This window comes from Scatophagus argus, chromosome 11 (assembly GCF_020382885.2).
Source record: "Scatophagus argus isolate fScaArg1 chromosome 11, fScaArg1.pri, whole genome shotgun sequence".
Classification (NCBI taxonomy): domain Eukaryota; kingdom Metazoa; phylum Chordata; class Actinopteri; family Scatophagidae; genus Scatophagus; species Scatophagus argus.
The window spans coordinates 18,120,060-18,182,801 of record NC_058503.1 but is presented as its reverse complement, the minus strand read 5'-3'; the positions used below and the strand labels follow the sequence as shown (position 1 = coordinate 18,182,801).

The 62,742-nt window shown below is 41.9% G+C and overlaps 4 protein-coding genes and 1 long non-coding RNA gene across 5 annotated transcripts in view; all 5 read left to right on the top strand.

The window, feature by feature from the left end:
• The first annotated feature begins 10,239 nt into the window (after positions 1 to 10,239).
• LOC124067116 (fibronectin-like) lies at positions 10,240 to 39,775 on the top strand. The gene is made up of 49 exons (XM_046404202.1): positions 10,240 to 10,925; positions 11,936 to 12,058; positions 12,186 to 12,323; positions 12,638 to 12,769; positions 12,964 to 13,101; positions 13,791 to 13,949; positions 14,511 to 14,702; positions 14,931 to 15,113; positions 15,297 to 15,473; positions 18,750 to 18,905; positions 19,252 to 19,380; positions 19,639 to 19,782; positions 22,662 to 22,783; positions 23,040 to 23,208; positions 23,473 to 23,658; positions 23,860 to 23,988; positions 24,172 to 24,261; positions 24,346 to 24,540; positions 26,218 to 26,496; positions 26,716 to 26,979; positions 27,094 to 27,188; positions 27,987 to 28,155; positions 28,281 to 28,367; positions 28,636 to 28,827; positions 29,441 to 29,713; positions 30,355 to 30,469; positions 30,586 to 30,662; positions 30,749 to 30,838; positions 30,994 to 31,260; positions 31,359 to 31,475; positions 31,617 to 31,781; positions 31,872 to 32,027; positions 32,169 to 32,282; positions 32,387 to 32,656; positions 32,778 to 32,989; positions 33,254 to 33,341; positions 33,460 to 33,645; positions 33,748 to 33,837; positions 34,050 to 34,241; positions 34,360 to 34,449; positions 35,280 to 35,388; positions 35,486 to 35,705; positions 35,963 to 36,133; positions 36,218 to 36,356; positions 36,490 to 36,657; positions 37,556 to 37,681; positions 37,946 to 38,052; positions 38,179 to 38,298; positions 38,513 to 39,775. The coding sequence occupies exons 1-49, from the start codon at positions 10,796 to 10,798 to the stop codon at positions 38,579 to 38,581; spliced, it is 7,509 nt and encodes a 2,502-aa protein (XP_046260158.1). The 5' UTR covers positions 10,240 to 10,795; the 3' UTR covers positions 38,582 to 39,775.
• Positions 39,776 to 40,490: 715 nt separating this feature from the next.
• Positions 40,491 to 45,951, top strand: umps (uridine monophosphate synthetase). The gene is made up of 10 exons (XM_046404630.1): positions 40,491 to 40,723; positions 41,336 to 41,489; positions 42,075 to 42,199; positions 42,378 to 42,565; positions 42,659 to 42,744; positions 42,960 to 43,120; positions 43,203 to 43,320; positions 43,431 to 43,606; positions 43,690 to 43,804; positions 44,316 to 45,951. Exons 1-10 carry the CDS (start codon positions 40,574 to 40,576, stop codon positions 44,492 to 44,494), a joined length of 1,452 nt encoding a protein of 483 aa, XP_046260586.1. The 5' UTR covers positions 40,491 to 40,573; the 3' UTR covers positions 44,495 to 45,951.
• A 1,186-nt stretch (positions 45,952 to 47,137) lies between these two features.
• Positions 47,138 to 48,738, top strand: LOC124067569. The gene is made up of 2 exons (XR_006844772.1): positions 47,138 to 47,912; positions 48,047 to 48,738. It is a non-coding gene; the product is annotated as an uncharacterized LOC124067569 (long non-coding RNA).
• A 6,501-nt stretch (positions 48,739 to 55,239) lies between these two features.
• On the top strand, positions 55,240 to 57,774 carry cryba2b (crystallin, beta A2b). The gene is made up of 4 exons (XM_046404233.1): positions 55,240 to 55,783; positions 56,743 to 56,884; positions 56,986 to 57,128; positions 57,418 to 57,774. The coding sequence occupies exons 1-4, from the start codon at positions 55,626 to 55,628 to the stop codon at positions 57,563 to 57,565; spliced, it is 591 nt and encodes a 196-aa protein (XP_046260189.1). The 5' UTR covers positions 55,240 to 55,625; the 3' UTR covers positions 57,566 to 57,774.
• Positions 57,775 to 61,374: 3,600 nt separating this feature from the next.
• Positions 61,375 to 62,742, top strand: part of fev (FEV transcription factor, ETS family member) — a 3,730-nt gene continuing 2,362 nt past the window's right edge. Inside the window, exons 1-2 of the mRNA XM_046404784.1 lie at positions 61,375 to 61,972; positions 62,681 to 62,742. The exon at positions 62,681 to 62,742 is cut by the window's right edge and continues 10 nt beyond it. Coding sequence (XP_046260740.1) covers positions 61,924 to 61,972; positions 62,681 to 62,742 — 111 coding nt within the window. The 5' untranslated portion in view covers positions 61,375 to 61,923. The remainder of the gene's footprint in view (positions 61,973 to 62,680) is intronic.

Below are 62,742 nucleotides of genomic sequence, written 5' to 3'. Positions count from 1 at the left end.
GTGCTGTATGTTAAAGAATCTTTCCAATGCAGATGACTTAATTCCTCTACAGGAAAGATATAATTCTGTGTTGTCTTCACAGGTGACAAGCTACTACAAGCCATCACACTTGCATCCCTCTAATAAAAGGATGCGTGCAAACTAAGCACAGAAGGAGCCAGGTGGGCCAACCTGTGCTGACAACTTCACCCCACTAAGAAAGGAATGAAAATAGTTGCCCTATCAGACAGAAAATAATTTGTAACACCAATGTCACTGCAATACTCATATCATCTGTTTGAATGAAGTAAAACCCCATTTTAAGTTGTGTTTTCCTTTAGCTCTTTCCGACTACTTTCATAAATTAATAAACTTAAGTTTGGGACCATTACCCTGCACGGTAAAACATGATGAGTCCATTGTGGATCATGACCGGTTTAGTTGTGTCACATACAAACTACAGTTCTGTTCTTACTTGTGGCTGACAAATGGAAAAAGATATTTCACAGTCTGATGCCACATAGCAATGTTCTGCAAATAGTCCTGATAATGCTGCCCCAAGAGCCCAAAACTCCCCCCAAACATCTCAGTCTGTAGTTATGCGTCTCTAATTAGAACATGACTGTATGAGTCAGACATTTGAGGGAAGTCGTTTCCCAGCTCTCCTGACTTTCCATGTGCTGTGTGCTTAGTAACTGTTTTATTCTTTTTTTTGTTTTTTTCTGGGATATTATAATGACTCAACCATTTGTGCACGGTGCAGATGGCCATGGCTTTCCTTATGGAATTCCTCACCAGTGTTATGGGGTAACCATGGAAACCCCAATCCAAATCCCCCTTATGTGATACTTATACCTTCACATGGTCAGGAGAAAACAGAAAATTGTGACTGTGAAATTCACTTTGGTTTTTTATTAATTTTTTACTTTCTCACAACATGTGATATTTTGGGAATTAAAATAACTTCAACTTGTAATTTGTCATGTTAGAGAAGAAATACATGTATGAAGCATATTTTACAGGAGGTTTTGTATATCACCATTTACTGCATAAGCCTTGTTTAGAAACTTGTACCGACACATATGAAAATGAGGATGATAATTATTTCCAGGTCAGACAGCAGGGCCAGGCAGGTCATTGTCTGGGCTCGTATATCTTTGTTAAGTAGTCCACAGGGCTCTTTGTCCATTCAACCACAATACACAGTAACACTTTTCAAACTGCCAAGACGTTTAAAAGCCGACCCCCCATTTACCACAATAACCAAAGGCACGAAAAGCATAGTATTCGCATCTCAGAGATATTTTGTTTTATGTGGATATGCACACATAATCTGGGAACCAACACACACACACAACAAAAACAGCACCTGAAACTTCTAACATGGGCTCCAGACTTAGGAAAACAAGTGATTCTGCCATATATAGTGAAGACCCTTCAGAGTGCCCTGTGAACATATGATATGAAAGTGTTTTTCCAGAGTCTGGGTCTGGCCTGGTCTGTTCTAAAAACAGGATAATATGGTCAGATTAAAACTGGACAGCAGGTTATTTTTTGAAATGGTATGGGTGATGTTATCTTTCACACAGGATAATAGAAATGGCTGTTTGCAGAAATCACAAACTTGATATACAGCTCTAATGAGAATGTATCCGCAAGTGAAAACATCACACAGACGTACTGAACAGTTTCTCCACGTGAACATCAGCACCACTCTGAAGTGGCATAACAAAAGCTGACATTTCCCTCCCTAACTGATCGTGATTCATTCAGTCAGAGAAAAAGACAATAGATTGCATGTTGCTCCTGTGTACAGAATTCTTTGTTTTACTAATATATGTTGTTGTGGAGCCCACATGCCAGCCGATGCACTTTAACAATCAATATGGCAGATAACAATGTGTTATTGCTGACAACAGACTGAGTGAGAGCAGCACATGTTATTCATGGCAAATACACAAAGACAAAACCACTTCTGTCTTCCACTAAGATCTCACACACAAAGATATTTATTAATATGGACACTCAAACTTGAACTGACACTTATCCCAAAGGCTGCTGACATGCAGGGATGATTGAAAGGAATTTTGTTCTAAGTGATGGTGAACAATATCCAAAGTTTGATGCTGTGCAAAAATAAACTCCAAAACTCCAATCAAGTGCACATCCCCCGAAGTTACTGTTACTGTTTTTTCATGTAAAAATACACATATTTGATGACCCAGACCAATGAAGCCTCATATATTACTGTGAAATCATTTTAATCATTTGAAGGGATCTCCTTCTGGCCGGCAGGAGAAACAATTACAACAAACAAGAACCAATGCATATTTGAGATTGAGTCTTGTTTTAAGGTGTGAACCTATTCTTCAACAGGGAGAGACAGAGGCCATCTGTTCACACTCCATACTATAAGCTTGTCTTTGCAAACTTTTTCCTGGTTATACTTGACTGTATCACAAGAGGTAAAATCTGCAAACAGCTGCTCTAAGAGGCAGTAAATCCATTTGAACATTAGAAGATGTTATAGGTGTGTTCACTGGCCCTAACAGGCTGGGACAACAGGGTGGAGAATATGCTTTTATGGTGCTGTTAGGATACAGCACAATTCACATCTGTCTGTGAGATCGGTTGGCTCTAACACACACACACACACACACACACACATAGTGAGAGCGCCATACCCCCCTGTGACTTCAGACTTCCTCTCATCATGCGGCTCGGGTTGCCTGCGGGGGTCGACAGCCCAGTGCATTATGGTCTGTCACCAGGAGATAAACCAAATGTGGCAGTAATGACATCATCTGTCTGTTTGTTTATGGGGAGGTCGGGGGAGATTTGGTGGTGGTCGGAGGCGGCGAAGGGGAGATGGGATGAAGGAAGAGGGAGGGATTAGGAGCATTTGAGGAAAGTGGTGTGTTGAGAAATACAGAGACACAGAGGGAGACATTCAGAAACTGAAGTAGAATGAAACAGGATGCATTCATAAAACCCTGAACAAGCAAATTTAACCCCCTTTGCCTGCTCGGTTTGTTTGGCCCACATTACGTCCACTGAATAATCAAACACACAATTTGCATTTACTGCCTGTTTGCTTTGAGAACGCAGCTGCTTAGTCTATAGATGAGCTTTTTAATGAATTTAATAAGTGCAGCGTCCGTCTGTGTATTATTCTTTGAAGTTAACAGATACGTCAGTTCTGCTTGGGTTTCTTGTGGTTTTGCTTCAGCTTTGGATTCTTTGCCATCAGTGAACTGGTTTGAGGAAAAGGTGAAATTGTGAGATATGTTCTACATCAGGGAGACGGCTATTTATATCTGTGAAACCGGATGTATGAGGTTCCACAAAGACATCCTTCATCAGTGTTTACGTTTGTCAACAAAAATATTACAAGAAACAATACCGGTGTCATATATACAAATAAATACAAACTGGGCTACATTGAATTAAATAAATAGTACAAGTACAGACTTACAGTGAATCCTATTCATCAGACAGAAAAATAACAAAAAAAGCAAGAAATCACTATTGATACTTTTCATTATTCTTTAACTTCACTTAGAATAATGAGCATCTTCAGTGCGTACGTTGAAGGCAAGTTTCTGATGTATGCATGAAGGCATATGTCGCATAAAGAAGCAGTTTTGACAAAAAACAATGTGGAGATATTACTGGGACACAACACATCAGCAACAACAACAACAACTTGAACAACTTCTTGAAGTCAGAAAGAATTTTAACTAAATGGTCACATCAGAAATGATTCTGGTAAATTGTTATTACCGTAATCATACAGCATTACTCCTGACATTATTATGATGGCTTTAAGATAAAGTGAAGTCTTGAAACAGCATTCGGCCCGAACTGTGTGTGTGTGTGTGTGTGTGTGTGTGTGTGTGTGTGTGTGTGTGTGTTAGAGACAACGGATCTCACAGACGGATGTGAATTGTGCTGTATCCTAACAGCACCATAAAAGCATATTCTCCACCCTGTTGTCCCAGCCGGTTAGGGCCAGTGAACACACCTATAACAAACTAGACTGGTGCGTGGACATGGTCTACAGAAAGGGCCAGAGCCGCCTCTACTTTCTGAGGCTGCTGAGGTCCTTCAACATCTGCAGGACGATGCTGAGGATGTTCTAGGAGTCGGTGGTGTCCAGTGCCATCACATATGCTGTTGCCTGCTGGGGCAGCTGCCTGAGGGTGAGGGACACCAACAGACTCAATAGAATCATTAAGAAGGCCACCATGCTGTGGGAGAGGAACTGGACTCTCTGACAGTGGTGTCTGAGAGGAGGATGTTGTCCAAAATAAGGACTATACTGGACTTTCCCTCTCACATCTCCACAATGTGCTGATCGGCTACAGGAGCTCGTTCAGCAAAAGACTCTTACTGCCACGATGCACCACAGAGCGACACACTCACTTTATATATACAATGTATATATTGTTTTTTTCCACATGTACATACCTGTATTTTTAAATTTGAACACATTGTAAATACCTGTACTTTGAGATTTTAGATTTATGTAAATACCTGTACTTTTAGATTTTTGATTTATACTAATCTTGTTCTGTTTATCCTATTTTTATACCTTTCACTTTTCTTTCTTGGTCAGGAATACTGCAAGTGCAATGCCTGTAAGAAAAAGAATTTCCCTATGGGGATAAATAAAGGAATTCTGATTCTGATATAACTAACAATCAATGAATTAATGTCTTACGCTGCTGTAGCTGATGAGAATCTCAGGTTACCTCGGTAGGGAACATCCATAACCTGACTGACACTTTCCATGCAGCTGAAAAACAGCCTTCATTCTCATGAAAATAAGAGTGGAAGTGGTCCGTGAGGTGTACATGACACACTTGGACATTTCCTGTCTCTTAGTAATAATTCAGTGCTTAGAAATGTGATTCACTCATATCTGTGGTTTACTGTGGCTAAGGGTTGTGGAGGTGGTTAGGGGCCATGTTGTTCTCATGCTCTCTTGTGATTCTCTTGCATGCCTCCAAAACAAATGGCTATGAGTAAGATGACACAGAGGGGGCAGAATCGGATATCCTTCCCCAGGGGGTGGTACCCACAGCTAAACATTTTTATTTATCGGTTTTTTCAATTGCAGAGTTAAATGTATGTAAAATGTATCTAAAAGGCAATCTGAATCCTAATACACAAGTGAAATCTGCACATTTAAACGAGAAAACAACCTATATGTTGCATGTGTGTGTAACAAGTTCTCAAATATGACAAAAGCCATAACGTGAGCAGCTTAATCTTGAAATGTTTGAAAGACCACCTCTGTGGCATTAACATCCGAGAGACAAATGGCCCAGCGGCTACTGAATGGATGGAGGATAACGGGACAATAATTTAAGCTGCTCGGCTGCACTCTGATTTATGCTACGCTTCTAACCAGGTCTTAACAGTTATAAATACTGAGATGTTTTTGAAGATTTCCAGAAGTAACACAGCTAAGAAAAGTGTGGAGCCTGAACTCCAAATCACTTCGTCTTTCCTCACACTGTGACCTCATCTCCCTGGAGGGGCTGGAGGAGGGAGAAGAGAGGAAAAGAAGGGGGGAGGAAAACAGAAGATGTGTTGACAGAGATTAGAAATTCTTTTTGTATATTTCAAGCTTTTCCATGGTGTAGAAGTTCTACAGATAAATATTGCAGAAGCAGACCGAGAAACATGAAAGCATTAAAGACAAATACATGATTTAAGTTAAAGGTAAATCGTGTGAGCATCCTGAAGGTTTAACCTCTGCCTCCTCGTACTGCTTGCCTGGCAGAAACAAAGATGACTCAAAGGGTCCACGTCAACTCAACAAAGTTTGATATTTCCAGTTTTAGTTGTCTTCAAACCCCACAGTTAAAACCAGATATATTAATGAGCACTGATTTTTGACTTAAACTTTAAAGGTAAAGAGTTAAGTTAAAAAGTAAATGCAAAATATGCAAGTATTAGTTTAACGTCAGTTTGTCAGCCAACAGGAACAACGTGTCCTTGTTGCAGGTTTGATCGGCCAGAATGAAATATCTCAACAACTGGTCTGATGAGGAAAAAGGTGAGAAATGTTTGACAGAAACAACAAATTACAACAGAGTTCAATACACTTGATCCAATTTTGACACAAAAGTTGAAACGGAAACACATTAAATATGCAGATATGTGAATGCAAGGCATTTTAAAAGTGGGAAATGCTGTTTGAGAGGAGGCCTGGAAGAGAACAGTGTAAGTTGAGCAGAGCAAACCGGAGTCTCCTCTGGGATTTTGCCATAATATGTGAGGAATGGACAATTATTTAAAGCAAGGACAAGACAATTTATGATGCTAAACCACATGCAGTGAGAGAGACAGGGAGAAAAGAGAGAAAAACAGAGGGCAAAAGCAGACAGCACCTAAATATTTTCAGAGTAACATTTTGAGAAGATTTTCAGAGCGTCTAAGAAAGAAGGAGTTGGATGAAAATGTACAGCAGCTGTATGGAGACTTCGCAGCTGTGAGCTCTTTTCCTCACCCTTGTCCTCTTTCTCAGGATGATCATTGTGACCGTGTTGCGTAATGTAGATCTTAAAGTTACTGTATGATTTCTACACGTCGCCAGCTCTCCCCACATTTCTCAACTCTCCATTCACTCTTACAAAGCTCGCCTCTCTTTTTCACTGAGGATTACACATGTACCTCCCGCAACCTTGAACTCAAACAGAAACCTTCTCCAGAGATTGCTACAGTTTTCGCTTTCACCTTAACAACTTTCCCTCTCTCATATTATGATTTATTTCGTCTCACTTTCGTTCCCAAACAGTCAAAGCAAAACTGCATCTGATATAACACGCTCCAATGTCTGCAAACTTTCCCCTCATTCACAGCTGAGAAGCTCATAAGTGACAAAAGAGAGAAATCCTTACAATTTTTCATGAACTTGTACACTATACAACAAAAACCTTCTTGCATTCTTGGTCACAATGTATGATAAGCTCAGTACTTTCCTCATTTTGTCCGTGACCATCTTTTCCTAGTTGTTTAAGTTGCATACTGTGATTCACTGTGACCATCCTGTGTGATTTGCTTTTAATGGCAATTTACCACTTTAAACCAGTCTGTATAACGACGAGAATGTTTGTATATGTACACGTGAAGCCACAGCAGGCAGTTAACTTACACAATACTCAGATTATGTCTTAAAACTGGGATTTCTGGCTTCGTCATCATTCATCTAAGCATCACAGTAGCAGAAGTGGTTTGGAAACGGTAACCGCAGGGAAATGATTTCAGTTTGGGAGCAAAGAGATGAAGATTTGTTGTAAATAAACAATTAATTTTATTTGTGAAAAGCTATTTTACAAAAGAGCACTAAAAGATGTCACCACCCAGTGGAAAGATTACATCTGATGGCTAGCACTTCCAGGTGGTTTTAGTTCAGTGGATAACCGAGTTTTAATGTTAACTATCTCAATAGGTGAATTTGATAAAACTCAGACTGCATTATTAGAGCATGATGCAACGACACAATGTTTTCCCCTCCTCTGTGGCCTGGATTTGATTGTCTCTGTGCGGTACAAACATTGCAATTTTCTGTTCAGGTCAAGTTCAGCTCGGAAACATAATAGTGTCAGTGGCTCCACGGGTAATGGGAAATGCACTCAACGTGTAAAATCGCTGTCAGCACGCAGTATAGCAGATGACCTTTTCACCTCTTTGCCTTTAGGTGACATCAACATCCAACAAAGATGTCCATAGATGAATGTAATCTGAGGGCTTGAGGGAAGGGAGAAAGACAGAAAGAAAGACCTCAAAGTGAGCGCATTAGCTAGCACATTAAGATGAGATACATATACAGACAGAAAAACAACACTATCATAATCACACTATAAGACTGTAACGGAAAACATTGCACTTCTTTGCTCTGTGTGGCCCCGCCAAAGGTGAATGCAGCGCTTCAGTCAGGATGACCTGCATGTACATGCTTTTAATAAAGTCACTCAGACCTCCATATTGAGCCTTTGAGTTTGCTTCTATGTCTCCGTCTGTGTTACAGTATGTCTACATGCCAGCCAACAGATTTTCCACACATGGGACAAAATGTAACAGATGGATCCTTGTACAACGGCGTATCAAAATAAGTCCCCCCGCAGCTGATCACTGGTGTGAAGCAAATGGTCAATAAACGTCAGTGTTAAGACCGATGTCACGGTATAGAGCCCAGCAATGCTAACGTGAAATCTCTCTAACACCTCAGATTTCCTGACACACATAAGATGACCCACATGGCCTCGGTCAGAGAGCCTGCACTCATTTACCAGCTGACTGATGATTAATCTGTTTGACTGCTGTAGCAGTTGAGCTCATGACATTGCAGAGGAAATAATGACACCCAGCGCGCCGTTTTTCAGTTTCCCCAGAAACAGATCACTCCAACGGCCAGTTTCTTTCAGACGCAAACCACAAATCGAGTGTCGGCAACAATCGATGCTTGACCCGAGTCTTTTTTCTCAAGAACATCCGTAGTTTAAGATCTATCATATTATTTATGTGATTTCTGATAGATTAAAAGGATAAAAAGCCAACCTCAGGTGCTGTTCACAGCATTTTATTATCTTTGATGGTATTATCTTTTCACTGACAAACACACAAATCTTTCAACCTCCATAAGATAATGGTTGGACCGTGTTCAACTGTTAGAAACTTTTCTTTCTTCTTCCACTTAACTTTGACGATATGAAATTAGTCTACAGGCACATTTTAGCTCAATTTAATTACTCTACAAGACCAACAGAGCTTGTTAGCTGTGATTAGCAACAGACTGCATGTCACCTCCTCTTAAAAATAAACTAAAACATACACAGCAGATGAAATTGTGTGGCCCAGTATCACATGAACATTCAGTTGAAGGGATTGAAGATGTATGCAAAAATATGAAATGTGAAATATTTCATCCATGCCACTGTAAACATAATCCAAAGACTAGACTGAAGTGTCTGAATCACTGAGGTATTTATTTTGAAACTTGGCTGATGTGTCCATTAATTCCAAGATGGACTCAATAGAGTCAACAGTTTGAATTATTGGAAAGAAATTCAGGGACTCTGTGTGCATGAGTATTTCAACCTCAAAACTGTCCAAGGGGGTGAGTAAAGACATGAGTGGGAAGTTTATGCTTGTGGAGAGGGGAAACAAATGAGTGATTTTTCAAAACGGAAGCATTACTGTTGGTTTCCATTTACAAAGTGGTCACTACGTGCCATAGTTACAACAGAAAATGGAACCAAAATGCAGGGAAATTGACAAAGAGATGATGAAAAAGAAAACCACATTAACTGACCAACAAAACCAAACCTGACTAATTTAAAGGGAGCTTTGAATAAAATAAAATTTGAATGCTTCCCCACAAAGTGACACTAAAAAGCAAAGTCAGGAACAGATGAAGATGAAGAGCCATCTTTTTTTTATGTGACATTCAAAACTTAAACTACAAAACCAGACTTAAAAGGAGCCAATGAGAGTAAATACAGCACACACGGGAGAAAGTGATGGACTGATTACAGCTGAGGAGAAAGGAAGCAAAAAGGAGTGCAAAAAACTGACATCTTGACTTGAACATTACAGAAGTTAGTTCGTATCACAAAATCATTTCAATAAATCCCCTGGACACATGAACACTTTCCAGACATTGACACTTTAGACTACTGGAGACTTTCCAGACACTGACGCCATTGACCTAATTCCTGCAGATCCCTAACAGGACTGTGTTAAACCTATAGGCCGACATACTGCACAGCATCAAGCTCCCGCAGGGTGTGCTGCCTAAATAACCTGAACGGGTTGTGAGTCAACTTGATTACAATTACACAGTGAAGAACACAGAACCGTAGAATATTTGATTGTATGAAAGAAACAAACTAAATCAAAGGTTACTCTGACTTTTCCACCTGATGAATCGACACGTATGGGACAGCGGTGTGGGGTGGTGAGGTCTTACAGCTGCTATCAGAGAAACATGAAGCCCTAAAAGGATAAAGTAACAACAAGACCATCTGGCTCTGCACATCTTGCTCTTCATAAATACTTGACTGCGAGCAGAGAACAATCAAAAAGTTAATCTTTCAACAAGCACACTTGGGACTCTTCAGGAGCAATCTGGGAGGGCAATTTTATAAGCAAATAAGGAATTAGTACAATTATAAGAGGTCTGAGGAGCTTGCTGATGGTGCTTTTCTTTCTTCCTGGATGGCATTTCAAGATAAAGCAGATGAGAGAAGGGCTGCACCCCTGTGGCCACCAGGGCAACCTAAACCCCAGACTTTTTACACTAAATGGATGAGCTCTGGGCAGGGCTCTACATCATTTCAGCATCATGATTTCAAAGATGTTACAAAGTTTGTTTACCTTAGTGTTGCAGGTTGCATAGAGACAGTGAAGCCATTTTTTAAATTACCGGCTGTCTTACCTCATGCTTAAAATATAGTTGGAAGAAGAGTTTATGACCTGAAATTTGCGTAACCACCTTTGTTTCGTTAAAAAAGAAGTTTGTCTGCCTCACTCCTTCAACGTGCTGCGTGGGTAGACAGCCTCTTTCTTGGAGCTCCCTCCCTCCTCCGGCTGAAACTAAGCCATGCCCAGATAAATCACTCCCACAGACTGGTAACCTACACACTGGGGCCGCAGACTGCAGAGGAGCGGACTGATCGGGAGGGAGGTTGGACATAAGAATTGCACTGGAACCGACGTCTCTCCGTCTCCGGTGAAATAAACTTTGCACACGGAGCACCTGTGACCACATTCTGCAACAGCCGAGTGGCTCGTATTCAACAGCATGTCCGGCAGCACCATAGCCAGGGTGCTTGTTGCGCTCTGTCTCGGGAGCGCAGTGCACTGCATGCCCAAAGAGACGCACAGGAATCGGCGACAAGCGCAGCAGCATCACGTCCCCTCAGTGTCTCAGGGTAAGTGTTTTTTTTTCTCCACCGAAGATATGTAATAATGACTTGCTCCCTGTGGTCTTCAGAGAGTTTGATGGTGGAAATTACAGTTGATTTAGATCATTTTCATCATTTGTAATAGGAAACATCTTTTCATATCTTTCCCAGTAGTCCCTCGGTTCTAATTTGAGCGTCCCTGCATTTAAAACATTCGGGATCCCCATCGTTTAGTTGATGTACTGTGTATTAGGTGGGATAAACGTCACAGAAATTATAATCACTTGTTAATCCTTAATCTTGGAGTCAGTGGATTAACCTCAACCTTCACAACTTTTGTGATCTCCTCAACTCCTCATCCGTGTGTGAAGGCCAACGATCAAAGCTTCAGGGAGGAGAAAAGAAATAAACGCACTTGGTTTCAATTTGAAAACTTGGAGGGGGGAAAAAAAAAGATGTTGCTGGCATGTGAGGTCATGAGATGCGAACAAAGAACATGCCTGGTGGTGGTGCGGGGCAGAGCCAGAGAGTAAAAGTGTGTATTATTCTCCACTGTGTGCAGCTGATTTATTACTCAGCCAAGGGGGGCTTTGAAGTCAACTTAGCACATCCAGGGTCAATTTCACAGACTGGGGTGAAGTTTTGTCCCACAATAGAGTGTTTATTCCAATTTAGGGTTTGCTTATTTTGGTATGAAAGCTTTTGTCTGTTAACCAATAATACTCATTGCTGTGTTTTTAGTAGTTCTGGTCAGGGTTAGACTGTTTTCCAGTGGCTGCATTTATCTTTCCACTTTGAAAAAGCGCCTGTAAGCAGGTACAGCGATTGTGGGTGTGGGTGGGTGTGGTGTTTTTTTTTTCCTTCTCTCTCTCTCTCTCACACACACACACACATTTTCCCTACACTGTATGTGTTTTGGTTTAGGAGCAAAGGGAGGAGGTGCTTTTTATTTGACCTCCTGCTGCTGATCCTAGCTTGCACCAAAGCCTCATCAGCTGTACTTTTTCCTGACCTTGTCTCTTTTTTTCCCCTTCTAGACGGTTGTTTAGAGAATGGCCACCTCTATGCTGTTAATGATCAGTGGGAACGGCCATATCTGGGCAGCATTCTGGTCTGTACCTGCCATGGAGTCGCTGGCATCAAGTGCAAGAGCAAACCTGGTTAGTTTGTGTCTTCATCTTTTTTCTTAGCATTTAGACAAAGCACATCTTTTGCATAATTTCCCACATCCCTCTTCCTGTCGTAAAATACACAACATACACTTTTTTCCTTTTTTTCTCACCATAGAGGAGGAAAGGTGCTTCGATAAGATCAACCAGCAGTCCTACACTGTGGGAGAGACCTACGAGAGGCCCAAGGACGGCATGATCTGGGACTGTACCTGCATCGGATCGGGGAGGGGAAAGATCAGCTGCACCATTGGCAGTGAGCATGTGTATTTGTGTGTGTTCCTATGAGTTCTGCAAGGAGCTGCCCTGCCACCATTAACTGTTCCAACTCCAGACCGCACGTCTCAGCTCGTGTGTTTTCCTGCTTTCCCAGACTGATGCCAGTAAACTGACTAATCTCCATATTCTCCACATCTGATTAGCAACTGGTGCTGTGCAGCTGTTCAGAGTCAGCTTGGTGGTTAGATAATGGGAGAAATGTGTGAGCGTGTGTTTCTGTTCCTGCTCTTTTTTTCTGTGAAAACACACACATGCATATTGATGTATGAAATTATACGTCTGTCTACCCAGATCGCTGTCATGAGGGCGGGGCCTCATATAAGATAGGTGACACCTGGAGGAGACCCCATGAGACAGGAGGCTACATGCTGGAGTGTGTCTGTCTGGGTAACGGCAAGGGAGAGTGGACGTGCAAACCCGTCGGTGAGTCACCCAGACAGTCTCTGACTAATGGATGACCATGCATGCGTTTGAAAAAATTGTCCGAATTGATTGTTAGTTTGTCGGAAAATTTGTCTGATGGTTTTTCATCATTATGTATTATCCATTCTTTGTGTTTATTAATCTGTTAATAAAAAATTCCAATCGATTAAGCAGTTAATGACCGTTTCCTGCAGCTGAGCGTTGCTATGACAACTCGGCGGGAACATCCTATGTTGTTGGGGAGACGTGGGAGAAGCCGTACCAGGGGTGGATGGTGGTGGACTGCACCTGTATGGGGGAGGGAAGTGGACGCATCACATGCACCTCCAGAAGTAAGAAAGCTTTATTTCTTTCTTTGTGTAATCCCATGAATCCTGTCTGTTCCACTGTAGATAACCTGTACGGGACAGAGGAGCATCCCTTAAACTAATCAAATTTCCAGAGGAAACATTGGAAAAGAATCCATGTGATGTGATTGTCTTGTTCCTTTCTAAATCCACTTGTCCAAAACAGATGGGGAAATCTGGATTGTTAAGAACCACGCGAGCAGAAAATGAAATTAATTGCTGCTGAAACGCTGCTGTTTTTGAACAAGTCACACGTGTCAGTATACATATCAGCTTAATCCTCGTCAGATACGAGGAGGTAAGGTAGCTTGGCAAAGTGTAGCTTGTGATTTGTCGGAGGATTTGAACAGGCCATGGAGGAAATGTTTTCCAGTTGTGTTGCAACCTGAGTAATGCTGGATGATGTAACAGATGAAAATGTTATCCCATTGCTGTCACATGCACGACTTCAGGGTGGCCTTGGACTATTTTGTAATGGAGATCATCATTAAATTATTGTCATGCATCCACAAAGTAACCAATGACTAGCATGGAAACAGCTGGTGGCCAGGAGGGATCTTTCCCTGGAAAATCATTGCAGATTTTAAAAGATGCATTAACATCAAAATTTCACCGCACATTTTCACACTTTCCTTACATTTCTAATTCCTTCTTCTCACCCACTTCATTCCTAGATCGCTGTAACGACCAGGATACTCTGTCCTCCTACCGTATTGGAGATACTTGGACCAAAACAGACGCCCAGGGCCACCTGCTCCAGTGTCTGTGCACAGGAAATGGCCGAGGGGAGTGGAAGTGCGAGCGACATGCTTCCCTCCACACCACAGGCCTGGGTAAAGAATGAAAATATTCCCGTCTCTTTTCTTTGCCCGTCTCCTCTCCCTCCTGCTCTGTGTGGAGAGAAGAATGTATACCAGAGACAGATGCTGTGAAGAGGCAGAGATAAGAAGTGCCAAGTGTCCATGTGTTGAAGTGAGACAGACGTGTCTTGTAACTCGTGAGCTCAGAGGGAAATGAAGAGGGAGAAATGAAACATGGGAAAGTTGGTGGGGGAAATGTGCTTGAAGTGGTCTGAAGTGATTATTGGGTGTGAGACAGAAACATGTGCTCCTCGTGACACAGGGACAGTTAAAAAAAAAACACTCAAACCCTCAAACGGAAAATGTCTTTTTTTAGTAAACGGGACATCATTGCAGTTTGTCTTTAAGGTGAAGTCATGCATAGAGTTGTACTCCACCGACATCTGCGATCAAAGATGTTTGTTCTTGTGTTTAACTGAAAAGAAACCCTCTGTATTGTTTCAGCCACATCATCATCATCAATAATTTTTTCCCTCTGGGAGTTTTTATGTGACTCTTTGATGCCCCTGACATGAATCCAACATTGCATTTCAGGCACTGGCTCCCGTGTGATCACTAACATCCAGCCTGCAGTCTACCATCCGGTGCCTGAGCTTCCCCAGGAGGGTCCCTGTCGGACAGATACAGGACTGACCTACTTTATCGGCCAGCGCTGGATGAAGAACCAGGGAACCAAGCAGATGATCTGCACTTGTCTTGGCTCTGGTGTCAGCTGTGAACAGTGGGGTAAGAGATGCTCTTTTGTCTTTACAGTAAATTCACAGCATCACAGTGCAAAGTATTTACATGCTTAGTCGTCTAATTTAGTGGCATTGATTTAGAATAATTTTGAATGCAACAAGTTAATGTGCAATTTTATGCTGAGGTGATGAGCTCTTGGTCACACCTGCATGCTGTCTTAGGTTTTTTTTACTGTTATTTACTGTGTTCATGTGTGTTCCTATTGTAACACAGATGGACCAGCTCCAGTCTACGGTGGCAACTCTGGGGGTCAACCCTGTGTGTTTCCCTTCGTCTACAAGGGGAAAACCTACCACTCATGTATCTCTGAAGGACGCAGTGACGGACAGCTCTGGTGTTCCACCTCCTCTGACTTTGAGACAGACCAGAAATATTCTTTCTGTACAGAGAAGAATGGTGAGAACATGTTGAATAAATGTGGGAGTCATGTGATAGATAAGACATCTGTCCACCAGTGGACAGTGGTTGAATCTCTCATTTAAACTATGTACGTATACCATGAAAACGGATTGTTTTTGGATTCGGATATTTGTTTGTCTCGTTGTGATACCAATATGGTTATTGTTTTTCTTTTGACAGCAATTGTAGCAACACGAGGCGGTAATTCTAACGGTGCTATATGCCAGTTCCCCTTCATCTTTAATGGGCGAAACTACACCGACTGTACTGCAGAGGGACGCAGAGACGGCATGAAGTGGTGTGGCACCACAACAAACTATGACGCAGAACAACGATTCGGGTTCTGTCCCATGGCTGGTAAGTGTGTGTGTGTGTGTGTGTGTGTGATGGGGGGGGGAGGAGGATGGCGACAGTATTTATTTTAAGTTTTACTTTAAAATGTCATATCCATTTGAAAGAAAACGGGAACATATAAAACTGTTCGCACACATCAGTTTTAAAGTATTTTTTGGGGGGGATCATATGACAACCAGATGTCGCACCGTAATTGCTGAAATGTTTTGTTTTACAGGCCAACACCACAACATGACAGACAGATGTGTTAAGATCTATTCACTTTAATATTCCCAAAATAATGTGTCAGAATAAAAAGGGAAAAACTTTTTTTTTTCCAAATGTATGTATGTGGCCAGGCTGCCAAACTGCAGGTCAGGTTAGCAGTTTGCCAGACATAGGGGCCGCTAATGTGATTAGCATGGCTAATTGCAGTGTCCCTCCCAGTCTTAAAGAAAATGTACCTCCGCCCAGTGTGAATAAAGAGGTTAACATGGTCTTTGTATGAGGAGCATTCTCTGACAGTGAAAAGACTCTATGGGAAGCCTTATTCAATTTACATGAAAGCCATTATCAGAGTGATGTTAGGAAGGAGTCAGCTGATGACGCAGACAAAATCTAATTTACAGCTCTCACACCTTTATTTATAGCAAAGCCGAATTCACATTGCAGTCACCCTTGCCTTGTAAGAAATGTGTTGTTGTGTTGTGTGGGTGCCAATTAGGTCTCTGTGGGTAACAAAAGAGGCTGAAGCCAGTGAAACACCAGGGGGTCGCTAATGTCTAAAGGAGTAATGAAATGGTAATGATGATCCCAACATGCCATTAAACAAAGAGTACAAACTAGGAATCTATCTAGAGAACTTATTTAGATATCAGAGCTAATGTGTGTTGATGCCTAAATGAGCATGATAGTCAAATTTAAAAAACCACATAATTATGTTGGATGTTTACAGTAAGTCAGAGTTTGTAGGAGATGCCAAAGCCGGGGATGAAGCTGGCTGATGCCTTTTAGACAATTTAGATAATTGTAGAGGACCACTGAGGTTTATTCCAGGCTTCACTTGAATTTACTGCGTACATGATCTAAGCGCAGTCGGTTGTAGTGAAAATGTGAAACAATATCTGCAAATATGAAGGAAAGGTAGCTCTATTTTAAACAAAAAAAATCTTCTGTACTGTACGCCAAAGTAGACTTCAAAGTAGACACAAAAAGTAGAGTGTTTGGCAGCAGGCTGTAAATTGTGGATGGCACACATCTACAGGACTTATCTGAGATAAAACTTTTAAGATAAATCATAAGAGGCAGAGGCATCCCTTTAAAGAGGTTCAAATATTTGACTCTTGTTTAAATCTTCTCTGAAGGCAAAGGCCTCTGCTGCATGCAGATGATTAGAGTTGACATATGCTCATGTAGGCGACCTCGAATAACAGTCCTTGTACTTTTTAATGATGAACTTAAAAAGTACATAGCAAGCAATGGGATAATAGATTTTTTTTTTTTTTTTTTTTTTTTAAAAAAAACAACTATAATTTTCTTTAAAATTCCCTTGCCTCCTTCAGCCCAAGACCCACCTTTGGGCCAACACCCTATCATTAAAAGAAAAGCTAAATTAACCTGTCAAGATTTAAAGGGTGAGGGTGAGGGTGGGAGTGGGGCTGTTCACACCCTTTAGCCAATGTCAGAAGGGGTTGTATGTGTTAAACTCAGTCCAGCAGTCAAAGCAGCAGGGGCTCTTTGATATTGACATTAATGACTTCACGGGGATTGTCAAAACAAACATGGTACTTGAGATGTTAATGGTGGAGTTTAAAGAGCAGTAACAGTCTGGAGCCCTTTCTCCTCCACCTGTGGCAGTCCTCTAGATGAGCCAGTCTGGTGATAGGTCAGCAGTCTCCAGCCGTGAGCCCACATCCAGGGTACACTTCCATTATGCAAAACTGTATCACTTAGATCCATTATTAAATCCACTGTTTTCTCTTTACCTCAACGACACTCAAAAAATGACCAAAATTATTAGAATAATTATCAGTCCCTCTTTAAAACCAAAGGGGGAAGTTTCCATTTTGCAAAAAGAAAGCTCTTTTCAGCTTGATATGTTGGCACCAAATCTTCTAAATCTGGTTTATCCTCTGCACATTTACGTGTGTGTCCTAACATACTTTGAGGTAGTTTTGAATCTGTTTTGCCCTGGAGGAAATTGTTCAAGCTCACCTCTTTCAGAGTCATTACACCAGTGGTTCCCTAAGAAAATGGTGATTGGTTTTAAACGGATGAACGTAGATCGATTGTTGGTTAGGGGTGAAATAGTTGAAGCCAAATACACTGAGATGTGTACACCATAGATAAGCCTTTGGTTCAGAGGGATATTAGCTTGAAATGCATTCATATTGAATTGTGTATAATCATCTTTCACATGAGTAACGGGAAAATAATATCATAGGGTCTATATGTAGTCTGCCAGCCTTCCTTTGATCATTCAAATGCCTAACTTAGCTTGAGTTTCAGGCCTAGCAACAACATATCTCTAAACAGCAACCATGTACTTGACATACCTTGTCCTAAAAAGCTCCAGCCCCTGTACACAGCCTTGGTACACAGCTACCAAAACAAGGATCCATATTCTGCTTGACTTAGAAAAGTCCAGGCTGGGCTCCAAGTCCAAGCACAGTCCCCTTTATCCCCAACTCTTTACTCTATATGGAGAGTTACGGATACACGCTGGCAAGCATCATTTACAGTGTCACAACTTCCAAATGCCATAAATAAATGAATAACACCAGTCGTGCTGCGAGGATACACATGGTCTTATATAGAGAAGTCACAGAAGCCCTCGCGCACTCTCTGTCTCACCCACCTTTTACAAACTTTATATTTTTCCTGATAAAAACTACTCACTCTTTTAATTAGCGGAAAACATATGGTGAACACACACAGTCACAGTCTGTGCACACAAGGACATGAGACAGCTGTTTCCGGACTTCCTGTCCAGGAAAATCTTCTTTCCTATAGGCCCAGGTGTTCTGCGGTGGTTGTGTCCTCTACGACCTTGTGCGGTAATTGTTGGGTAGCATCAGTGATCTCCAAGTGGTCTCATTCATTATAGCATATGTGTGTCTGGTTTTATCTTTATGCCATTACGGACTGCCTGTGTAACTAACAAGGAATGTGTATGATGTGTTTGAATGCACACCAGCTAGGATTTTAGACTGACAGACTCCAAACTTTTTTATCAGCATTAAACCAATAATCTTGCATTAGACTGTGCTTTTGTAACTGGCTTTTTCCTGTGTGTTGTAGCCCACGAAGAAGTGTGCACGACCAGCGAAGGGGTAATGTACCGCGTGGGAGACCAGTGGGACAAACGGCACGATGTTCTGGGTCACATGATGAGGTGTACCTGCATTGGCAATGGCCGCGGGGAATGGAGTTGTGTCGCTTACTCCCAGCTTAAAGGTGTGTGTTTATGTGTGGCAGCATGAGACAGCACAACACAAAACACTGCAAGTACAGGAGCTCTCAATCACCCTTTCTTCCTCTGTGCGTGGGGCAGATAATTAGGGGGTAATATTAGAATTCTATGAGTGAAGAGGTCAAAGGCTGCATGTGATATAATCACTCACCTGCCAAAAGTTTAAAAGTAAGTCTGAACACCTGCATTTTATGGGGCTTCAGTTGCACCTGCATCTCCCCCTCTCTCTCTCTCTCTCACACACACACACACACACACACAGATCAGAAGAGCAGATGTCCTGAGGTACTCAGTTTCAGGTCTTAATTTATTTTTCTGTGTCCACTGCAGACCAGTGTATTGTGGATGGTCTGACCTATGAGGTGAACCAAACCTTCACCAAACAACACGAGGAAGGCTACATGATGAACTGCACCTGCTTTGGACAGGGGCGAGGCCGCTGGAAGTGTGATGCCATCGGTGAGTTTAGGAAGTGAAAGGAGCAAGAGGAAATAAAAAAATCATCCTGCTCCTACACAAGTTTCAAGCTTGCTATTTGGTCTAGTAATTCTGTATTTTTATATTTATCAGCTGCACTCTGTGTACCCTCTTTATTTCGAGTCATTGTTGAAAATAGTCATAATTCATGACAACCACAGGCCACAACATGAGAGTGACAAAGAATGGTATTTGGGTTAACAACATTTATTCCATGTGCTTATGTGACTCGGCCCACAGACCAGTGCCAGGAACCAGAGACGAGAGCTTTCTATCAGATCGGAGAGTCTTGGGATAAAATCATCCATGGTATCATGTACAAGTGCTATTGCTATGGCAACGGCATTGGAGAGCTCAGCTGCGAGCCCCAGCAGTCCTACCCTGGTAAGGTTTTACCTGTACGTTTAAGTTGGGTGATGTGATGGGTAATGATGCAAATTAGTAAATCAATCAAGGATGCTTTATGGCAGTATTGGATGTTTATAGGCTTGCCTCAGACAGGTATTTATTCATTCATACGGAAAATGTATCACATCACAGTATGTACTGTTATCCGTTATAGTAAGTTGTTGAAGCTTTTGGTTTTTAACTAGAAAAGTCAGGTAGTTGACCATGTGAAAACGGGAGTAGTGCAGGATAAGGAATGGACAAAATGTTCACAGGAGCAAAATGCTTTGTCACCTCGAAAATGAGACCCTTGACTTTGATGTGAAACCGACAGAAATGGGAGGGGGTGTGATTTCCTCTTTTGGAGATACACCCCCCACTCTGAGCCTTTGTTCTTGCTAGCATGGGGCACATCCCCTGTGTTGTTGCCACAGCTGTACAAAACACCACACTGCACGTGTGTGGACGCACACACAGACACACACACCCATCGCATACACACCTTAAAGGCCTGTTGAACAATGAACAAATTTTGCTTAAAATTTAACCTTGCGTCCTACAGTTTTAGCCAAGATCGTTCAGAACGAATTTAGTTCTTTCTCACTGTTTTGTCTTCAAGTTCTCTCCTGTGTAGGTCTGTTCCCCTCTAGCATTCAGTCCTCTTTATAATAACAACCGACCACGTTGTGCTGCCCACTGTGCAATTAGCTCAAAATTTCAAGCTTTTCCATTGGTGAGGGTTAAATACGACTCCTGTTATGATGTAAACAAATCCCGTTTCCCTGTTGCTTTCTTTGTTTTGTTTTTGTATTGTCTTTTTTTGGTGTCGGATCCCTGAATAAAACAGCAATGTAACGAAATTCCCACCCCTTACCGATTTCCTTGTATTGTTATTCTTAAAACTAGTGACGCACATGCTCGGTGCGATTGGCTTTTGTGGTATATTTTGCTGTTTTGAAGAACAAAACATTTTAAAACCCCACACAGCATGCATAAATATGTCAGTGAAGCTTCAAATGAGGCTGTGAAGCTGCGCTGCTGGCATCAGAACTTCATGTTCAACAGTTCTTGCGTAAAGGAACATTTGAACTGTTAGCCGTTTGCTCTGTGTGTGAAGCAGGTTGACGAGAGACACAAAATGTAGGGCACTGTTCTGCCGTAAGTGGCTATAATAGCAACCAGCTGTGAACTTGCGCTGTGTGTGTGCTTAGGCGTACAAAATACAGCAAGCTAAGATTTAAAGGCAGCAAGAGGCAAATCCAGACTCCAAGTCAGTTGGCTTTCTGGGTTGAATGCCATAAAAGGCAAAAATGGAAAACCCAATGGAAGGATTTTTCTAAAAGACTTTAACAAGTCTCAGACTTAGCCCTACATTGATAAGATCTCAAAAAATTCTATTTTCTTTCCTGTCGTCTGTGTTTTATCTCACCTTGTCTGCGGTTTAGTTTAATCTTTGGGGGCTCTCAACATTACAACATTACCCTGTGGCCCTTATCACCAAGGCGCTGTGCATTGGTCTGTATCAAGAACGAATGTTGTGTCTGTGCAACATAAAGGGGGAAATCTGAACATACATGTGTGCGCTTGAACGTTACACATGTGCGTGTATGCAGTGCAAGAAGACGTATGCGTGTGTGTACATGCAGTACATCCACTGCAAGTGTGCATCCGCTTTCATTCGCATCCCACATCTGATTCCATGTAACCCTTACCCTCACCAGTGGCCTGTGGGTCTGTAATAGGCAGTAATTGGTCCCAGATTGTTTTTGAGGTTTGTGTATCTGCTTGCAACTTCTGGTTAACCGAGCCACTTGCTCAGAAACTTTGATTACAGGTCTGCTATTTGGAAAAGTGGTTAGAAAACCTCAGTTCTTTATAGAAGCTACCAGTTTCTATCAGCGCAGCTCATGTCAGGAGTCCGCTCTCCACATGACTTCTGTTTGCTTTAAAGATGATTTGATGCCCTTTTTTTTATTTCCGATTGCAGTAAAAGATACTACAATTTTGAGCTCGTCATTGTTTTCTTCTTTTGTATCTATTGACTACGCCAACTAAGCCAACTTGTATTGTTCTGTGTGTTGTCTGAAAGCCTTGACCGCCACCTTTTGCAACACAGAACCCGAGGTTATCCAGTGTGCTGTCAGATGTGGTAATGACACAATACACACATTTGTGGTTTTCTAAAGAATCCGCCAACAGACGTGCATGGATGTTGTATGTGATTGGAGGAGTTCGGTTAAGCATCGAAGCCCGTGTTTCTCATGTTTCTGTTGCTGCTGTGTTTTCACACGTCTTCATTGCTTCCAACAATTTCTGTTGTACATGTGTCATACTGGATTGTAATTTTTCTCCTCTGATGTTCCACACAGCGTTTATCTGTTGGCTAGTTATTTGCACTTTTTGTTTTGTTTTTTTTTATTTGTAAGGTGTTCTGTAAATGCTGTTCTCCATTATAATAAGTCTGTGTAAGAGGACAGGGAAGAACAGAAAACATGATGAAATACTGAAGGCTTAAGAGTAGAGAAAATAGAGTAAAAGTTTTCTCCCCTCCAGCTGTTGAAATCTGGCCTGGAATCTCACAGGGACGTGCTGAGTTTTTCCTGACCCTTTCTGTGTTCTGTTAAGGAAAATACTGCTGCACACTCACTGATACTCACTGTGAAGTCAGGTTATGTAAAATGCAAGTTTTAGAAATTTCTCTGAGTGTAGGAATATAATCGAGTTTCCGTCTGCTTGTCAAATTTAAGATTTAACTAAGATATTTGATCCTGACCTTGTAAACGCGCCCTCCTATCTCTTAAATCTGTGTATAGTAAAACACTGTGATGATATTTTTACAACACAAAGTTGAAGTCCTGGTCTGGTTTCTGTCTCAGGTGGTCACCGTCCTGTCCAGGTCATCATTACAGAATCTGGAAACCAACCCAACTCCCACCCCATTCAGTGGAATGCCCCACAGTCTGCTCACATAACCCAGTACATCCTCAAATGGAAAGTGGTGAGTTTTCTTATCGAGCATCGCAGTTAACAACGAAATGACGCCTCGTCTTGCTAATCTCTCCACTAGACCTGATGCTTCCCCAATCTCTACTGAAAGTGCATATCGTTCAACACCGGTTATGCGTGCAAGGCTTTAAAACACACTAACATCTCTGTTTTTTTCAGAATCAGAATCAGAATCAGAATTCCTTTCTTTGTCCCCGAAGGAAGGGAAATTCTTTCATCCTTCTTTCATCTTTCATCACATTTTACAGAAAAATACCCAAAACCCATGGAGAGAGGTGGTAATCCCTGGCCATCTTAACTCCTACACCATCTCTGGTCTGAGGCCCGGCATCACATACGAAGGTCAGCTGATCAGCGTGCTGCGGTTTGGACGCCGGGAGGTTACCCGCTTCGACTTTACCACCACTTATGGATCACGTGAGTTGTGGGAGTTGGCTGACCTCAGTGCTGGCTGGCTGTTTAACCAGTGTTGTTGGTATTGACTAGTTTATTTGGTTACCGTTTCCATGCAAGCCTTTTTAATCCTGTTCAACTATGACTATTCCTCCTTCCACTATTCCTCCTTCCTAACCAGGAACTCCTCACTGAGATGTAAAAGCACTATTTCAGATTATGCTGGTTGTTGCTGGCAGGCAGCAAGTTCCCAACGTTCTCATTTTCCCTCTCTGTTCCTCCCTGTAGTGGCTACATCACAAGGCGAGACCACCCAGCCTCCACCCGTGGTTGACACCTCAGAGTCAGTCACTGAAATTACCTCCAGCAGCTTTGTCATCTCCTGGGTTTCAGCCTCCGACACTGTTTCTGGCTTCAGAGTAGAGTATGAGCTCACTGAGCAGGGACAGGGCACTGGACAGCCCATTGTGCTAGGTAGGCTCAGACATGCACACATAAAGCCACGTGAAAATTGGGTTTTGTAGCAGTGATGCATTGTAATTTCGCTGAGATTTCACAAGACAATTTTTATTTCTCCTCAGAGATTAAAGGGCCTTCATTTAGCTGCTTCAAAAAATCTGATCTGTAAATAAAAAAAACAACAACTATTTCTTTTAATATTTTTTTTCCGATCAGACTTGCCTCGAACAACTACCTCAGTGAACATTAATGAGCTTCTACCTGGGAGGAGGTACACTGTTAACGTCTATGAAGTTACAGATGCTGGAGAGGACAACCTCATTCTTACTACTTCACAAACCACTGGTTAGTGGGCACACACACACACACACACACACTCTCTCTTTCTCTCATTTTATATTCTCGTCCCTCTTCTATAATATTCTTTCTCATTCTCATCTCACACACGATGATGACCTGATGAATGCGTGCCTGAGACTTTAAATGAAGTCATCTAAAAAAAAAAAATTGTGGTTGCAATTTTCATAGCACCTGATGCTCCTGTTGATCATGAAGTGGAGGACGTGGGAGAAACTTCCATCATGATCAGCTGGGAAAAACCTCTGGCTCCCATCACTGGTATGCTATGACCATCACTCACAGCCAAAATACTTCACCACTCTGTTGATAATTTGAACCTCTGCTGTCTCTCCCTCCTTGCAGGCTATCGTGTCATCTACACGCCATCGATAGAAGGTGAAAGCACCGAGCTGACTCTCCCCGACACGGCAACATCTGTTACCCTGAGTGACCTTCGACCTGGGAGGTTGTACAACATCAGTATCTACGCTGTGGAGGACAGCCTGGAGAGTGAGCCTATCTTCCTACAAGTCAACACCGCTGGAGATCCACTGCCAGGTAAAAGGCTGAGACGTGTCAGATGCGGTCATTTAAATTTAAATGTGTTTTCAGGTAGTAGTTGCATGGATTTTGTTTGGATTTTAATCTCTACCAGCCCCCAGTTCAAACCTTAGCTCTTGAAAACCTAAAAAGGTGTAAGCATTATTGGCCAATATTTGTGACAAAAATAATTGTTCTGGTCTGGTGCTGGTTTAAAATTATTTGCAAAAGATTAAACACATCTCTTGTGAGAAAATTGCTGGCATTTTGGTCTAATCGTTTTCCCAGCATTTGGAGGGGTTGTGGGTGTTTTCAAAGATGAAGAGATTAATACGTTATGGGAACTTCTGCCCCACAACAGGGGCTTGTGGGGCAGAAGTTCTGCTTCTATGGTGATTTTTAAGTATCGTAATTTGATCCTGTGTCCCCTCCTGCTCTGCTGTGTGTCCGTGTAGAAGAGCAGCCTCAAAGATCAACCTGCAAATCACCCTGCGGCCTGTTCTGTGATTTATGTAGAAGTTTCCAATTCTGAATACTAGCAATGAGGAGAGTCCCAATGGAAAGTGAAGTCATTGAGTTCACACAGCTGTCGTGGTCTGAATTCTGCTCGACTGGAGTTACGTAAAACCTTGCAGTTTGCCAGGTCTAACGTGCTGTTGGGCCAGTTGAGCAGATGCTGGGATTGTGCTTGTTTGTAAAGTCTGTGTGATGGAATAAAGATTCATGACCTAGTTGAGCTGCCATCGTTTGAGAGGCAGACAAAGCCCCATCTGTGGAAAAACTCTTTCTTTTGTCTTTTTCTTTTGTCTCTCTCCTTCCATCTTGTTGTCTTATCTCATCTCTTGCCTTCACAAGCCAAACGTGTTTATTTCCTTTTCTTTGCACTTTGTCCAACTCTTCTCCTTCTTTACTAGCTGAGGATGTTTGTATTCTGCCAAATTATGAAGCAGCGTAATGGTGTGGCACTTCATTCGCAGGACTCCTGTTAACTTGTCTGTGGACTTGATGTAATTATGTACGTTTAAACCAATGTTTGTTTTGATGGTGTGCCACATAAAAGCAAAAGTTGGCAGTGTTTGTTTTTGCAAAGTCATTCAATGACTTTTTTTTTTTTTAATCTGGTGCAAGATGAAAAAAAAATGATGGTTATGGAATTATTTAAAGCTGTATTTGAATTAGATTTTTCCATACCTAATCCTTGTTCAGAAGATATTTGAAACATGACTGAATGAGTTTTCTATTTTATTGTCCGTTTTTGTCTGTTACAAAGTTAAGGACTAAAACTGTGACTTTTATTCTCACAGAATCTTAACAACAGGCTTTAGTCTAAGTTTGCATTTAGTATTTTGGCAAGTTATGGATCCGTCCTTCGTTAATGGCATCTTTCTCAACACAATCAGTTTTTTTTTTCAGCAGTTGCATAAGAGTTATTTCAGTTATTCAACAAGTGACCAATGTTTGTTCATTCCGCACTGATATAAATCTTCTCAGATGCACATTTCTTCATAGTGGGAAACATTAGTGCACATGCACTATGTGCACTGGGTGAATGAACAGAATGCCAAGTTTCATATTATTTGTTATTTAATATATGAATGTGTGGGACAGTTTTGTCATGTTTTTACAATCTCATTGGACTCTCTTATCTAAATAGAGACTAAAGACTGAATAATAAATTGTGTTTCCTGCCCACAGATGAAGTGGTCTCTCCTACAGACCTGCAGTTCTTTGAGGTGACGGATAAAAAAATCGTCCTGACCTGGTCCGGCCCAACCGGCGACGTCTCAGGTTACCGGGTCACCGTTGTCCCCATTGATGAGTCTGGTTCTGCACAGACAGAGATGACTCTGCCTGTCAGTCAGAACTCCTATATTGAGGTGACTCACCTACAGCCTGGAACACTGTACCGCTTCAACGTCTACTCCATTCACAGCGGAGAGGAAAGTTTACCGCTCATTGGGGAGCAAACTACAAGTGAGTATGATAGATGGAAATGATGACCCACACAGTTTCTAGCTGCTGTGTGAAAGGTGGGAAACACATCTTGATGCTCATGGTGTGATCTTTGGAAAATGGTTGTCCATAATGTAAAAATATATTAGATTTTTGCGTCATGAGATAAAACTAAAGTCTTAAAATTGAAATCGTAATATGTTCATTTTTCACACGTATTACTGATGTCTCTCTCTTTAGAGCCTGACGCTCCCACAGATATTCATTTCGCCAACGTGACAGAGGACAGTGCCGTGATGATGTGGTTTGCCCCCCGTGCAAAGATCACTGGCTACCGGCTCTTCCTCACCGTTGAGGGCTCGAACCCCAAACAGCTGCGTCTGCCTGCCCGCCTTTCTCAGTACACTCTCCTCAACCTGAAGCCTGACACCAAGTACTCTGCTACATTACATTCAGAGCAAGAGAACACACTGAGCGAAGGAGAGACTGCTGTATTTACCACGAGTGAGTAGAATGCAAGCAGCATGGTCACCGTGTATGGTCGTTATGTTCGCATCTTCTTGTATGCCTCAACACAAAAAGTGATCAGCACACACTTTCAAATCCTTGTGTTTGTAGACCCGCCGATGGGCAATGCTCCTCATTTCAGCACTGATGTGACCGACACCTCCATTATAATCTCCTGGACTCCAGTTCCCCGCGTTGGATACAAGGTACACTCGCTGCACACACTCTGTATACACAAAAGTGGGACTTTCAGGGTTTGGGCTCGGCCCCTTACTTCCAGTGAAGGGAAATCTTAATGCTTCACCATATCAAGACATTTTGGACAATGCTATGCTTCCAACTTTGTGGCAACCGTTTGGGGAAGGCCCTTTTCTATTCCAGCATGACTGTGCCCCAGTGCACAAAGCAAAGCTTCATAAAGACATGGTTGGATGAGTTTGGTGTGGAAGAATTTCACTGGCCCACACAGAGCCCTGAACTCAACCCCATCCAACACCTTTGGGATGAACTGGAATGGAGATTGTGAGCCAGGCCTTTTGGTCCAACATCAGTGTGTGACCTCACAAATGCTCTGCTGCATGAATGGGCAAATACTTCCACAGAAACACGCCAAAATCTTGTGTAAAACCTTCCCAGAAGAGTGGAAGCTGTTATGGCTGTCTGTGTGTTTAGAATGCAATGTCATGTCCCTGTTGGTGTAATGGTCAGGTATCCCAATACTTTCGTCTATAAATCCGATTCCCTTCTGTTGTCTGAGTAAAGCACATTTATTCTTGGTTTACTATAAGCCCCACTGGAGCTAAATAATATGAGAACCACAGGCCTCAGCGATACTGTACATCTGATTGGTTAAAATGTGTCACACCAGAGATGTGAATATTTCTGCTGGCTTCCATTCTTGGGAAAACGCTGACTTCTGACCTTTACCTCCTGTACCCCTCTCCCCTGTCTCTCTCTCTCTCTCGCTCTCGCTCTCTCTCTGACTGTGTGCATTTATCTTTTAGCTGACAGTACGTCCCAGTCAGGGCGGAGAAGCCCCCAGAGACGTGACCTCTGACTCAGGGAGTATATACATTTCCGGTCTGACTCCAGGGGTGGAGTACACCTACAGCGTCCAGCCAGTCGTAAACGGCCATGAGCAGGGAACCCCAATCACACGCCGCGTTGTCACACGTAAGAAGAAACCCATAAACATCGACTTTGCCTGCTGTTTTCTTTGTTCCTCAAATGCGTCCTTATAATTTGCTCTTATTGCTTTCCTCTTCCTCTGACTCCTCGTTTTTCTTTCTCATCTCCAGCTCTGTCTCCTCCAACTGATCTCAACCTCGAGTCTAACCCTGGTACTGGAGAGCTCATAGTCCAGTGGAACGGGGCCAGTACACCAGGTAAACACACACACACCCCTATATATCCAAATGTGCATGAAAAACAAGCTATTACTTCACACTGATCATATTACAAATAATCAATCTGATGGCTTAACAGTTTCTTTTTTGTGTGCTTTTATAAATTGGTTAAAGGTTGATGGTCTCCTTTTTTTCACTGATTTATCGATCAGTCTGAGCTGAGTGAGCTTCAGTCTTTATGATGTTGCTAATCTCGCTGTATTGATCTAACTTCTTCCTTTTTTTTTTTTAACTTTCTCCCTCCAAGACATCACTGGCTACAAAGTGACGTGCACCCCCACCAGTGGGCAGCAAGGAAACAGTGTGGAGGAGTTTGTGGAGGCAGGCCAGAACTCCTGCACCCTGGACAACCTCAGTCCTGGTGTGGAGTACAACGTCAGTGTTGTCACTGTTAAGGACGATATGGAGAGCACTCCTATATCAACCACCATTACACCAGGTGAGTGAGAGGTAAACTATGGGGGGATTTACAGCAGTATGGATATTCTTCATGCAGGGAGTCTGGCTTGGTTTTCATGATTATTTTGTGTGGACTGATGAGAGCAAACTGTCATTCACAAAAGCTCCATTTTCAAATTAACACATTATATTGAAAGTTAATATGTTAAAACAGCACATTAACTTTCAGTAATTAACATGTACTAGCACAGCTCTGTTACAGTCGCTGCAGTAACTTAGCATCAACGGGAGGTTTTTGCAACACTAATACACACTATATAACCTGTGTAGATATTAAGAACTTTCAATGGAGATGCTTCATTGAAAAACAGTTGAAACATCTTAATTTATACCAGGAAAAGCAGCCTTGCATTAGCTCTTCCATTAGAGTGATATGTTGAAAATCTCACCCTATTGGAAACAGATCATTTTTGTTGCTCGCCTTGACCACTGCTCCTGTCTTTTTGCCTATTGGTTTCCTCTTTCCGGCCCTTGTGTCCAACCCCATCCCTTTCTTTCCGCTTTTCCTCTCATTTGTTTGGTATTTCTGTTCGGGCTGTTGGTGTCTCTTTCTTTCCTCTCCCCTGCGCCCTCCCCTTTCTCCACCTACCCAGATGTCCCACAGCTGAAGGACCTCACCTTCGAGGACGTGAGCGATACCACCATCAGTCTCCGCTGGACTCCGTTCAACACCACGGCCGTCACAGGTTACAAGATCACCGTGGTGGCAGCCGGAGAGAGTGTGCCCATCTTTGAGGACATGGTCATGTCGACAACCGGTCACTACACTGTCTATGGACTGGAGCCTGGCATCGACTATGACATTAGTGTGACCACTGTGACGGAGAACGGCAAGAGCGAGCCCGTCACAGTCACTCAGCAGACCTGTAAGATCCATATTTCCAACAAACCAAAAAGATTTCCTTTACTATCAATATAATCAACAGCACATTTATGTTCTTATTGGAAAAGTCATTCAGTTATAAATAAGAATACCAAACTATCACTCAGGTAGATAGATGGTGTGATATAAGCTGCCTGTGCGGGAGTCACAAATCACACTGTGCGTACCAAAGTATACAATGTAATAAGGTTCTGATTAACCCTGAGTTATGGCTCTTCAAAGCAAAACCTTTTAAGTTATTGATGTAATTGCACTGCATGCTGAGCTGTCAGTTTAATAATCCTCAGTGAGCGTGTGTGTGTGTGTGTGGACCATCTGGTTTCGGTTGAGGGGTTTTATCATACTGAGGCTCATTTTGCCCCCCAATGCAAACACCGCTTGCTCTCTCAATTTTAAGATGTCGTAAAACCTCAGACGTGGATTTACACTGACGCACACATAAAACACAAACTCTCCCCTTTAAGTGCTTTTTTTCTTTTAGCCATTTAATTATCATTTTTGTTTGTCTTTCTTCATATTTACTTTCTCCCCTTGTTTGATTTTACTTGAGCAATAACAAATCTTATAAATGGATCATGACCTTTTGAATACATTGTGAATCAAGCTGCTCTCTCTTTACAATAGCTGTTCCAGCCCCCACTGATTTGAGATTCGGCCAGGTTGGATCAGACAGTATGGAAGTGTCCTGGGCGTCTCCCCGCGTCCCGAACAGTGCCAACATCAACAACTACCTCATCAGGTAAAAACAGGAAAACGTAAAATGTTGTGAAAGCTCAGAATTATTTATTCCTGGTTCAGATGCTCTCCTGAATACACACCGATTTCAGTACACCAACACGTCTCCTCATTATTCAGATATCATCCCATTGACGATGAAGATGACATCACGGAAACCGGCGTAGCGGACGGCAGTAACAGAGTGGTGCTAAGGAGTAAGTTATAGCGACGACAAAGAATACACAACAACACAGAGAAACATAAACGGCTACATGTGTATCTATGTCCCCCCCCATTACAGACCTGCTGCCTAACACAGAGTATCTGGTGAGCGTGGTGTGTGTTTATGAGCAGAGGGAGAGCTCACCTGTTGTCGGCACTCAGAAAACAGGTGAGTCTTACATGATGTGTATTAACAACAGGAGTGTATCACTCCAGAAATAGGCAAATGAGCTTCTTTTTCAGGGCAAAGATGACATAAATGTGAAGTATTTAGGTGACTTGGACCTTAACGCAACCTTTTCTGCATCTCTCAACCTGCTTCAGCTCTCGATTCACCGGTTGCCCTGCGTTTCTCTGAGATCTTCACCAACTCCTTTACCATCCACTGGCTGGCTCCCCAGAGCAAAATCACCGGTTACCGTATCCGCTACCAAATGGTCAGTGGCGGGAGGGCCAAGGATGAGAGACTGCCCCCCTCCAGGAACCACTTCACCCTGACAGGACTCACTCCAGACACGGAGTACTTGGTCAACATCTACGCAGTGAGCCGGACTGAAGAGAGCCTACCGCTCAGTGGGAAGCAGAAGACAAGTATGAAAACCTGATCTGTACTTGATTTCCTCCAGCTACTCGCCATGTGATCATCGCTTTCTTTCTTTATTTATTTTTTTTTACTTTTCTCTCTGCAGTCTCTGACGCACCAACAGACCTGGAAGTGCTAGACTCCACCCCCACCAGTATCACCGTCCGTTGGGACGCTCCACCTGTCACTGTGCGTTACTACAGGATCACTCATGGAGAGACAGGTGACCTGATAATAGTTTAAGTTTTTTTTTCCAAATATGGTTTTTTTTATTTTTCTAGTTCACTCTGTGTCTTTTAGGAGTTATAATGAGTTCAAATTCATGGTTTGTCTAACATTCATCACAATGTTGTCTTTTATCCAGGAGGTCATAGCAATCCTAAAGAGTTCACTGTGCCTGGCTCTCAGTCCACTGCCACAATCACCAACCTGAAGCCTGGCACTGACTACATCATCACTGTTTATGCTGTGACCGGCAGAGGAGACAGCCCCGCGTCCAGCACTCCAATCTATGTCACACACAGGACAGGTACACACACTCACTCAATGGCAAAACATGGTCACCCATTTAATGATTCTGCATCCCTCTGTTTCCACTCACAGCTTTCTCCTGTCTTAGGTGTTGAGTCTCCCTCTGAAATGGAGGTGATGGACGTGAAAGACAACAGCGTCACAGTGAGGTGGAGCCCAGCTCAGGGCCCGATCAAGGGATACAGGGTCACCGGGGTCCCCAGAAATGGTCAGGGACCATCTTTCACTGAGGTGGTGGCTCCAGGTATGGCGTTTGACCAAACACACTGTGTTGTCTGTCTTCTAAAGCTCGATTAGCTATGAGCCTTTTGGTCTCATTTCTGGCTTGCAGTGTTGAAAACTTTAATTTATGTTGTCTTTTTGACAATTTCCTTGTCTTTTCTAGACCAGACTGAGATTACTTTCTCAGGACTGATGCCCACAGCTGAGTACATTCTGAGTGTGTACGCTCTTGGACAAGATGGAGAGAGCTCTCCAGTGGTAGTGAATGCTTTAACAAGTAAGGGTTTAATCTTTCTTGAGAGACGTGTGTGAAATATTGTTTGCTAAACTTCACCAACACCACTATCTTTCCATTTTTGTCTTCGCTCTCATCTCTTTTAGATGTCGACCATCCCAAGGACCTGTCCTTCTCCGACATCGACTCCACTTCGCTGCGGATCACCTGGGACAGTCCTGAGGGAATTGTCACATCTTATCGGGTTCTGTACTCAAGTCCGGAGGAGGGTGAAAGAGAGATGCGCCCTGCTCCTCGAGGAGATGCGGAGTCAGCTGTTATTTATGGTCTGCAACCTGGCACTGAATACACTGTGAAGGTCATCGCTCTGCATGATGACACAGCCAGCACACCACTGGTGGGGACACAAGCTACAGGTAACAGGAAGCAAATAGTTTGGATGTTATATTTCTGAGGTTAATGGTATAATAAGGAATTATTAACTTGAGAGTTAGTAATGAGTGTCTTCATCTAACCTTTTGATTTCCTTTCCTCCAGCCATCTCACCGCCCACCAACCTCCAGTTCTCCCAGGTTGGCCCTACCTCTTTCACTATGCGCTGGGCTGTGCCTGGTCAGGAAAACCGACTGACTGGCCTGAAAGGTCTCACAGGCTACCGTGCAGTAGTGAACCCTAAGAACAAGAGCGGTCCTACCAAGGAGATCAACTTGGCCCCAGACACCACCCAGGCACACATCTCTGGACTCATGGTGAGTGCGGGTCTGTGAGTGTGCATGAAGAATCTGAGTTTGTTCTTGTCTGTTGTAATGAAGTTTTAGTGAGTTTTTGCATACTCTGACCTCCGCATTAACAGCAATTTACAACACGTTTTAAGTAATTTTCCTAATTTCCGCATACCCAGTGGTATCAGTTTATTTTACGAGCAGAAATAGCCATCACATTCATGTTGCTTTAATGCTTAAATTCAGTCAGACTGAAGTCATTTTTTCCCTCTTCTCCTCCATCTCACTTAGGTTGCAACTACCTATGAAGTCAATGTTTATGCTTTGAAAAACTCTCTGACCAGCAGGCCACTCCAAGGGGAGGTCATCACTCAGGAGAGTGAGTCTCTAACTCATAAATAATGAAATTCTGACAAATAAATGTATTGTTTTGATCCATGAGAATCTAGAGACTTTGTTCCTTCTGACCCTTTCTGTCTTTCCTCTCGTGCCTCCAGATATCAGCCCCCCTCGTCGCGTACGCATCTCTGACGTTAACGACTCTTCCATCACTCTGACTTGGCGCTCAAAGACAGAAAGCATCTCTGGCTTCCTGGTTGAGGCCACACCCACCTCGTCCTTTACGGGCTACATACCCATTCAGAAGACCATCAGCCCTGACTTGCGTTCATATTCCATTACAGGTACACAGATATGAGAATTTTGCTGCAACAATAAGTGTATGGTATTACTACACAGAGGCACACACAATTTCTCGCTAACCTGTGACTGTGTCTTCGCTTCAGGTCTAGAGCCAGGCACCACTTACAAGATCAACATCTATACACTGAAAGGGAACGGACGCAGTGCACCACTCACACTCACCGCCACAACAGGTAAAACTCCAACTCTACCCTGCAGTGTCACTCAAGAGCATTTTGAGTGTGACATGTGACATCTTTTCAGCAGTGGGGGAAAAAAGATATCACAAACCTGCATTAACTAACATATTTTCATATTCATTATGATGTGCGAACAAGAAGAGTTTAGCTCCTTTAGTTGTTTTGGTTAATGGGTACTAAAGTACTTGCTTGTCTGTCTCTTCCAGCCAAACCAGTTGTCATCCCACCCACCAACATCCACTTCACATCCCTGAACCCTAACAGTATCTCTTTCACCTGGGAGCCCTCACGCAGTCCAGGGGTTACTGGGTATTATGTCACCTATGAGGAAGCTGGCGGTTTGCCTCGAGAACTTATACCCAGACCCCATGCAAGCCAGAGCTACGCCATTATCAATGGTGGGTATTGGAGCATGAGACTTGCTGTGCACAGACAAATGGAACAAATTTGCAAGTTCATCGATGGCAAACGACAAATGTTCTCACCTTTTTGTGTATGTGTTGCGTTTGGTCACAGGTCTGAAACCAGGAACGGAGTATGTCATTAAGATTGTCGCACTGCAGAATGCTTTGAGAAGTACACCTCTAGTGGGCAAAGCCAGAACACGTAAGTACACCCCTAAGCTGATGAGCACCCGCTACCATGAACTGCCTATGCAAACTTTTAGTTGGGACTTTTTTTCTTTTTGTTAAAGCATGGATTACTCTTGTGCCAGATACTCAAAACATTTTGACAAGGTCAAAAGGCAGTTTCTATTCTACTCTCTGTTACTTTAGAGAACAGGATATGTTTCTGTTGCATAGATGAACACTCAATCTCTATCATGCTTTTGGCTCAGAATACAATAATGTGAAGGATTGCATACTACTGGTGCTGTGCAATGGAAAAACAATGCTGCTGTTAAGTCTTCCAAAGAGATGTTGACGAAAGCATAAAATACAGCATTATGGGGTGTTGCTGTGTTACCCGCTGTCAGGAACTGAGCCAAGAATTGCACTAATTAGGTGAAATAATCTTGTTGCTCCACTGCAGGAGAGAACTTGGTCTGTTATGCTTATCTGTCATAATTGTAATGAGAAATTAACTTTTCTTACAGGCACATTTAGTGCTTTTTTCCTTTAAATTGTTTTTAACTGCATCAGCAATTTAAACCATAAAGACATCAGTTGTGCCCTGTAAAAGTAATAAGGTATAACTGCTGCATATTAAAAAAAAAAAAAAAATCTACAGGTTTGAGAGCTACACTCTGCTGCCCTCTGCAGGCTATCCTCTCTAACTGCTACTAAAGTTGAATTACAGCAGGTTACTTTTATTGTAATTTCTATTTGTGGTAACTTACTTTTAAAGTCTTTTTTATTTGTGTACTGCATTAGCAGAAATGTGTGACTGTGCTTTTTTCCAACAGCTAACATGAATATGTTTCTGTGTCCAATCAGAGCCAACTTTAGATCATCAGCTATTGGTCCCTGAGCTGCCGCAGCTTCCTGTTCCTCACCGACCCAGAACCGACATACTGGATGTTCCAGAATCCTTCAATGAAAAAATGTAAGAATAAGTTTTAAACTTTTTTTTCTGATGCATTTCCCAATTTTTGTCTTTGTTTTCTTATTCCTTCCTCATCTCTCTCCCTTTGTGTGTCCAGTTTCGACTCCAACCACGTTCACTTGGCTGGTACTAGTGGGCAGAGCCAACCAGGCCAGCAGGGCCAGCACATCTACACAGAGTATCAGAACCTAGGCCCTAACAATGGACTTCACGGCCCATATGGTGGACCCAAAGAAGGCCAGAGACCGACTCTCAGAGAACCGCTGGTTTATATTCCTGTAGCAGGCCCTGATGGGAACAGAGTGCCTTTGGTCAAGGTGTGAGAGACTTTATGATCTGTTATAAAGACCCTGTAGCCCATTTCATGTGATATTTACTGAACAGTCACTTAAACTATCTTTGTTCACGTCACAGAAAAAATGTAGAATTTGAACTGTAGAATCTGAAAATAAACAGCAGGGTTGTTAATACGTAAGCTGTCGATCCTTCAGTATTAAACATGACGGTGTGTAGTTAACATTTGTGAATGTTTTTATCATCTCAATGTCTGGATGCTGTGTGTTTGAACCTTCAGGTGAGCGACGGTCCTCTGTCAGGCCTTGCGTTTGGTTTCCCCGACAACGAAACCGAATTGCCTCAAGAAGCACAGACGGTCACAACCATTTCCTGGCAGACCATTCCTCAGACCTCAGAGTATGAGGTTTCCTGTAACCCAATTACACACCTGGAGGAACAAGGCTTCCAGGTATATACAAACAAAGCCACACGCACACACATTTACAACCGGCGATGTAAGGGCCACTTATTAACTTCCTTTTCATGCGTTTAGATGCGGCTTCCTGGAACCTCCAACAGTGCCACACTGATTGGATTGACATCTGGAGCTTCCTATAACGTCGTAGTAGAGGCCATGAGAGGCGGGGCAAAAGAGAAGGTTTTGGAGGAAGTTGTGACTGTTGGCAATGCTGGTACGGTAGTCGACACTGACAGAGTGTGCTGAATCTGTTAGCATATTGTGTGAATCACCTGTCAACAAGTTAAGACAAGCTGAACCACATTGGTTGGTTCTTTTCTAACCACAATCTTTTCTTCCATCCATAGTTCCAGGTGACATCCCCTTTACCACCAACCGGGATGTGTGTTATGACACGTTCACACAAACCTACCATGAGGTGGGCTCTGAGTGGGAGCGCATGTCTGAGACAGGCTTCAAGCTGTGGTGCCGCTGCCTGGGGCTTGGCAGTGGCCATTTTAGGTGTGATTCATCCAGTGAGTGGCTTAATAACCAGCATGCTTTGCAAACACACCATAGAATCAGAAATCAAATAATTCTATGTGACTTTACTCAAGAGGAATTTATAGATTACTAGTAATATATCATAAAAACAACTGAAAAGCCTTACCAAAGTTATGTGGAATACAAATAAATACATTTTACATTGTACAGATTATAAATTCCTTAGCTTCATTTCAAAAGCCATAGAATTATGCAGTTTGTGTTCTATGTGCTGCAGCAGCAGTAATAAAATGCCAGCATGGGCAGCCTCTGTAAGGATAACTAGATCATCTTTTTTCCTCATATATTATGTTGAATTATAGAGAGTTATACCTGCAGATTTTCAGATGTTATTCAAAGAGATCTGTCTGCAGTCTGCCCATGTTGGTGTCTCTACTCTGCCTCTGTGAACTGTGAGAATATCACAGTAAGAGAGCAGACAGCAGCTAAGCTAAGCTAACTGACCAGCGTCGTTCTCAGTTATTTGTATTGTCCATATTACTAACATGACAATACCAGAAACTGAGGTCGCCATCCAATCGCTTTAAGTTGACAGTCGTTTCACTGTCAGTATGCCTGTGCCCTGACTGGGACAATGTGTATTATTCAACCGGGAAACTGTAAAATTCTCTCCATTCATGACCATGTACTGTGTTTTATGCTCATTTTAATGGGATTATGAATTTGGATGTGTGAATTTTGGTTTGACTGCTCTGTGCCTTACCTAATGAACTTCTCTCATACATCCGCTTCAATCTGCTTCCTTCCAAACTCTTGCCAATTTCCATCCAACCTTCCTTCTTCTCTATGCCATCGTCACACCTCACTCCTCCCTCCCCCTACTGTACTCTCTTTTTCGCTCCCTTTTTCTATTTCTCTGCCCTCCCTCAGAATGGTGTCATGACAACGGTAATAATTACCGCATTGGTGAGAAGTGGGATCGCCATGCTGAGAACGGTCACATGATGAGCTGCACCTGCCTGGGCAACGGCAAGGGAGAATTCAAATGCGAACCCCGTAAGTATAGACTCTCACACACACACCCACACACACACACACACACACACACACACACACAGCTAAGCCTAAATGGGCTTGAAGTATTAGGATACGAGTTAATTCATGCATCATAAAATAATTTCGCATTTACTTTCAGTAGTGTCAGTATTTTTGTTCAGTTTTTTTTTTTTTTTTATGTACTTGATACTCAGTTACACGTTACTGTCTGTCATGAACAGAACTCCAGTTTTATATTTTTAATATATAACTGTCACTCTACAGACGAGTCGACTTGTTATGACGATGGAAAAATGTACCAGGTGGGAACCCAGTGGCAGAAGGAATACCTGGGCGCCATCTGTACCTGTACCTGCCATGGAGGACAACAGGTGTGTAACTGTGTGTGTCTGTGTATGTGTGAATAAAAAAAAATACAACAATCAGAACTGCACTGTCTAGTCTGTGATCAGATTGTGTTTGCTTGTGCACATTAACGTCTCCCTCCCCCCTTTTAGGGCTGGCGCTGTGAGAACTGCAGAAGACCAGGAGGCCAGACTGATGTGGATGCTGACCTCCTTCAACCTGTACGTTCAGGTGCCTTCGACCGGTACAGAGAAAACGCTCTACGTAAACTGGTCAGTGTCTCGCCACAGCTTTTACCATTAAAATTCTGCTCCAAAGTCAAACGAACCAGTAAAGTGATATTGCTATTTAGTCAGAGATATCAACAAAACTGTATACAAACTCGAAATTTGTAATTTCTCACTGTTTTAGAAAGTGTTGCTACAAATGTGATCACTAAATCACATCTGCTCTTCTCTTCTCGCCCTGCCCTTCTCTGCTCTCCAGAACATCCAGTGTCCGATTGAGTGTTTGAGGCCGGAGCTGCTCGCAGACGCTCACAGCCCTTCAGAGTAGAGAAGAGGGGGAGTGTGAGTAAAGGAGGATGAAGAAGTGAGACCCCTCGCAGCGTCGCTACCACTTCAAGAAGGAAGCCTCCTCCCGCTTTCCTTAAAAGAACACATTTTGATCAGATCTGTGCCTTAAAGGTCTTCCTCTCACCAAATTCAAGTGCCTTCACAAGACTATTTTCCACACCAACCTCTGTGCCGTTTCAAAGATCCAACTTGGCTGTGATCCTTTCTCGTTTAGTAGAAACGAGGATTCCTTCTTCGTAATTTTTGACATCAGTTTGTCAGAGCACAAATCCTGCTGCTTTATCACTTAAACCTGCCTACCCAAACATACTGTGGACACACACACACACAAGATGCAGTATTGTTGGGTATTTTTACTGTTGCATTGCGACATCTTACTTTGCCTGAGACAAAACACACCACTTTAAATGTCTTTTTTTCTATATATATATAGTTATGTTCCCTGTTAATAACTGTTGCCACGTTTGTTGCATTTCCCGTGATTTTGAGTCTCACTGTGACTAATATATAGTTTTAAAATAAAAAGATTTAGTTAATGATACAATGCATTTTCTGGGTCCTTAGACATCTAGACAAAGGAATTTCAAAGCCATACAGTATTTCCAGTGTGGCCTCAGACCTAAAGAGATATGACAGTGACAGTAAGATTTGTAATGAAGGGATTATAGGTGTAAAAGCCTTACAAAGCTAAGTGTCCTGTCTGTCTCCCCATGGTCATGGCTGATGAGCAGAGCAACAGGTGACCAAGACAGCAAACTTTCCTTGAGAAGATAAGCACTGTTACTTTTTGGTTGGTATTAAAAGAAATGTCCCCTTGCCATTTTTACAGAATTGGCCCTTGAAGTCACCAAAGAGATATTTAGTGATTTGTAATGCGGGTGTCTTTACAATTGCATTGCAAACCTATGAGATCTATAAAGCAAAAGCTGACTGACCAAAAGTTAAACTGTTATTTCAAAGATGTATTGAAAAATTCACAGTTGTTTCCAAGTGAAATATGTTAATTACATAAATGTTTTTTTTTCTTTTATTTATCCCTTTTTATTCCAGCATTTTGTTTAATGCTTTTTTTGGGGTGTATACTTTATTTTTGATTAACTTGTTTTTATATTTTTGGTGCCAAAATCTGAACTACTGTGGACTGAATCTTTTTAATAAACTGAAAAAAAGCCAAGTGATGTCACTTTTTTTTTATTAGGTATTTGCTAGGAGTATTTTTTAAGGTTTTTAGTTGATGATGATAAAACAAACTTATATTTGGTACCATAACTCCAGGGAAAACTTTGGCACTTTTGTAAGATCTGAGCTTTGCACAAATGAAGGATTTCAGTCAGTCTTCCCGTCCTCAGGTCACCCCAGACCTTGACCATGGTCCAGAGAGGAGGACTGGACCGCCCGTTTGGCTCTGCAGTGAACAGCACTTGCGGAAGTCTGAGCTTTTAGTTTGAATAGAAAACAAGCCACCCCGGAAAGCAAAATGGTTTCTACAAATGCTATATAAGGATTTCCGGTTTCTTTCAGAATAAAATTATATTTTAAAAAAAAAAATTGCAATTTATTTTTTGCGCACCAAGGGTAAGATTGGTAGCAATTTCAGAAGGATAACAGACAGGCTTTTCACTGTGATCTTTTTGTACTCTTTTAAAACTTTCTCTCGCGGTCAGTAATGTTCGATATTATGACATGAATGTGTCATCTATTTCATGGAGCAACGTTATTTGTTTTCAAATTAAACAGGCTGTTGATACGCAACAGACTCTCGCTTAATTTAGCTTGCACAAATAAGATTATTTCCATATTTTTACAAAATAATGAGTGTTTTGGAATACTTTCAAAGTCAGAGTAGACATGACGCTTTTATTCTGAAGAAGACGTACCGGAAGTGTTATCACGTCGGCTCTGCTGAGGAAGTAAGGAGTGGACCAGAGAGTGGGAGAGCAACTTTTGTGGAATCTCCTGAACGCACGGGAAAATGGAAGACGCCTCCATTGACGCTTTAATCCTGAAGCTTCACGATGTGAACGCGGTGAAGTTTGGAGAGTACAAGCTGAAGAGCGGCATGTTGACACCCATCTACATCGACCTGAGGGTCCTCGTATCCTACCCGGTGATCATGAACCAGGTAAAGCCCAAATCACGCGGTGTCCTGACCCGCTGCGCGTGGTAAAATGTGCAGTCAAGTTACCGCCTGTTGAAGTGAGGTGGTGTTTGCGCACGTGCTTTATTTCATAGCAGTTTTAAGGTTCAACAGTGAGAAATGAACGTTTTCCGTGAATCAACTTCCTGTGGTTTTACTGGCCCTGAAAAGTGTTTTTCTTCCCCATTTCGACTGTTCCTCTTGTCTGTGAATGGGCCAAAACTCTCCAGGACGAGAGCGCCTTTAACACGTTCAACACTGAACATCGTAATCATAACTCATACAAGCAAGAAATTGTAGTAGATCCTTCATTCACGTGACGGGTCACTGACCTAATTGGCTTGTTTGTTTAGCTAACCTATCAGTCACTTTTAAAAAAGTTTATTAACTTTAAAAGTATCAGCAGAACTGATTCCAACTATGTATCAACGACCTTTTCTATTTTAAACATTATCAGCTACACTATAAAGTGTTAAAGCGTTAAGCATTGCGTAAAAGTTTGTGTATTTCACAAGCTCGTTGGACATTGTCACTTATGGCATTGCCAATTTAAAGTGCTGACCCTTTTTGCCACTGCAACCCTTGTTTTCTGTGCAGGTGTCAAGTATCATTTACCAGCGAGCGCAAGAAGAAGGGCTGCAGTTTGACTCGGTGTGTGGGGTACCGTACACGGCTCTGCCTATGGCCACAATCATCTGCTCTCAACATGAACTGCCCATGCTCATCAGGCGAAAGGAGGCCAAGGACTATGGTGGGTGACTGGATCTACAGGGCTGCAGCTCACATTGTGATCATTCTTGATTAATCTGCTGTTTATAATTTTACAGTTTTCTGGAGCCCAAAGTTATGTCTTCACATTGCTTGTTTGTCTAAAAAAAATGGTACAGAACCCCAAACTCTTTACTGCTATCATAAATGGCACAGAAAAGCAGCAAGAAGCTGGACCCAGAAAATATTTGACTTCACTTATGGGGCCTGGTTTGGTGACATCAGTGCTGATATGTCAGGTCTCATTTCTCAGCTGTTAAAGACACCTGCTGTTACACTGCCCAATACATAAGTTGAAACCTAATTTAAAGTTAGAATTGTGAAACACAATAGAGCTTATTTACCTTTTTTAAAGAGTCTCAACTGGCCGTCGGCAAGTCCGCAGCTGGACATTAACCTTAATCAAAGCTTGATCAAAGCACTAGTGTGACTGAAGCATACCAAGCTGTGTTAGTAACCTTTGCTCCACTTGGAACCTCGCAAAGGCCTTGAATCAGTAATAGTGACACAGTAACCGTCTGTTTGGACCCAGTAGTGACTGATAACGTTCCTTGTGTAACCCTGCTAGGAACCAAGCGTCTTGTGGAGGGCTCATTTCGGAAAGGGGACACGTGTCTGATCATTGAAGACACAGTGACCAGTGGCAGTAGCATCCTGGAGACTGCAGAAGTGCTCTTTAAGGAGGGACTGAAGGTGCAGTATTAGGGATGATAATCCAGCATGGATGCTTTCTGTTTGAATGATCACTGTAGAGGGTATAGAAGCCCATCATGTAGAGTATTAATGTTTCCATAGGTGTCCTTGCAGAATAAGAACTGAAATCTGGTCCCAGTGTGTGTAGTTGTGTGTTGAAATCCTGACTTGTTCCAAGGTGACGGATGCCATCGTACTAATGGACAGAGAGCAAGGTGGCGTAGAGATGTTGGCTTCTCAAGGAATCAAGCTTCATCCCATCATCTCCATGTTCAAGCTGCTCAACGTGCTGCAGGCAGGCGGGCGCATTGACGCTCAAACCGCCCAGAGTGTCCACAAGTTCATCCTGGACAACAACACTTTCAGGTACAAGATGGGGAGTAGAAAGTGTGTGTGTGTGTGTGTTTTACGTCACATCCAACATTTTAAAGTAACATTTGCTAACTTGAACTCTTTCAGCTGCAAGGAGAAGAATGGCAGTCATGTCCCTGCCACTAAGAAGCAGAATGTGGAGCTGAGCTATGCAGACCGAGCTGAACTACCAAGTATGTGGGCTTCCAACTTTAAAATGTTATGCCACTTTGAAACACTTTGGTGGTATCATCACTGGTGCTTCAAACAAATCTCCACTCTTGGTCCTGGGAAATGGTTTTAGTCATATTTTTAAAGCATTTTACACATTTACTCAAGAGTTTTTGTCCTTTTTTAAACAGTGACTTCCATAGCGCTTTATGCAGTCTCTCCCTCCTCTTGCCTGTAGACGTTCACCCTTTGGCATCAAAGCTGCTGAAGATCATGGAGGAGAAGCAGTCTAACCTCTGCGTGTCCGCCGACATGACGAGCGGCGAGGAGCTGCTTCAGCTGGCGGACTCTCTAGGTCCAAGCATCTGCATGCTGAAGACCCACGTAGACATCCTGAAGGTTGGGACCTGGTGACTAGTCCATATTTTACAAATGCAGTATTGTCAGTCTGACCTCATGCTGTTCTTATCTCTGCTAACAGGACTACACAGTAGCCTTCAACCAGAAACTGCAGGCTTTGGCTAATAAGCACAACTTCCTCATCTTTGAAGATCGCAAGTTTGCTGACATTGGGAACACAGTCAAGCACCAGTATGAAGGTGAGTCCAAAGTCGGGGTGTGTGAAATGTATCCATCTTTAGAATGAAATCTGAAAACTTTTTTTTTTTTTTAAGTAGCTTAACAGTGTGTTCATGTATCCATTTCCCAGGTGGTTTGTATCAGATCTCATCTTGGGCGCACATAGTGAATGCTCATGCAGTACCAGGGCCTGGGGTTGTGAAGGGTCTGAGTGCTGTAGGAAAGCCTCTGGGCCGAGGGTGTTTGCTCATCGCGCAGATGAGCTCCCAGGGGTCCTTGGCTACCGGTGAATACACAAAGGCTGTGGTAAGCACATCTCCTAAGTTCACTCACATAATACATCACATCACCAGTTTACCTGTGTTTATGTCTGTTCTGTGCCTTCACAGCTGGAGATGGCAGAGGAGCAGTCAGACTTCGTGATTGGGTTTATCTGTGGCTCAAAGATCAGCAAGAGGCCAGAGTTCGTCCATATGACCCCAGGGGTGCAGATGCAGGCTGGAGGTAAACAAGGCTTACCTTTGTCATTTATTTGCCTTTTTTTCCCCAGGGAATTTTTTGCGATTTACCCTGAAAAGTTTGTATTTCCATGTAATTAAAAGGAAACTATGAAACCGATGAAGACTATGGCTCATAGACTGAAAATGACTGTAATCGTGTACATACAGGTACACGTTTTCACTCAGTTCATTTGTTGAGGACTATAAACATCCTCTGATTAAAGCTGAGCTTGAGAAGTTTAAGCCGTTTGTTTTATCTCAGATCCTGCGTGCCGGAATATAAAACCATCACAACAATAAAATCAGGCTGATTAAGGTGGCAGTTTTCTTATTGGTGATCCATCTTTGATGCCTTAAACGTGGACGTCAAAAACCTTTCTCTCTGCTCTCTTTGACTCATGTTCTCATCTTCACCACAGGGAGGTGCTATAATACAAGAAATTATTTCTGGGCATCCTCCCCCTTTCTCTTCCCTCCTCACTCATTTCTCCTATGCCTCCCTGCACCTCTTACAGGTGATGCACTGGGCCAGCAGTACACCACCCCAGAAGAAGTTCTCTGCAACAAAGGCTCTGATGTCCTTATTGTAGGTCGAGGTATCCTGGAGGCCCCTGATAGGCTGAAAGCTGCTGAGTCATACAGAAAGTCCGGATGGGAGGCTTACACCAAGAGACTCGGTCGGGGTGGTCAGTAGGAGCTCAGGAGTTGCGTATGTGTCATTGCATCTTGGATTTCAAATCAAAGCTCTCAGTAACTCGATTAAGGACCGTTGCGACAGAACTGGAAGTATTGTCATTTTAACATTTTCAAGGAACACCAGGGCGCGTGTAGTCGTATCCATAGAAACGTATGTAGATACGCTGTCACATGTAAATAACCACCTGCTCCTGCACAACCACACAGTTTCACATTTGTAGCTGGCAGGTGGGGGGAATTGGAGATGTTGCTGCTTGCTGAACATGTAAATTTTCACTCTGACCTCAGGTTCATCTGCTCAAGTATTTCTAACCAAGTTTAAACAGACTTGGGAAAAGTTTTCAGTATTCCTGGATGACTTGAGATCCTTCCTCCTGCCCAAACTGCTCAGAGTTTTGAAATAAGTTTTGGATTACCTAGAATAGCTAGTTTTTTAAATGAGGTGTCTGCTAAACTCAAGAGGAATTGTTTGTCAGTGCAGGAGTACAAAGTGCTATTCTCATGACAAAGACTACTGCTTCTGCTCAGGGTGAGGCTTTTCTTTGTCACAAACCTACTATTCCTGTGAATGCTTTACTCAATCGAGATTTGTAGTAGAGAGTGTGGCTTGTATTTTTAATTGTTATGAAATTATTTTGGGAATTTTTCACTACATGGCGAGGAGTCTTTTGCACTTTGATCTTTTGCATCTTGAGGTCACACACGTACTGTTCGATACAAAACAGAACGTTGTTTTGTATCGAATGTGAACAAATCTCTCCTAGTCAGAGTCTTTACTTCCAGCTTTACAAAGTATCAGCAATAAATCGATTTTGAATCCATATGTACTGTAAGTGTCATATCAGGCTTAGTCAGGAACAGAACACTAATGGACCATAATGTTGACTGTGGTCTCAATGTAACTATTTTTAATTTTTAAGGGAAGGCCATAACACGGTTTGGTCAGCTACAAAATGCTGGCTTTTGACTTGCCTGAGAAAATTCTGGATCACGTAAATGCTGATTAGGCTGCTTGATGTTTATTTTTCAACTTTTTCTTTTGATTTGTCTGTCTTGGTTGAGTCCGATGTCTGCCGTCAGTGTTGCTGAAATTCATTTAGAATGTGATTGCACAGAACTGATCTACCAGTATTTTTTCCGCTAACTTTCTCTCTGAAAAGACAGTTGAAAAGCAGTTTTGTCTATATAAGATAGAATCACCTCCTGGTTGTGACATTTCCCTTTAAAAGTAGCTTGTGGTGTGTCCTGGACCTGGGACAAGTTTGGTACTGCTGGACATGCCTGCAGTGAAATGACTTAAAGTTGTTCTTGGTGATGTTCTGGATTTAATGAATGAATGTAAAGTCTCCTCTGTCACTGTGATCTTGTTTGTTGTGTTCCTCCTCCATTTAATTTCCTTTTATGGCTAAAGAAAAAGACACTAAATACTTCAATAAATAATACATGTTGGAAAAACTCTTTTTAAACTTGAGTGTTTAATATTTCTCCCCTGCTGTGCACATAAGGACTTCAAGTAATATTTCACTGCATATCTGTTTTTCTGCATTTTGTAAATTGGTTTTTAATCTCAGGTTGGGTTAAATGAGAGCCAACATACATTAAAGTTTTAACATATAAAGAATTGCTTAAATGTTACATTCAAACATCTACTGCCCTTTGAACACACTTGAATCTGGTTTACCCAGGATTAACTCCAAGGCATATACTGTATTTCAAAATAAGAAAATAAACATTATTGAAAAAAATGTCACCTGTATACCATATGTACTACCAATCCATAAAAGATGATTTTGAGTTGATATGAAAGAGGAGTCTGAATTATGAATGAGCCAACAGAATAAGCTAAAATGAAAAATCTAGAAGTTTACAAATAAGCTTGACAATATTTGTGTATTTATTTATTTATCAATGTGAATCTGAGTCTCATAAAAACCTTGTATATTTTGTGGTCTTAATACTCACTAAGGATGATGTCTCATTGGTTTTGATTTACAGTGTATATCATGAAAATGGTTTAGTCAATAAATTGAAGCATTTTATAAACAATCTATAAAGTCTTTCAGAAATAAGCATTAGACATGCAGAGTAATTGTAATAAAACTGCTCGTCCTTTGAATAAACTTTTCTAAACATCTTGTTTACATACATACTTGTCCTTAGTATTAATCAAGCTTGGATCCTACAATTCCCATAATGCAACTCAACATTTTTTTTGTTTTAAATTACACCTCCCGCCTGTTAACCTCTCCTACCTTTTAAGTTCTATGCCACCAGTTTTTAAGTCAGGTTCTGTTTCAGTCCCGACTCTGACGGTGTCCTCAGTTATTCTTTCATTCCTGATCGGTTCACATCACACAACAGTTTCTGCAGGATGAGAAGCACCGACCATGAAAATTAAGCTCAGTTTTATGTATCAAACTCTCATTTAAAGACATGCGCTAAGTTTGCAGCTGCAGAGGTCCAACCCACAGAGCGGGAACAACATCCCTGACCTGCTGTCGTTATGTACTGAACAGGTTCTGTTGCGAGTTGTCTTCTCCAAAAATTACCAATGGTTTTCTTTACTCTTGACATATAGATTATTTAGGGTTCAGCAGAGTTATTTCCTGATACATCTTGGTAGTGAAGCACGGCTGTCATTGGACGGACTGCAAACAAAAAAGCTGTCACCTGGACTTTTCTCGTCTGGGGAGATGCGTCTTTATACATTACATTAAAGTTTCCTCGTGTCTCTCAGGGTGGATTTTCCTTTTGGGTCCAGTTTGAACCCCAAACATTTTCCTTCCACAACACCAGGACACCGCCCCCCCCTCCCTCCCTCCCAAAGTTGTCGAACAAGGTTGAGCCACCCAACAGCAGAAAGTAATTTGCAAGGCATATGATATGGAAACGAACAGGCGATGAATGGGACAAACTGAACAGTGATGTTACAGGTAGTGATGTTACAATGCGCCTTTTTCTTTTACAAATCAACTCAGGCACAAAGGTCAGACACGTTGCCTGGCACACAGGACGATGAGGGAGGCAGGGAGGGAGGGTGCTTTAGATGGAGTGAAAGGGTTGGTAAGAAACATTCAGTTTGTGTGTGTGTGTGTGTGTGTGTGTGTTGGGTGTGTGCCCCCCGACATTCACGCTCGCACCCTTCCCCCTTTATGTCAATATTGGATCAGACCAACGCACCGTGTGACAGGTGTCTGTGCTTGCCCTGAGGATCCTCTCAGCAGTTCTCATCCATGAGGGGTGGAGAGACCCGTGAAGGGTGGAGAGAGAAAGGGCGGGGGGTGATAGGAAGAAGCAGTGGAGGTATAAAAGGTGTATACCTGTCACAAAGAGCATACATTCAGTACGCGTAAAAGCTGAGCCAAACCTGACCGAGTTTGCGCATTTTGACCTTTTCTGTCTCGTTTCTTCCAAAGGTACGCTGTTCTGCTTTTCATTCGCGTTTCTGTTTTGGTTTTTCTTTTTTTTTTAAATTTTCTTTAGAGTTTCCATTCTTACCAAGATTGTATAGTTGCTTGGTGTTCTAACTTTTCCAAATCTCCCTCCAAAGGTTACCGGACAACACAGGAAGCCAGCTGTTACGTGCTCACCAACTCTCTCTCTCTCTCTCTGTCTTTGGATCATCGCCACACTGTGAAAGGTTCTTGTGACTTTTTCATATCCGTATTTGCTTCACGTTGAGCCTCACGTACAATACCTGAAGATGAAGTTTTGTTCGTTCGGCTCGCGTTACGCAGGTACGGGTTGGCAACTGGAAAAGACACAAAGTTTATTTTGACGGGAGCATCACTGTTGTTAATACTGTAGAGCCTCATTTCAGACAAATGATGGGACGTTGCTTTTGGTTGAGCTGTTTCAAAAGATTCCACCGGTGAAATTTGTTTTAATGGGTTTCAAAGGCGCTCAGTGGGAAAGGCCAGACTGCACCACAAGTGAGCCAAATCAGTGTTAAAACCCTCAAAAATGTAGAATACTTTTCTAAGAAAATACCTCAGCCATGAAGTCAGGACCATCTTTCTAGGACGACTTCATCTCTAAATAGTTTCAGTAACTGAAGCACCAGGCATAAAGACTTTTTAACTGAATAGATTGTCTTATTTGCATACAGCTGGCAGCTGGCTCCAAGCCCTGTCAGCCAACTGACTACTGGAGTCACACTTAGTTGTTCAACGGGGAGGAAATGAAGAAAAACTAATGGAAAAGTATACTCATTTGACTCAATTAAAAAGACTCTTTGTTAAATTTGTTTGTTTGCAGACATCTGTGTCCATCAAAGAAATATGGTTACACAGCCGGTGAATTTGGTTGACCGAATAAGCAATTCAGGTTATCAAGGGAGGAAGTCAGGGGATTATATATAAAAAAAGTTCCAGCTTAAACCAAACCCAACACATGTTTTCCTGTTTTCACTGAAAAGCTAAAAGCAAGATTATGAATCCCACTCTCTTATCCAATCTTTCATGCAAACACCTGCTCGCTTTTAACAGACACACCTTTTAATTTTATTTGCTCTGGTCAGTAATGATTCTGCAAATGACACTCAGTGTCACTACTGATTAACATGTAACTGACACTGGCAAAGTGTCCAAATGATGGTCATTCACTGTTAACTTATTTAGTCAGTGTTTGTCTTATCATATCAGGTGTACTGAGAAGGTTGACATTTATAATGACAGGGATGATAATCTCCATGTCTCCCTCGGGTGCTTTTTTTTTTGATAATCACTTTCCCATTGGCACATTCAATGACAGCGTGTATTTTCCACTAGGGACCTATTCATTACTGTCCATCTCTTACGTCATAAGCTGAGGCTGCAGGCAAGCAGCAGGGAGCAGAGAAATGGGCTTAATGGGAGGTTTTGTTAATCATTAACTAAACATTAACTGGTTGCAGACATCTGATATGGGGCCATCTGTCATTTGAATACTACGATGCAGCATTCAGCCATCACATTTTTACCATTTGTTATGTGTATTGTTCCATATGTTTAAAAGACTTTCGGGGCTTTAGTGTGTAATTTAGAAATAAGCTGATGTCTCTTATTGTCCAACTCTCTGATAAAGAGGTAAAGCAAGAGAATAAATTGCAACTATATTATTCTGGTTTAGTAAGGAATAAACTACCTTTTTCAAACAGATGAAGTCATTCAACTGTGGCACTGAAGCTTTTTATCTGGCATGAAAATATCCAGAGTAACATACAGTACAAAAACAAATGAATGCACTAAATATTACTACGGATTAATTGTTTGTTAAACGCAATCAATATGTGTGAAAAAAGAAGTGTTAGAGTCCTTATTGAAAACCAAAGTGTTTTAAAGTGGAAACATTTGGTCCATTTACATATGACCAAAGAGTGACACGAGTAAAACAAGTTGTGCTCAGTTTTCTGTGCTTGAAAATTATACATCACTAATAATCACAAATGCCTCTGGTCCTTTCTGCACAATATTCCCTTAACATTACTTTTGCCTCTCTGATAAATCCCCCCATCACTCATTTATTACCTCAAAAAACACCTTGTGTGAGTATCAACACCTTAAGAAAGACATTACGTGAAAGCCTGCCCAACATGTCGCTCTCTACCTGACAGCCTTTTTGCTTCTGCTTGAAGCTCTTGTCAATATTTGTTTAAAGCCTGATGAAGGGAAAGCTCACACTCCTCAGTATCCTGGTTACCTTGCACCGAATTAAAACGACTGTCCCGACTGGTCCTGCTGCTGCTGCTACACCCTGCCTACCAGCTCCAGGAGCGGTATTAGCATGCAGGTAATTTGTATAGTATTAAGGCTTGAAGTCTGAATGTTAGTGTGAGGACATTCGGTTCTAGTGCAACAAAGAATCCAACCAATAGTGAACACAAACACTAAACGAGGCATCATCATCACTTGTGAAGCATTTGGTGAAGCTGGTACCGCCTGAAACACAGGTGGGAAACGTCACATCGAATGCAATGCAGTCATATTTGTCATCTTTAAAATGGGCCTGATAATTCAAAGTAACAAGAGACAACTGAAAAACATTCAAACAGGCCAGATAACGTGTGCCAACACTGCTGGAAGGTTGTGCAGTAGTGCTTACAAATACTGCAGTACCGTTTCCAATTACTTTCACTGCAGAACTCAGACCTTTCATTACTGTAATGGACACACAATAGGAAAGACTGCTGTGGTCCATGTTGGCCAAGTTGGTGCGAAAACCGGTCGAATCCAATATATCTGATAATTATCCATACAACAACAATTTAACAGATTTTTATGTTAATTTACCTTGAAACTGTTGCAAACACAAGTCATTTTTAGCCTCTTTTAATTACTGGTCAGCTAAATGTGGTTTAGAGAAAGCAAAACAGAGAAAGCAAACACTAAGATAAAACTTGCCTTCTCTTGTGTACCGACTGCTGCTGCCCCTGCTGTGACCCTATGAACCCTCAGCTCTGCAGGGCCACACTGTACCAGTACCATTAAGACGACTGTATCTGTGCAGCTGGAACATGATTACATTTGTGGTGCCTGCCAAACTGTTTGCTGCTATCTATAAATGAAGAAACAAATGCTTTCCAGAGGCTGTGCGAGTACATGTGCTTGTGTGTTTGTGTGTGTGCGCTGCCTGAAGGATGTGTGCTGCTTCCTCTGACAGTTATCGATAATGAAGAGTCATGCAAATGCCCGAGGCCGGTCCCCTCCCCTGGTGCTCTACTCTCTGACTTTCTGATCGTTGAACAAATGCAACAGGATGAAAGTAATAAGTCAACATTGGAGACCTCAGAAAAAACATCTCACATAGTTTATAGGAACAAAAATGGGAGCATCCTGTTTCAGCGACCAATAATAAGCACCGTAACAAGCTCTTTTACGACAAAGAAAGGAAGTCAATAGACAGAAACATGCAAGGATTCAAAAGCAACGATCCTTGATTTTGCTTATGTAACTCATTCAAGCAAAAAAGGTGTATGCTCTGCTTGTACTGCATTGTGGCTGGGTGTGTGTGTTTGTGTGTGCGCCTGTCATCACAATTCAATACTTGTTGTGTGTCTATCCACCACAGCAGCAATAGCTCACAGACAACAGCAAAGAAAATAATACAATCTACATCCCATTTCTCTCATGTTTTTCCTGCAGGTAAACTGCAGCTGCTTGTTTGTCCACGCAGAGATCAGTGAGGACAAGCGTAGGCGGTACGAGCAGATGTCCTGCTCACATCATCCTCACCTGGATTAGTCTCCACAGCAACCTTCCACCTGAAGCAGGGCATTTATTCAGCGCAATCTGTGTGTCACTGTGTGAGTTTATGTGTGTCAGCGTGCAGATATACAAACAGTCACGTGTGTGTATGTGCATGCGCTTGCATGCAAACACATTTGTGTGTGTGTGTGTTTGTGTGTGTGTGTGTGTGTGTGTGCAGGTGCATTCACTGGCTATTCAAATAGTTCAGACTCACACTGACCCAGAAACCAAAATCACACACTTCCTGTGCTGCAAACCATCAGTAAAATAAAAAAAAAAATACAGCCTGAATTGTATTCTTCATTTACAGTAAGAGATAAAGACGACGATTATCTTATTTTTTTAAATTCTAATTGTATACATTTTTTGTTATACTCACTATATACTTCATGTTAATATTCTACCCAGTGGTGCCCCACCACAACAAATCAGTAAAATTAAACATATCGTTGTGTCATCGCCTTTGGAAATATAAAAGAAAAAGCACACGTTTCATTGTGACTGTACTGAAATGTATAACCAGAAAAAAGTCATTTTTAAACATTAAGCCACATGTTTCATTAGAAATTAAAAAAAATTAAAGAGCTTTTCACACATATTTCTAGGGGAGAGATGACCTCATCTGAGTCAGAGTGTGGATGGTAGAAAACTTTGAAAGACTTCTGTAGTTATGAACTCTTCAGTCATGATTTTCTTTCGTGATGGATCAGTGAGTACAGCTGGTAATGTAAAATGATCTAACGTTCTGTGACCGTGACATGACCTTGCAGTGCAATCGGATACTGGATCCCAGTACGAGGCTGCCCAAAACAATTGGAAAGCCACCACCACCCATCATGTTATGAGCCTGCCTGAGTCAAATGTAGTGAAAAACTATTGACCGGATCCAAACATGAAAAAAGGTGAACGTCTTGAAAATACTGGTGATCCTGTACCTGCTTCCCAAATGATGTGACACGAGTGAGCAGCGAGAAGAAATGAATGGGTTTTTTTAAATACAGCAAGATAAGGAGATAAGGATTCAAAGTAGAACTGTAGCTCTCTGCTGGACTACAGTGTCCCTGACACATGCAAATCACACCAGCTGTATTTAACTGGGAAATGAGCTATGTGTGTGTGTGTGTGTGTGTGTGTAAGTTTAAGGATCTACAGCTGACTCATCTTACCAGACCTGATGAAGAAAGATGAAAGACCTACAAAGACTAACAGACACACTAAGTAGTTCAGGTAGTAGCACATGTGTACACACACACACACACACACACACACAGCAACAACATCTGTGTCTAATAGCCTGTTCTTTCACCTGGCCATCACCTGCTCTTCGGGGGGAAACCAGGGTGACACACACACACACAAACACACACAAACACAAAGAGACACAGACACACAGAAAGGAGAACAATGAATGGGTTAACAGAAGACAATGAGAAAGCTGTTCATACAAGTAAACAGCTCATACGTGGCCACAGGTGAAACGCATGCACACACACACACACACACTTGTTTTCATCACTTTTGGGGACATTACATAGATTTACATTCATTTCCTGGAGCCTAATCCTAACCTAACCTCGACCTAACCTTAAAGCAACTCTTTACCCTAATATCTAATGATTTATGTTTTGGGGACTTGTGTTTTGTCCCCATAATGTGACTGTGTAAACAGATTTTTGTCCCCACTACTACACACACCAACGCACACACACTTTTAATAAAGAAACTAGCTAGGTTCCTAACTCTATATGTACAACAAGCTATATTTCCTGTGGCTGTATTGTGGTTGTTACTGTCCACCTCAGTCCTCCATTATTTTAAACAGAGCAGCCCAGTCTGTCTCAGCCAACCTGAATGTAATAAATACCTCTGCCACTAGATGTCACCAAAGATGAAGGAAAATGCATCTCCAAAATCCCCCAGAAAATGAATAAGCACACAAAAGACCAACATAATACATCACTGTGAGGCGGTTTTCATTCATGATGTTAAAAGCATCACTGTGATCTCTCTCAGTAGCTGGTTACAGTGTGAACAAACCTTTAATCAAATGGAGAAAAATGTAGCCACAACACCGAAATTCAAAACACAGCACTGGAACCTGGAGTCTCTCCCAGTTTAAATTGCAGGACTAATGACTAACACTGCACAACATTTAACTTCATAAATGTTATTTATGTTTTTGAAGATTTAGAGGATATGATAACTATTTGAAATGCGGGACAAAAACATGTGGGATATATACATATACTTTATATGGTTAAAAAATATAATATCACTGGACATTAAGAAAAATATTCAGGCACTCCCTGTTGTGTTGTTCTCCTATTAGAGGTGACCTCACTTTCTATTAAGCTCAAATGTTATTTGTCACTCAGCTTATATTTCAGTCTCATGATTATTCTAATTGAAAGCCTTTTATTTCCTACTTCTTACAGTGAAAATATTGCCCTTCTCTTTACCTTTTTGTGCACCCAACAACACACCATACTGTAAAATACTCCCACCCAGAAGAGCCCATGACACTGATGATGCTCCTCATTTTTATAGCCAGATATATAAGTTCCAAATCTAGGACCGTGATCCCTTTTCCCATCTCTAGTTTCAGATCCAGTTTACCTACAGCAGAGAGAGAGAGAGAGAGAGAGCGAGAGGATCAGCTCCCAGAATGTGTCTATTATCCTGCCACACCAATCAAACTGTTGTGTCAGTGCGTTGCTATTGTATAGTCTTGGGTCAGTTTGCCTCTGACCATGGCTGCCATATTGATGACTAAGTCAGTTTGGGGCTCTGAGGACAATGGTTCTGTGGAACCTCCACAAAGCACGAGGCTAATGCTCCCCTTTCAGCGGGTCTGCTCAGCTGCTGAGTGTGCAAGGCTGCTGGGCAAATGGAGTGGCGCAGGTCCAGGGGGCCCGGCCCTATAAAAACGCAGGCGAGGGTCTGTCCCCCGACATTGATTATACCGGATCTGTCCCACCTCAGTACTGTCTGTAAGTATATCAACACACTGCCTTAGACTTGGCTAAGAAACTGCAATCAGGGGACAGCTATGTGTACTGGGGTGGAACTCGACAGCCACCAAGATGCTGCCCATACTGCATATCTGATAGGTTGACAGCTCAGAATGGACTTTAAATGGGACTTGATATGCTAAGAAGAAAAAACATGGGAGCCACTTAATGCTATTTTCATGGTTATCTGGTTTATATCCCAGCAGCCATTTCAACAGGGAAAACTGGCATGATGATGCCTTACTGGTGTGTCTATGTTTGGCCTGTAAGCATCATACAAACATTTTTTTTTTATTGTAAAGTTCAAAATCAAAGAAATTAGGCTATGGATGATTAGCAGCAGGTATAATCAGTTCTGTACATAAGAACTTAAGCTTGTACTGGAGACATCGTGTCCGTTTTACATCTATGGCTTACACGTTTGGGATAAGTACAAAGTACAATCAATGGGCAGGAGGCATGTCTGTGGTTTGTGACTCAATCTCCTCAGTGGAAATAGGGACAAATCCTTAATGTGGGGGAAAGGAAAAATGATGATTGAGAGGAATATGTTAACCTACTTGTGACATCTGCAGAAAGGGACCTTAAAGGTGCAATAATATACTCTAAACACAACCGGTTTGTTAGCCAGTGCCTTTTTGTCAAGCTAAAGTACCACTATTGTGGTAAGTTTATTTAGAAAAATGCCAGCATCTGTTTATTGGGTTAAAAGACTTCTTGCAACTCTTATCTAAAATACTCAAAACATTTGTTACTTATACACTGTATTTACTGCACCTGCTCAGGACATGCAGGTCTTTCTGAGATTTTGACTTTCCATCTATTAACACTGCACTGTTTTGAACCCCTCTGCCTTGGTTAGAGAGTAACCCCCAAGGGAGAAGCAGCAGCCATGAACACTCAACAGATGGAGCAGATGGGCCAGTTCAAGATCACAGTGTGGGAGGAGGAGAACTTCCAGGGAAAGCGCTGTGAGTTCATGCTGGAGTGCCAGAACATCATGGAGAGGGGCTTCAACAAGATCCGTTCCATCAAGGTTGAGAATGGACCGTAAGTCCACATTTCTTTGTGTTCTTCCGCATCTCTTGAGTCTTCTTTCCCACTGGGCTCTTCATCTATAAAAGTGATGTGTTTTTCATATATAACAGAAATCACTTCACCTTTGACCTATTTAAGTTCTGACTTCATTATGATTTGAGTCAGTGGTTGGTTGACGGCTGGTTAGAATTGTACTCTCAGACGCCTGAGAACACCTTATAAAGATTTTGCATAAGTATATTTAAAAAGAATGACTCAACCGCAACAGTAATATTAGAGTAATAGTGAGAGTGAGTTTAATTTTTACAGTGTATTGGTCTGTAATAATCCATTAGATGCACATTGCTACTTAAAAAAAGTTGATGCTGCCTCATAACAATATCTAATAAAATCACATTATTTACAATTCTGTTTTTATCTGCTTGAAAAAGTCTGATTAAAGCACACATGAACACATGAGCACAGGGTCTAATCAACAAGTAGAAAGGCAGAATAACAAAAACCATAAATTACAGCCTACAGTGTTATTGCATTTCTAGTTGGCATTTATCGTTTGCACGTGTGTGTGTGTGTGTGTACATGCATCCAAGTGTAACCCCGTTGTGATATGAGCTGGCTGTGTGCAGCTGCCGGCTGTGAGCCAGAAAGGCTGAGTGACTGAGTGGCGATCAGATAAAAAACCCTGGGTGCAGCAGCAGCAGTGGCGGTGATGGAGGCAGGAGCAGCAGCATTTAATGTTTGCTTTGTGCTCCCAGTGACAAAAGAAGCTGCGTGCTGTTATTACTCGAGGCCATTCTGTGGGTGTTGGGCTCCATTGTTTAGCAAAAAATGACAGTTTCAGAGTTGGTGCAATAAAATAACTGCATTTTTAGAGGTTTCTTACATCCTTTTTTTTTTTAAATCATTCTCTACCTATTTAACCTCAGCGTTTCTTTTCTTGTCTCTCTCCCCCACATCTTTCCACTGTCTAGCTGGGTGGGTTATGAGTACCCTGAGTTCCAGGGACAGCAGTTTATCCTGGAGAAGGGAGACTACCCTCGCTACGAGGCCTGGAGTGGAAACAGCAGCTACAGAACCGAGCACCTGCTTTCCTTCAGACCCATCAAGTGTGCTGTAAGTTATCACATCCATCCCAATTTTCTTTTCTCTTTTTACTAGTCAGCCTCAGTCAACTGCTTTGACTGGCTCACCTCCATTTCTTTCTTCCTCCGCAGAACCACAGTGACAGCAAGGTGACTCTGTACGAGTGTGAGGACTTCCAGGGCCGTAAGTTCGAGATGTGCGACGACTACCCCTCCCTACAGGCCATGGGCTGGTGCAGCAAGGAGGTGCCCTCCATCAAAGTCAACTCAGGAGCGTAAGTTGCACATCTTCATCCGATAATTTAAAGCAGTTATAACAGTTATAATTTTTAGTCAGAAAATGACTTTTATCATTCGGAAAGTCAGTATTTAAGACAGACATGCTTAGACAGGTCATCATGTCCTGACTGGATGTAATTTGAAGATATGTTTTCTTTTCTGTCAAGCCATCAGTCTTATGAAACCTTTCTCTCACGCTCGTAAACAGCCTCCTGATTTGCTGAAGTCTGACCTTGACTCACTCTCCCCCCTCCTCTTCCTCTCTCCCTCTCTCTCTCTCTGCAGCTGGGTGGCCTACCAGTTCCCTGGTTACCGTGGCTACCAGTACATCCTGGAGAGAGACAGACACCAAGGCGAGTACAGAAACTACAACGAGTACAGCACCCAGGCTCACACCAACCAGGTGCAGTCCATTCGTAGGATCCAGCACTAAGCCTTCATTCTACCTGCCTGACTCAACCTGAAAAGAAAAAAAAAAACTCTCCCTGAACCCCCGGACAGACCGCTGTCACAGAACAGTAGACGGACAAACTCTTTCTATCACTCTGTGGCTCTGCATGTATGGATATCTAAGTACTTTCTTCTTCTACCATGCTAAAGCATGTTCTTGATATAGGAAATAAAGGCTTTTCTTCAAAACTAGAGACTGTTTGTCGGTATTCCTTTTTCTTTTTACAATAAAAATGATCACCCTAATTGAATAAATAAAAATGAAAATCTGATCAAAGCAGCAATTGGCTGCATCTTAGTTGCAACAGCCATAGCACAGGTGCGCATAAGCATTGTGGCTCTTCCTCTTAAGCTTCATAGATGAGGCTGTTTTCAGAGATAGCTTTCGCTTTGTATTTATTTGAAGTACATATTTAGCCTTTTAGCAGACATACATGGAAAGATTTGATTCAAATCTCTCTGTTAAGCTTTAGGATGTGTACTGTTGTTCTTGTCAGACTGTATTCTCATTTCCAATAAACAAGAGCACGACAACACATTTGTTTCTATTTTTTATTTTTCCACCGTTACAATCACAGCTTGCCAAAAATATGCAGTAAAGTGAGGAGCTGGAAGTAAAGAAACAGATAATCTGGTTGGGCGTGTTGAAACCATTCAATGACTGACTGTCTAACTGCCAATCAAGTTCTTAGCAAGCACACACATAATTCAAATCAAATGTGAATCATCTTCTGAAAATATGCTGAATTCAAATTCGAGTCCTCTTGCTCTAACTTGCTCTGCCATAACAAAGGCAGGCACTGAGGGACAACAGTTTTAATGGAAATACCCTGATGGGCTGACAGAGACGAGAATGAAATTCAACACAGGCCAGCAGAGGTCATTTGAGAGACAAATGTCATGCATGTAATGTTTCTAGTTAGTGATGGAAAGCCAGTGTGCATGCACTGTTTGAATATCAGCCCTATCAGATGACTGATTCGCCTCACCTTACCTCTAATAAACAGACTTACATTCACAAATGAATTGCAGCATAAACCACAGAAAAACCTACAAAACTCAGTTATGTCATTCAAGTAAGTTCTTACATTGTTTATTTAGTATTACTATTTCCTATAATTACCAGCCTATGAAAATCATGCATGTCCAAAACATCAATCTAACACAAGTGAGTGAGAATACCCGTTCTGGGTCTGCTTTTGTCAGATGTTCCATTGTTTTTAAAAGTTATTCATTTAGCATCAAATTAAGCCTTAATCCTTTACTTTAGTGGACAGAATTTGAAGGTAGATGGTTTTCAGTGGTGATGCAATGACAGAGTTCATGTTAGAAATATTATTACTTTATATAGTACTGTATGTGTAGTAATGAGTTTTAAGCAACCCAGAGCCATTAGCCAAAACTTTTTACGAATGACAAAGATGGTGATGCAGAGCAGAGCACAACAGTCGTGGGAGGATTCAACTACCTCATGAATTTCTGGTAGCTCAGTCGCATTTGTTTGTTTATTCTAATGCAACACCACCGTGTTTATCTTACAGTCATACGCCGGGATCCTGGAGTGTGTTTACCTCCACACACACTCCTCCTGTCGGTCCAGGACGTGGGATTCCGTGTTACACACCCTAAAGTCTGCATCGGTTCTCAGTTCCACACCCAAAAAACAGGATCTTTTAATAAATGTGTAACCATGCACACACACCTTTCTCAAATATACATTCCTCTGCAGAGTGGTTAAAGCAGCTGCACCCTGGCTTATAGAGGAGAGACAGCTTGTCTATCAGGCTGCAAACTGGCTACACAATTCAGAGCAGCAAGGTAAGTTAGAGGAGCTTTGCATTGATTCTTAGTGACAGCTGTATTTTCTAACGAGGGTGATTATGATTGATGTCTGTTCTGAATTAACTACAGCACGTTTTGTGTTGAACAAATGAATTTATGCCATTTAGCCTGAATGTTTATATTCATGCAGTCACAACATGACTTCAGAGACTGTAGGGCTAACATTTAGTGCAACTACAGGTGAACCGCCAGAATAGATATATAGATAGATAGATACTTTATTGATCCCGAGGGAAATTCAAGAGTCCTGCTGGATTTGGATTTATGTTTGTTAATGGGATTTATGTAAGATTAACTTAAATTAAAGCATGCTTTAGTTTTACTTGCTGACTGCTGTAGGATAGCTGCCAATCGGATGCTGGTTTAACTCTTTCAATATGGATTCTGAACTGCGTAGCAAGCAAATGAGACTTAATAAATGGGTAAACAAATGAATGCTTTTCTGACATTTCTGTGTAATTTTATTTTTATTTTTTCCTTTATATCAATGGATTTCTCGCCTCGTGCTGATCTCTGACCAGAGGTTACAAACATTTTATCTTCCACTGCATCAGCGGATACAGTCTTGCTTTCGAGGCTTGTTTTAAGTTGCCTGCGACTTGTACTTGGACACAGGCAGCTAAAGCAAGTCTGGGACGCCAGAGACACACCTACAAGGCCAGCGCCGAGGAACCGCTGCCACGTGAGGAACGGAAAAGCCAGCATTTTAGTCCTGGAAGAAGAGACTTGGGAAATTCACTTTGCATTTATCAGTTATGCAAGATTTTAAGCCCTTTGTCTAACAGGGAAAAACTTTGAAATCATAACTTTGAGTAAAAACCTGTGAGCTGACAGGGCAATTAAAGAGAAATTTAATGTGATGACACGTTTGTAGACAGGAACTTCTCTGTACAACTTGGATGTTTTAACTACGTAGTTAAATAAACACAATACAGTGTTTTCCTATACTGCATTTTTTTTTTCCACAGTGTGTTTGCATTGTGCTGAGCTCAGTCACGTGACACATTATAGAGCAAACACTAAAATAGATGATGACTGATTAGCAGGCCTGCTTTCATTTCAGGGCTATAGGTATGCAAAGCATGCCTTAAATGGAAGGTTTTCTGTTTAAATGCAAAATTTTGTTCCCAGGTATTCCCATTTCTGGTTTAAAAAAAAAAAATCAAATTTGTTGTTTGTGAATTTTTCAGGTAAAATTTTCAAAAAGGGGAATCCAGGCAATCTGTGCTGATTGGTTGACTCTGTGCCTCATGGCAGATATATTGCACTTTCAGCAAGACAAACAAGATGCCAAACCACATCAGGATGCTGCAGTAGAGATGCATGGGCCTACATGTGAAAGTCATCTTACATATTGTCTTTTCAGAAATTATTTTATTGATCTTTTGTTGCATTAGCTCACGTTCAGGGGAAACTTATTGATTATTCATGGCCAAATCTATCACGCCAGAGTTTTGGACACACTCATACACTCCTCTGAAGCCAAAGGGGTTTCAGATGAGAGAAACAGACCCCAAATTATAGTGATGTCGTCCTGGACTTAAAACATTGGACTCTGTTACAGATTATGTCAATCTTGCTATCAATCAGTTTATAAAAATTACAGTAACATTAATTAAACAAGAATTGAATGTTTGATGAATTGGGGGGGGGGGCAACTCACTGACACCCAATGTCAGTCAGTTAACCTATCAGTCTTAAAATACCAATCTCTAAGCACACATTAGTGATAATACTAATACAAAAGATCTTTGGATTCTAGCAACATATTTCAGAAAGTGACAGTGTGTTCAGCCTGTTCTTACAGTCCAAACCAGATTATGTCAGGGCAAAAAGGTTTCACACACAAAAAAAAAACAACAACAACAAAAAAAACAAACAAAAAAAAAAACAAGAAATAAAAAAATTCAAGTGGACACGATAACGTCAGAAGCCGTGGTTTTAAAGTTACAACTTCATTACCCTCATATCGAGGCTGTATAACCTTAAACCCACAAACAGAAGGTTCGAGGGGGCATAAAATGTTCTTGTTTTCTCGTGTGCACTGAAGCATGTTTTTGAAGGTAAATATTCTTTTCCCAACATGAAATAGGTCTTTGTTGTTTGCCGAGAGGTAAAGAGGCGGAAAAGTGAGGAGGATCTGAACTGGTTTCCATGTCAAACACTTCAATTCACCATAGAAACTCAGATCTTAACGCGGAAACTTTATTAAACTGTGATGGTGGATTGATAAGGGCCGAATTTCTATCGGCCTCTTTTTATTGTGGGCAGCCGGCGGGCTGACAGAGGTAAATTGCTCTTTTAATTAAAGCAATGCACCAGGGGAAATTGCTGTCTGAATATTGTCTCAGAGATGGGGGCCAGTGACAGTTGCCTGGAAACTTCAATCTGTCCACCCGCATTTATTCCAGATCACAGTTATGAGATAAAGTTTAATAAAAATCTTTTCCTCCTCCACCAACGAAATGAAATCCAACCCTTTCTGAACAACTGAACACAATGAGACAGGACTGCGGAGGAAACCTCATGTTCAACATGTATCTCTCAGGTTCGTCATTTGGTCCTGTAAAGAATTATAGAAATAAGCTGTTATAACTCTTTGAATCCTGCTCGGGGTGTCGGTGTCCTGGTGCGGAGATGCTCGGCTCCCGGGGCACAGCATTGTTCAGCCTTTTCAATCTGAAAGCCCGTCTGCTCTTTTGTCGGAAATCGGAAATCCTTTTTCCTGGACGCGTTTCCTGGCTTCTCTGCAGAGGAGACCGCAAAGACGACAAGCTTCCTCCATTGGACTGCAACTGGTCGAGCACACAATTAGGATTTTTTTTTTTTAAATCAGTTTTAAGCTTTTGTTGAGATTTGACAATTTAATTTTTTAGTTTAAGTTTCATTTGAACCTCATGCACCGGATTGGTCAATTTTACAGCATCTTATGACAATATTATAGTAGCTGAAATGCATCTGAAAACAGATGAAAAATCAGTTTCTAAATTATTTCATTTGATTCTTCTTGTTCCTTTTCACGGCGAAGTGATCCAACTTAGGCTTCCTTGATGGAAGGAATTTCTAGAAAATTCTGAACGCAATTGAATTATTTTAAAACCCAGAACAGAAGATTAAATTATGAAACTGATAGCCTCCTAAAACACACCGGATCATTTAAAGAAGATATGAAATGAGACAAGAGACAACGGGCCTGCGCATTAACAGGATGGATGAGCAGCTGATCATACTGACAGTGTGTCTGTTTTGATTTCAGATCCAACAGAAAGTCTGTTGAAGGAAAGCAAAGGAACAACCTGGGGTCCAATAAACACAGGA

Excerpts from the sequence above, each read along its gene's own strand:
- LOC124067116 (XM_046404202.1), top strand. The coding sequence starts at position 10,796 with ATGTCCGGCAGCACCATAGCCAGGGTGCTTGTTGCGCTCTGTCTCGGG. Across the intron at positions 29,714-30,354 it reads CACAGTCACTCAGCAGACCT|CTGTTCCAGCCCCCACTGAT; the intron begins GTAAGATCCATA and ends TCTTTACAATAG. Across the intron at positions 31,782-31,871 it reads CTATGTCACACACAGGACAG|GTGTTGAGTCTCCCTCTGAA; the intron begins GTACACACACTC and ends CTCCTGTCTTAG.
- umps (XM_046404630.1), top strand. The coding sequence starts at position 40,574 with ATGGAAGACGCCTCCATTGACGCTTTAATCCTGAAGCTTCACGATGTG. Across the intron at positions 40,724-41,335 it reads ACCCGGTGATCATGAACCAG|GTGTCAAGTATCATTTACCA; the intron begins GTAAAGCCCAAA and ends TTTTCTGTGCAG. Across the intron at positions 42,200-42,377 it reads TCTTTAAGGAGGGACTGAAG|GTGACGGATGCCATCGTACT; the intron begins GTGCAGTATTAG and ends ACTTGTTCCAAG.
- cryba2b (XM_046404233.1), top strand. The coding sequence starts at position 55,626 with ATGAACACTCAACAGATGGAGCAGATGGGCCAGTTCAAGATCACAGTG. Across the intron at positions 55,784-56,742 it reads ATCAAGGTTGAGAATGGACC|CTGGGTGGGTTATGAGTACC; the intron begins GTAAGTCCACAT and ends TCCACTGTCTAG. Across the intron at positions 56,885-56,985 it reads TCAGACCCATCAAGTGTGCT|AACCACAGTGACAGCAAGGT; the intron begins GTAAGTTATCAC and ends CTTCCTCCGCAG.